Source organism: Aythya fuligula, chromosome W (assembly GCF_009819795.1).
Source record: "Aythya fuligula isolate bAytFul2 chromosome W, bAytFul2.pri, whole genome shotgun sequence".
Taxonomy (NCBI): domain Eukaryota; kingdom Metazoa; phylum Chordata; class Aves; order Anseriformes; family Anatidae; genus Aythya; species Aythya fuligula.
This window is the reverse complement of record NC_045594.1, coordinates 10,146,432-10,218,520: the sequence shown is the minus strand read 5'-3', so window position 1 is coordinate 10,218,520 and position 72,089 is coordinate 10,146,432. Positions and strand designations below refer to the sequence as shown.

Genomic DNA, 72,089 nt, shown 5'->3' with positions numbered 1-72,089 from the left:
AGTACCCTGAGCTGGTGGAAGGGGATGGGGAGCAGGATGTGGCCCTCACTATCCATGAAGAACTGGTTGGTGACCTGCTACGGCACTTGGATGTGCACAAGTCGATGGGGCCGGATGGGATCCACCTGAGGGTACTGAGAGAACTGGCAGAGGAGCTGGCCAAGCCACTATCCATCATTTATCAGCAGTCCTGGCTATCGGGGGAGGTCCCAGTTGACTGGCGGCTAGCAAACGTGATGCCCATCTACAAGAAGGCTGGAGGGCAGACCCGGGAAACTACAGGCCTGTCAGTTTCACCTCAGTGCCAGGGAAGCTCATGGAGCAGATCCTCTTGAGAGTCATCATGCAGCACTTGCAGGGCAAGCAGGCGATCAGACCCAGTCAGCATGGGTTTATGAAAGGCAGGTCCAGCTTGACGAACCTGATCTCCTTCTATGACAAAGTGACGTGCTGGGTGGATGAGGGAAAGGCTGTGGATGTGGTCTACCTTGACTTCAGCAAGGCTTTTGACACTGTCTCCCACAGCATTCTCCTCAAGAAACTGGCTGCTCTTGGCTTGGACTGGCACACGCTTCGTTGGGTTAGAAACTGGCTGGATAGCCGGGCCCAAAGAGTCATGGTAAATGGAGCCAAGTCCAGTTGGAGGCCAGTCACTAGTGGCGTTCCCCAGGGCTCGGTGCTGGGGCCGGTCCTCTAATATCTTCATCGATGATCTGGATGAGGGCATTGAGTACACCCTCAGTAAGTTTGCAGATGACACCAAGCTATGCGCGTGTGTCGATCTGCTCGAGGGCAGGAAGGCTCTGCAGGAGGATCTGGATAGGCTGGACCGATGGGCTGAGGTCAACTGCATGAAGTTTAACAAGACCAAGTGCCGGGTCCTGCACCTGGGGTGCAATAACCCCAAGCAGAGCTACAGGCTGGGAGAGGAATGGTTGGAGAGCTGCCAGGCAGAGAAGGACCTGGGAGTGATGGTGGATAGTCGGCTGAATATGAGTCATCAGTATGCTTAGGTGGCCAAGAAGGCCAACGGCATCCTGGCTTGTATAAGAAACAGTGTGACCAGCAGGGCTAGGGAGGTGATCGTCCCCCTGTACTCGGCTCTGGTGAGGCCGCACCTCGAGTACTGTGTTCAGTTTTGGGCCCCTCGCTACAAGAAGGACATCGAGGTGCTTGAGCGGGTGCAGAGAAGGGCGACGAAGCTGGTGAGGGGCCTGGAGAACAAGTCCTACGAGGAGCGGCTGAGGGAGCTGGGCTTGTTCAGCCTGGAGAAAAGGAGGCTCAGGGGCGACCTTATTGCTCTTTACAGATACCTTAAAGGAGGCTGTAGAGAGGTGGGGGTTGGTCTGTTCTCTCACGTGCCTGGTGACAGGACGAGGGGGAATGGGCTTAAGTTGCGCCAGGGGAGTTTTAGGTTGGATGTTAGGAAGAACTTCTTTATCGAAAGGGTTGTTAGACATTGGAACAGACTGCCCAGGGAAGTGGTAGAGTCACCATCCCTGGAAGTCTTTAAAAGACGTTTAGATGTAGAGCTTAGGGATATGGTTTAGTGGGGACTGTTAGCGTTAGGTCAGAGGTTGGACTCGATGATCTTGAGGTCTCTTCCAACCTAGAAATTCTGTGATTCTGTGATTCTGTGATTCAGTCTGGAACGATAGTTTGGATGCAGTTCCCAAAGAATAGGACAAGTATTCCTGAAGCCACTGTAAGCATTTCATATTTACTAATTTCATGTGGTAAATTTGGGTTTATGTTTAGCCAGATTTGAAAGGTAAAGACATTTTATCTGTCAACCAACCCTCTGACATGCTGTACATCATTATATAATTTGGAAATGTTTCTTTTTAATGCTTAGAGGTGGTTTTGTAATTGTTCTTCTTGTTGTTGTTTTCATTGTCTCATTAACTGCTCTTTGCTGAGCTTTACTTCTATTTCCATTTTCTGTCAGGTAGCAGTACTACAAACTGCACTGCCATACTTGTTTTTCACCCTTAGGCACACACCTATAGATGCATTTACACAGCTTAAACAGTTTTAGCATACTTGCCTTCTCCCAGCTTCAATTAAGCCTACAGAAAACCTGAAGCAGAGTAAAAAAAGATGAAATGGAATGGAATGGAATGGAATGGAATGAAATGAAATGAAATGAAATGAAATGAAATGAAATGAGAGGAAAAAATGAAATTTGATGCTTTTATATTTTTTTCCTACAAATAATAAAAAAATTATTTATTCAGGAAAAATCAATCTGTTATGAAGACAAAAAGTTATCTGGATTTAAAAAAAAAAGTCTTTCTTTAAAGTGAAAAAAAAATATTGGTTTTTCTAACCAGACCTATCCATAGAAAAGATGTTATTTTGAGGTTTCCATGCAAAAGTACATGTTCTTTCCCAAGATAATAATATGTGATGTCATAAGGTGTTATACAATTAAACTCACGAGTCTGTAAGATTTTGGACGTGGCAAAGCTTTTGTGCTCAGAATCTGACTCTAACATCATTGTTTTCTTATTTACATTCTGCTATATTTTGTAGAATAAATAATTCTTGACAAAGATATTAATGAGCAATCTTATCATTATGAGCATTTTTTTTCTTCTTTAGAACCTTGATACTTTAAAGTATCTTAATGTGGGAAATTAGCAAATTTTTAAAGCCAGTGAGAAATAGTAATTACCGAATCTACTGAAGCAAGAGTCCTTTAACTTCATGTGATTGTCTAAGAAGTTTCCTCAGGGTTCTCCCTTGGGTAGCAGGGAACAGGGACATGAGAGTGAGGCTTCACACAAAAATACTAGTTTCAACACCAGTGTGAATTCCATGTGGGCTAGCTGCTGCCAGAGCAGTCCTCATCTGGATCTGTTATGGAGCATGGAGAAAGTTGAGTGTTTCCTTCTATAATTTATATATAGCATACTTCTTTTTATGGTAAGATCTTCTACTGCTGTCATGGTATCTGAGTACACTTCACTTGAAATTGCTATAAATCTCCCAGTGGAATTTGTGCAGTTTGTGTCATTTCTTCCATTCAAGAATCAAATTTTTGCTTGGCAGCCTACATAAAACTTCCCACAAGGCTTTGTCTGTCCCTTGTGGTTTTCCCCTAGGTTTGCATAAAACCTGCATTAAACTTGAAATTTAGTTCAAAGTATAAGTGGAAATTAACCTTAAGGTTCTAATTGAGTCAGGAAAGTGCTTCTTTAACAAAATCGAAAACACATCTTGATTGTAATCAAGAAACAGGGAGGGGGGGGAAATAGATTATGCCATTTGGTATTTAATAAAAAGTAACACGTACAGCTTTAGGTAGGTAATTTCCTTGGGTAGCATTAAAATGAAATGCAAAGCATATAAAAACAAAAATTCTATTCAAGTGCATTATGGAATCAGAAATTGCAATGACATTACAACGAGAACATGATTTACCTAGTCAAAAGCAATTATGTTAGGGTAAAAGGGAAAAATAGGAAAGCTATGGTCATCATAAACATTGTCAGCCCAAATAAAATAAAAGTCTGGTTAACATTGTCTAAGAAAAAAATCAACAACTCACATTCATAATATAATGTACCCTGCGTGTTAAAAACATGCAAATAAACAATAATAAAATACAAAAACAAACAAACAGGGGAATAACACCTCATATGTTTAAATGTGTTAAATATAACAATTTTGGAGGGACATGATTATGAATTTTGAATACCTGAATTTGGCAGTAAGATAAAACTCCCCTGTCCCCACCCCCCACAATGTTCACATGTCTAAAATGAATAATGATACAATTTTTCAATGACATAGGCAAAGCAGAGATGTTTAATGCCTTCTTCACCTCTGTCTTCAATGCTGATGATGGGCTTCGGGACCCTGGGTGCCCTGACCTGGAGGACCATGACGGTGGGAAAGACAAACTCCCAACTGACACTGAATGTGTGCAGGATTTGCTGCTCCACCTGGATCCATACAAGTCCATGGCTCCAGATGGGATTCATCCCAGGGTGCTTAAAGAGCTGGCTGATGTTATCACGGGACCTCTCTCAATTATTTTTCAAAGGTCTTGGGAATCTGTAGAGGTCCCAGTAGACTGGAAGCTGGCAAATGTTGTGCCAATTTTCAAGAAGGGTAAGAAGGAAGACCCTAGCAATTACAGGCCTGTCAGTCTCACGTCAGTGCCTGGTAAAATTATGGAGAAGATTATCCTTGAAGTTATTGAAGAGCACCTGGGGGACAATGCAGTCATTGGTCCCAGCCGACATGGGTTCATGAGGGGTAGGTTCTGCCTAACAAATTTGATTTCCTTTTATGATAAGATCACCCATCTAGTTGACCAAGGGAAACCAGCTGATGTGATCTTTTTGGACTTCAGCAAGGCTTTTGACATGGTTTCCCATAGGATCCTACTGGACAAAATGTCCAGCATACAACTTAAAAAAAAAATCATACGATGGGTGAGCAATTGGCTGATGGGCAGGGCTCAAAGGGTTGTGGTAAATGGGGCCACATCTGGCTGGCGGATGGTCACTTGAGGGGTCCCCCAAGGCTCCATTTTAGGGCCAGTCCTCTTCAATGTCTTTATAAATGGTTTGGATGTAGGACTAGAAGGTGTTCTGAGCAAATTTGCCAACAACACCAAACTTGGAGGAGATGTGGACTCTGATGAGGGTGGAAAGGCCTTGCAGAAAGATCTGGACAGATTGGAGAGCTGGGCAACCACCATGAAGTTTAACAAGAGCAAGTGCCGGGTCCTGCACCTGGGACGGGGCACCCCTGGCAATATGTACAGACCGGGCAACAAGATTCTGGAGACCAGCCCTGCAGAGAAGGATCTGGGGGTTGTGGCTGACAGCAAGTTGAATATGAGCCAGCAGTGTGCCCTGGCAGCCAGGAGGGCCAACTGTATCCTGGGATGCATTAAGTACAGCATGGCTAGTCGGTAGAGGGAGGTGATTGTCCCGCTCTACTCTGCGCTGGTGCAGCCTCACCTCGAGTACTGTGTGCAATTCTGGGCACCACAGTACAAGACGGTCATTAAATTGTTGGAGAGTGTCCAGAGGAGGGCAACAAAGATGGTGAAGGGCCTAGAGGGGAAGATGTATGAGGAGCGGCTGAGGGCACTGGGCCTGTTCAGCCTGGAGAAGAGGAGGCTGAGGGGGGACCTCATCGCGGTCTACAACTTCCTCACGAGGGGGAGTGAGGAGGCAGGTGACCTATTCTCTGTAAACACCAGTGATAGGACCCGTGGGAATGGTGTTAAGCTGAGGCAGGGGAAGTTTAGGCTGGACATCAGGAAGAGGTTCTTCACCAGGAGTGTGGTTGCACACTGGAACAGGCTCCCCAGGGACGTAGTCACTGCACCAAGCCTGTCTGAATTTAAGAAGCGATTGGACTGTGCACTTAGTCACATGGTCTAAACTTTTGGGCAGACCTGTGCGGTGCCAGGAGTTGGACTTGATGATCCTTATGGGTCCCTTCCAACTCGGGATATTCTATGATTTTATGATTCTATCCCCACCCCACACAATGTTCACGTCTAAAATGAATAATGATACAACTTTTCTCCATAAAGTCATATTATTTGACAGCATATTGCTGTATGCAAGATTTTACTTCTTCATATATTAACTATATTTGTCCCTGTCCTACAGGTACCAATTTCTGGGCATATCCCTGAGGCTGCACAGAGCAGCTGAGAAATCAGTGTGTGCATCTAGATGGACACAGCTGACAAGTTTGAAATTATAAAAATCTTTCAGGTAGAGACCAACTTTTTCTACTTGTATTTAGTTTAAATGCACTCTTGCACTCTTTGGTCAGTGACCAAGCACTGGCAAAACTCCTGATTTGCAAGAACTAGTTGAAACTCAGAGGTTCACTGGGAGAAGAGAAGTTTACTCCTATAGCACCTTGGTAGTCTGAGGCACATGCAAGTTTTGGAAGGAGGCAGATTTTATGGAGCTGTTGCTATAGGCTGTCTGCTAAGGTGAACACATCAAATAGTCTTGCTTCCTCAAGTGCAGGAAACAGTTGGAGCCAGCCTTCTGCAAATTCTTCCAGACTTTATGACATCTTTATGGGTTCTCCCAACCAGTTAACAAGTATGACACCCTTTCCCTGCTCACAGAAGACAAACTATCGCTATAAGTAATGGAGCTATTCAGTGAGTCAATTCTACTTAAATTTTCTCTCCCAGGGGCAACTTTAAGCTATGTTAACCAATTTCTCAGTGGATGGGGTTGATGGTGACCATCACCAAAGTTCTGCAAGTAGACGTGTCCTGGCTTTGCCTTGAAAGCCAGTTACCACACATTGCTGTATTTCTGAGCTGTTTTTGCTAATCGTAGGAGTCAATCAGCATGTTTCAAATGTTTCTTGGTAGTTACCAGAGGGAAACTGTGAAAGTACACAGTTGGCCTTGAAAACAATATTTTAGGGACCAGAAGGCATTTAATTCACATCATATTGCAAGGGCACCACATGTTTTGACAGGCCCTGAGAGACGTAATTCAATGAGCATCGCTTTAATGATAGATGGTTTAGACAGCTATTTTTTTTCTTTTGTCCTCTCTGTGACCCTGCTCCTTTCCCCTTTCTTTTCAGTGCTGCCACAGACTCACTGTCACAAAGATGTCAAATATGTTGCCAGTTCTGTCCTTGCTCAGAAAATAAAATGCAAAGGATAGAATTAAATGTGCAGATAACTGTGCAGTTTGCAAATCAAGGCAAAGACAATTAATTCAATTCCATTTGCTTGTCCAAGACATAGGTTAGATATGCAGGGCCGGGTTCATCCCTCATGAAAGGCCATTGAAACAAATGTAGTTTAACAGGAATAAGTTTTACTAAGTACAAGTAACATCTTATGAAGGCGGAGTAACTTGGTTCATTACTTAAACATTGGTGCAAACAAACAGGTGAACAGATAAAGCAAGTATTTAAATGTAGAAATAAATCATATTGTCACTTATTATTCTTGCCTTACCTCACTGTTGAAAATGAGAATGGCATTGTGCAAGGTGCTCTGCAAACACAGAATAATAAAGCACCTTCTTTTCCTAGAAAACCTAAAAGATGACAACTAATAAAAAAGAGAGACATTCACTCTGGCATACCTAAAAAAGAGACATTCGCTCTGGCATACCTGAAATTTAAGCCATATAGGCTGAAATTATTTATTTATTTATATGTTCATTTTACCTCACCACCAGTTGATTTATATATGGTTGGTTTATATATGTAGATATCAGTGAAACTGTGGGAGTTAAATGTACAAATCTGTATAAAGAGCTTGCTGAGAGATTAAAAAAAAAAAAAAAAAAAAGAAAAGAAAAAGTTTTGCAGTCAGTTCTGTTCCATGGCTGAGTTTCTCCTCCTTAGTCTTCTGATCTAGCTCTTATGCAGCTTCCCTCTGTGTGGCCAATGCTAGCCCTGCAAAATTAACTCTCCTAACTGAAACCAGGACAATCAAGGGTGACAGATGAAATAAAACGAGATTATGACAGACAGGAGTAAACCCCCAGAAGACCACTAACCACTGAGGTTTATAATTTCTAGCACTAGATGATGTGACATAATTATCATTCTTATATTTTCAGAAATAATTGTGCTGGGACACACATGCTGTGTGTATGTTCAAGGGTATGAAGATCAAAATTACAGCAAATCGGGACAGAAACAGGGATTACTCTTACATATCCTCCTTGGAAAAGGGCCATATTTTCTCTGTAACTATACTGCCTACAGAAGTGTAGGATCATGGTCCACAAAATCCAAAACAATCTAAATGCAGACTACAAGACATCAGTCAAGCAATGATTTTAAAAACTGCAGATAGATTTGTCTGACTATTGTGGATGAAAGACATTCATAATAAAATCATTTTCAATCATAATCTTTTTGTTGTATAAATTCAGCTTCCCTTCTATATGGTAACAGGTATAAAGTCATAACTCTGTCTAAGGGTTAAAACAGTGTAGTATAGAGCACAGATCAAATATGGAACAATGCTAGGGCCGCATGGTATGATGAATGTGATCTTCTGTCTCACATACCCTTGTATAACCACAAGTCTAAGAAAAAGAGTGGTTAATGTATATAGTTCTTTATCTTGCAAAGGAATGGTCCAGCAATTCGTGTCAATAGAGAGCTTGAAGGGAAATGTATTTGTAGGCTTTTCCTTGAAGTCTCTGATATCTGGGGGGTTTCAGAATAACTGCTAACTATTATGACTATTGCATGGGACACTATGCAAGTCTCTGATATCTGGCCAGGAGATTAAGGAGAAGGGGAGAGCTGAAGAACGACTAAAAGACAAAGCTTGCAGGGGGCGCTGCACAAGTCTCTGACATACAGCCAAGTTGGACAAAGGAGAAGGACAAGAGGGAGGAAGACTATGAGCCTTCAGCACGAGAGACCCCCAGAGGGACCACCGGAGACTGATACACATGCTCCAGTAGGAGGGTTTGGATTCCGGAAATAATAACCCTGTTTTTTTTAGAAGTAGTAATGAATATGTATCAGCCTAGGAGCATAAAAATCAGCTGCTTGATGTAACTGGTGTGCATCTTGGTGGTGCAGAGACTCCCGGCGCACCCAGCGCTGTTTGCTTACCTCTATTCCTTTAATAAATTGTAAACTTTGATTATAGTCCTATTTTGAAGACTGAGCCATTTATTACAAATGGGGGCTCGTCCGGGATGGCTTTGGTTCCTGAATTCTGATTTGATCTAGGAGAGGCACCCACCATTTGGTGGCTCCTGTTCGAGTCGGGTCAGGACTAATGCCTTCTTGAACCTGAATAAAGGTAAGCAAAGATTTTGATTTTTTTTTATGAGCTCCCTTGCCAGCTGCAGCACTGTATTTTGCCCGTAATTCTGCGCGCGAAGATCCGAACGAAGACAATGGAGTCGTAAGTGTTTAAGGAGTATACCGTTCGGTTGGGTGGAATTCAGTTGCCTGTGTGTGTAAGAGTGTGACTGAGACGGAACTTAGTTCCAAAGCGAGTGTAGAGGTCTTCTAACCGCGGTTCCAATCTCCCGCGAGGTACTTGGCCGGTGAAGGACCGAAGCGATTCCTATAGGATTCGTGGGTGGGTGATAGGTCCTAAACCCCCTGCAAGACACTCTTACTAAGGTAACCAAGGGCTGTGGCAATTGCCATAGTAAAATTCCTAGATGGGTCAGACAGAATTGAAGACCAAGGACCAGAATAAAGGGAGCAAATTACCAGTTATACCACCAGAAAGTCCATTAGGAATAATGATTGGAAATTGGAACAATAGGGGCCCCAGAAAATGAAAGAGTAAATTAAAAACGTTCCAGTATTATATGATAGAATGACCAAAAGAACCCTTAAGACCCCATGTATTTTGACCGATATTTGGGTCCACGGAGGACGGGGTCTGTCAGGCTTTGAACATTAATGTTAATTGCAGAATACCTGTGGATCTGGAAGAGAGCAAGTATGCTGCAGCTGAAACATGGAATTAGAAATTAGAGAGCGATTGATTAAGAATGAATATGTGCTACATTTGTGATGTACTGTGCCTGTGGTGTGCTTAGACCTCCAGATAACAGGAGCCCCTTGGACCCTGTTCAGTTTCAGCTTCCCTTCTATATGGTAACAGGTATAAAATCATAACTCTGTCTAAGGGTTAAAACAGTGTAGTATAGACCACAGATCAAATGCAAAGAAAAATTCTCTAGATGGTTTCAACTGAAATGTGTCACTTGTCCTCAAGTTCAGAGAAAGATTGCTGATCTTGCTTTATTCAATGACTAGTAACTAATAACTCTAATACTCAAAAACTAATAACTCTAGCTTTTTGCTGTTGAGGGTAATGCATGAAAGAATAAAATCCTACGTGACATCTCTGGTTATTTCCAAAAAGTATTTCCTCTACTAATTAAAATTATGGAATCTCCTCAGAAACTTATGAGCAAACTTAAAATTTATCTCACTCAAGATAAGCCACCTAAGAGGTATCTGCTGTTTCTAAGTTAGTTAGATTTTCTCTCTATTCAGCAAAAAACCTCCAGAGAGTGATTCATCGTAGACATTTATCTTTAGATACAATGAATCATTTTTGGAGGTGCCAGTCTCTCTGTAGCTACTAATGAGGTAGTCTACATAAGTAACTTCTTCGATGGAGTCCCTAACTTTTAGATCCTTCAAATCAAGTGATCTTAAATAATGTCTTAAATAATTCAATTTCTGTAACTTCTAAAGCAAGTAACTAGTTGATGAGAGAGCAGTATAAGTCACATATAAGTGACTATATCTGTATTATATTTTATATATCCTATGGCATTCTGAACATCTACCTGGAGGTGTCAGATATGACAAGGGACTAACAGGAGTTTCTTGCTCTTCTTGCAAGGTACCTGAAGGCCAGGTGGCCAAATGATGGACGTGATTTTTTGGCATATATAAGTAGAATAATTGAATCAATCAGTACTGCTTGAAAAAACATTGCTCATTCCTTTTTATTCAGATGATTTATGAACAATGTTTTTTCACCTGTTGTATGGGTTAACAAATGTCCTAATACAAGATACCCTGCTACAATTTAGCTTTACAGTCATTCCTTGTGAGTCCTTTTCTCACATTTGAAAGGGACCATCAAGGTGCCAAATGTGATTTACCTGGAGCAGAGACTTCCTAGGCCATCCATCAGTGTGCATCTTTCCATTTCACTCTATTTCTACATGTATTTCTGGATCACACCTTCAGCATGTCTCTAGCTATGTAGTGTGGGGGTGGGGGGGGAACATGAAGACTGCTGCTGTTCAGTCTCTTGTTCTGAAGACAGGAAGATTTCATCCCTAGCAATCTGAATCACAAATGACCTCTTCACAAATGACCACATGGACATTTTGTTTGAATAGCAAAGAATATAAGGTAGAGGAACACAGTGAACAGATAAGCAGATAAAACCCAGTTGCATTTGGCATATATCCCAAGTGGTACAAATGCTGTTTCTTTTTAAAATATCATTTCTTCTACTTGAATATATTGTACTTGTGAACTTCTTTTTTTTTTTTCTTTGTTGAGGGATTTTTGAAACAGTGAGGAGGCCATGACTTGCTGCAGCTGAGCAAACCAAGCTGACAGGACGACTATGAGAAGTTCCCATGACAGTGTTCCCATATCGCCCGAGTGAGGAATTAAAAAATATTGTTGCCAGCAGCTGGCTTCAAGGACAGGATCTACGTGACTGCTAATCACAAGGGGGGTGTTTTCTTGCAGGCGGGGTTGTTTTCTTGCAGTTGTTTGTCTGAGTGCTTTTGGCCAATATTCTTGTGTGAGACACCATCCGCCCCTGTTAAGTTTGCTATAAAAGTCAGGCTATTCGGGTAATAAAGGGAGAGCATGATCTGACCATACTGGTGTCTGTCGTGTTTTTGGCTGTCCTTCCTGCAACAAATGGTGCCCGAACAGGCTGAGAGCTGATGAGATGCAGAGAGACGCAGAGAGACGCTGAAAGACCTGAGACGCAGAGAGACCCACAGAGAAGCGGGACGCGGAGAGACTTGGAGCACAGACCCGGAATAGTGTCGTGGTGAGACGCGGAATAGTGTTGTGGTGAGACGTGGAATAGTGATGTGGTGAGACACGGGACATCCGGGGCCGAGTTCCTACGGGAGATAGGAGGCGTCAGTGACGACAGCAGACGAGTGCCGCTGTGAGGCGAGTTGGCACACAGCAGAGGGGTGGAGATCACGACCCTGCAGCTCGTCTGACATAACCATGGAGGAGGAAGCAGCTATCCAGCTTCTCTCTAGTATTCTCTCTAAGACAGGTGTATCTTGCAATGTAAAAAAGATCAAATCCTTGGTGCACTGGGCTCAGAAGGAGGGTTTTCTGAAGGAAATCCCTCTAATGTTTAGCCCAGATGAGTGGCAGCATGTAGGAGATTGCTTATGGGATAAAGCCATCTCAAGTGGAAAGCTAGATACTGATGTAAGTGGGATGTGGCGCACAGTGATTAATGCGCTGTACGGTATGAAAGCCGAACAGCAGCTGGCAATGGCGGTGGCGCAAGCTTTGTCAGTACTGTCTGGGAATAACAGAATGCCGAGTGCAAAATCTGACACCTCAGGAACGCAGCTGGCATGATTCTTTTTGTCGGTTCCTGCACCCATCCTGGTTTGGGGTATGACCTTTTCAATAAAGGAATCATCAGCAGAAATAACTAAGGGACTATTGTAACAGAGTGCTGATGGGGAGTGGGGGTTGCCCTCCCCACCCCCCGCGCCAGAAAATCTTGATGAAGCTGCGCTGCCAGCGTCCGTGCCGCTGCCAGGCAGCAATAAATCCACTCGGGATGCTTCACCAATGAGAGCTCCAGCAGCAGCTTCTGAAAATCGACCTTCAGTGGAGGAGCTGTTCCATGAACTGATAGAGAAATTGGAGAACTTAAAAATTATGGATTCGGAGGAGCTTCCTCTCTCGTCTGCCCCACCGGAGCAGACTCCCTCTTTGTCCGTCGGTACACCACTGTCGGCACCAAGGAGGGACAGGTGCTTCGACGTCATACGTCATGCCATCATAGAAGGGCATTGCCATGCTACATCTTTGTCTTGTCCTCTTATTATCGACCCTGTGCAAGGCACCAGGTCATGGCAGCCGCATGATTGGAAGCTTTTACAACAAGCTCGAAAAATAGTTACGGACTACGGTTTACAGTCCCAGGCGGCTCAACGGATAATTCAATGGATTTTCCGGGCAGAACTAATGTGTCCACTTGACTGTCAAAACTTGGCGCGCTTATTGTTAACTCCTTCCCAATTGTTATTGTTTGAAAGGGAATGGTTGTGGTTTGCACAGGGGGAAGCAGGTCGACTGCGTCAACCAGGGGACCCTCTGTATGGGATTACTGCAGAGATGTTAACGGGGACGGGTCCTTATCTCAATACCCAGGTTCAGCTGCAGTTCCCTGCTATTATTCACCAAGCAGCTGCACAGCTCGCACTAAGGGCTCTTCTTAGTCTCCCAGGGGAAAAGGAAGCACCTCCATTCACATCAGTACAACAGGCCCCTGAGGAACCATATGCTAAATTTATCAATTGTTTGTGGGCAGCAATTGCTGATCATCCTGATCTAACAGCAGAGTCTAAAAGCAGTGTGTTTAAAATGCTTGCGTTTGATAATGCAAACCCAAAAACTCAAAACATCTTAGATCCACTGCCAAGAACTGCACTGGTAGAGGATATGTTGGAAAGGGTACAGAGAGCTGATCAGTCCAGGCAACCAGATGTGGTGGCACAGGCTGTAAAGGACTGTCAGAGATTTGCTTTTACGGTACCCTCCATTAACAAACAGGCCCTGGTAAAGAGCTATGAATGGCTAGTGCTTCTGCAGGGGATGAGGAATTCCCCTACATTATGTCAATTATATGTGGCCTGGGCATTAGAACCAATTCAGACAGCATGGTGTTACGTAATTATTTACCATTATATGGATAACATTCGGTTTGGTAGGCCAGAATGCTTCCAGGATTCAGATTTAAAGTTTATTCAGGATACTTTGGAAGCAAAAGGGTTGAAGGTAGCCCCAGAGAAGGTTCAATGGAAACAGCCATGGCTATACTTGGGATGGAAAATATCAGACCCTACTATTCGTCCACAGAAAGTTGATATAACTATGGTGTTACACAATTTGGCAGATGTACAAATGTTCCTGAGTAATATTCAGTGGGGTTGCCACATTGTATGGATTACTAATGACGACTTAGCTATATTACTACCTTTATTGTGAGGCAGGAGTGCAGAGCAGCAGATTACACTAACAATTGACCACCGGCAGGCTCTTTCACAAATAGCTTCTAAGGTTGCAGCTGGCGCTGCTTGCATATGTATAGCAGAAGTTGCACTCTCCTTGCTAGTTAGCAATCATGTGTCTCATCCATTTGCGGTGCTTGGATGTGAAACAGGTGATGGCAAGGGTGGAATGATAGGGCAGCATTTTCGAGTTCTGGAATGGATTTTCCTACTGATTCAGCCAAAAACGAGTATTCAAACACGGGCGGAAGCTATCACAGAGTTAGTACATAAGGGTCTCTCTTGGAGTATTGAGATCAGAGGGCAGGAACCAGGAGATATTAGTCTGCCGATGACTCAGGATCATTTGGAATGGTGTTTACAGCAATCCATACCACTACAAGAAGCTGTGTTAGGTTTCCCAGGATTGGTGCAGTCCCAAACTCCAAAGGGGCCTCTCTGGCAAGTTATAAGATCATATAAATGGCAGGTAGTACCACGGCTTTCGTCCTGACCAGTGGTGGGTCGCACTGTATACACTGATGAAGGTGCAGTAAGTAAGAAGGCTATGTGTGTGTGGTACGAGAACGGAAGTTGGGAGAAATACATAATTCTGGGGGAGACAGGGGATTCATTACAAACACTGGCATTGTCTGCAGTTGTTTAGGCTTGTCAGTGCTGGATGCATGAGCCGATTAATATCATCTCAGACTCTCTGTATATTGTCAACATGGTAAAACGGATAGTGGATGCCTTGATACGGCAAACTAAGAGGGACAGGTTGTTGTCATTATTTCTGCAGCTGCGAGATGCCATTCAGGGGAGAACTGCACCCTACTGTGTTATCCATATACGTAGCCATCAGTTCTCGATTGGGTTAGCAGAAGGTAATTTACAAGCAGACAAGTTGGTAAGTATAGTCACAGTGGGGCCTGAGAGTGATTTTACATGTGCACGAGTGTCGCACGAAATGTTCCATCAGAATGCAAAGGGTCTTCGGAGAATGTTTGGACTTACTTGGACAGAGGCGAGAAGAATAGTCAGAGCGTGCCCTTCCTGTAGTCATCATGGACCAGGGTTAGGTTTGGGTATTAATCCACGGGGTGTTAAGGCACTTGAGGTATGGAAAATGGATGTAACACATGTGCAGGAATTTGGTACTGAAAGATATTTGCATGTGAGTCTTGGTACTTTTCAAGTTTCATATGGGCAACGGCGCAGGGGGGAGAAAAAGCACACCTTGTGTGTAGACATCTGACAGTGTGTTTTGCCGTTATGGGAGTGCCACAGCAGATCAAGACGGACAATGGTCCAGCATATGTTAGCAAAAAGGTTAGAAAATTTATGAAAATGTGGGGAGTAAAGCATGTTACAGGTGTACCATATTCTCCCACGAGCCAAGCGATTGTTGAACGATCACATCAGGTTTTAAAGGAACAATTAGCGAGATTAAAAGAAATCAGGGACATCTATGAGCAATTGTCCGAGGCATTGTTTGTCTTGAATCACTTATGTTTGACTAGTGACCGAGAAGACCCTCCTGCGAGTACTCATTTTCAAACAATAAATATAGCAGCACCAAATGTGTTACCAGAAATAAGAATGAATTACCGAGATCCTGCTACAGGAACTTGGAAAGGGCCATATGGATACAGAAATGCAAGTAACACCTGTGGTTACAATGACACTGCTAGGCAGGGTTTAGGGGCTTATGGCACGGAGGCAAAGGGTAACAGCTATAGCACTTGGAACAATCATTCAGCTACGGCCTTACCTCCTGATGTTTTTCTGATTTGCGGGGATAGGGCCTGGCAAGGTATCCCTGCAAATGCTGCCAAAGGTCCATGTTACTTAGGTAAACTTACTATATTTGCTCCTAGCTTGTCACAGTTGCGTAAGATCACCAGACATAAATGGGCATTGCTCACACCAGATTGCAATGATAATGTTGAGTTTCTTGGTGTTGCAGCTAGAGCGGCATCAGCAATTTTAGTGCCAGGAGTGGCATCTGTGGCCGCACTTAACTTAGAAAAATTGGTATGCTGGGATGAGAAGCAAGCCAATGCCACGACAGAAATACTTGAGGAGATGTTACTAGATCAAGATAGTCTGCAACATGCGCTTTTACAGGATCGAGCTGCTATTGACTTCTTGCTTTTGGCTCAAGGGCATGGGTGTGAGGACTTTGAGGGAATGTGATGTTTGAACCTTTCTGATCATAGTGAGTCAATTCACAAATCCATTACTTTCCTGAAAGAGCACATGAGAAAGATTCAACACGATATTAATCCTTTCGATCAATGGCTTTGTTTGGAACAATGCCTAGATGGTTACTGGGATTGATCAAAGAGGGATTAAGGATTCTGTTTGTTGTGGTGTTAATCATCATTGTGTGTGGTATTGTAATAAGTGTGGTTAAAAGGTTACTTCCTAAGCTGTTACATCAGGCTTGGTTTGCTCAAAAAGTAAAAGGGGGAATTGTTGAGGGATTTTTGAAACAGCAAGGAGGCCATGACTTGCTTTAGCTGAGAAAACCAAGCTACCAGGATGTAGTGCGTTTACGTGGCAAGATTTTGGAAGCAGGGGCCCATAGGGGTGGCTTCTGTGAGAAGTTGCCCCATGTTTGGTAAGGGCCCCATTGTTGACCCGAGCTGAGCCAATAAGCGATGTTGTTTTGCGCCTCGGTGAGAGCATATTTAAGACAGGAAAAAGAAAACGCTGCTGTCGTGGTTTAACCCGGCCGGCAGCTAAACATCACGCAGCCGTTCGCTCACCCTCCCCCCTCCCTCTCTGGGATGGGGGAGAGAAATAGAAAGTGAAGCCTGTGAGTTGAGATAAAGACAGTTTAATAAGACAGGAAAATAATAATAACAAAATAATAATAACAATAATAATAATAATGATACAATGGTGATAATAGGAAAGTAATAATAATATGTACAAACAAGTGATGCACAATGCAATTGCTCACCACCCGCTGATCGATGCCCAGCCTAACCCCGAGCAGTCCGGCCCCCTCCCCCCGGCTAGCCACCCCTATATATTGTTTAGCATGACGTCAGATGGTATGGAATACCCCTTTGACTAGTTTGGGTCACCTGTCCTGGGTCTGTCCCCTCCCAGCTCTTCCTGCACCCCCAGCCTGCCTGTTGGCAGGACAGAGCAAAAGGCTGAGGTGCCCTTGGCTTGGTATAAGCACTGCTCTGCAACAATTAAAACATCGGGGTGTTATCAGCACTCTTCTCATCCTAAGCCAAAACACAGCATTCCACCAGCTACTAGGAAGAAAATTAATTCTGTTCTAACTGAAACCAGGACATCTATCCACCCCTTATTCCATTCCATTTATGTCATGCTCAGGTTACACTCTTTTCCATACATTCTAATTAGTCACCTATAGTAGTCATGGTAGTGATAACATACAGTATTATATAGTAATTAACATGGTACAATTCAGTTCATGGGCTATTCTCACCCAGTATTAAATCTCCTTGAGGTACACACCGGACCTCTCCGTTCTTTTGCATCACCCACCAAGTGCATCCAGGTCCCTGAGCGAAAACAATTCCACAAATAGGTTTGCCTTTTCCTGAGGCAGGAGTAGCCCAGATTGTTTCACCCAGCATATTTCTTACATGCACTACAGGAACTTTATCCCCATCTACAGTACGTAACAGGTTTGATTGGGCAGGTCCAGCTCGGTTGGCAGATCCCCTAGTATTGACTAACCAGGTGGCCTTTGCCAAATGCGTATCCCAATGCTTGAATGTCCCAGCGCCCATTGCTTTCAATGTAGTCTTTAACAGTCCGTTGTATCGTTCAACTTTCCTGGAGGCTGGTGCATGATAGGGGATGTGATACACCCACTCAATACCATGCTCTTTGGCCCAAGTGTCTATAAGGTTGTTTCGGAAATGAGTTCCATTGTCTGACTCTATTCTTTCTGGGGTACCATGTCGCCATAGGACTTGCTTTTCAAGGCCCAGGATAGTGTTCCGGGCGGTGGCATGAGGCACAGGATATGTTTCCAGCCATCTGGTGGTTGCTTCCACCATTGTAAGTACGTGGCGCTTGCCATTGCGAGTTTGAGGGAGTGTGATGTAATCAATCTGCCAGGCCTCTCCATATTTATATTTCAGCCATCGTCCTCCATACCAAAGAGGCTTTGACCGTTTGGCTTGCTTGATTGCAGCACATCTTTCACATGAATCATGAATAATCTGCGCTATAGCGTCCATGGTCAGGTCCACCCCTCGATCACGAGCCCATCTGTATGTTGCATCTCTACCTTGATGGCCTGAGGTGTCATGGGCCCATCGGGCTATAAATAATTCACCTTTATGCTGCCAATCCAGGTCCACCTGAGCTACTTCAATCTTAGCAGCCTGATCCACCTGCTGGTTGTTTTCATGTTCTTCAGTAGCCCGATTCTTGGGCACATGAGCATCTATGTGGCGTACCCTTACAACCAGGTTCTCTACCCGAGCAGCAATGTCTTGCCACAAAGCAGCAGCCCAGATGGGTTTGCCCCTACGCTGCCAGTTGTTTTGCTTCCATTGCTGTAACCATCCCCACAGGGCATTTGCTACCATCCATGAATCGGTGTAGAGATAGAGAACTGGCCATTTTTCTCGTTCAGCAATGTCTAAAGCCAGCTGAATGGCCTTCACTTCTGCAAACTGACTCGATTCACCTTCTCCCTCAGCAGCTTCTGCAACTCGTCGTGTAGGACTCCATACAGCAGCCGTCCATCTCCGATGCTTCCCCACAATACGACAGGACCCATCAGTGAACAGGGCATATTTCTTCTCCTTCTCTGGTAACTGCTTGTACAGTGGGGCTTCTTCAAAACGACCCACCTCCTCCTCGGATGATATCCCAAAGTATTTGCCTTCTGGCCAGTCCATAATCACTTCCAATATTCCTGGGCGACTGGGGTTTCCTATTCGAGCCCGCTGAGTAATCAGTGCAACCCACTTGCTCCATGTAGCATCAGTTGCATGATGCGTAGAAGAGACCCTTCCCTTGAACATCCAGCATAGTACCGGCAATCGGGGTGTGTTGAGGGATTTCTTGAAACAGCAAAAATCCCATGGCTTGCTGTAGCTGAGCAAACCAAGCTACCAGGGCAACTATGAGAAGTTCCCATGACAGTGTTCCCACATCGCCCGATTGAGGAATTCAGGAAAATATTGTTACCAGTAGCTGGCCTCAAGGACAAGGTCTATGTGACTGCTAATCACAAGGGGGTTGTTTTCTTGCAGGTGGGGTTGTTTTCTTGTAGCTGTTTGTCTGAGTGCTTTTGACCAATAATCTTGTGTGAAACACTGTCCACCCGTTAAGTTCTCTATAAAAGTTAGGCTATTCGGGCAATAAAATGGAGCATGATCTGACTCTACTGGTGTCTGTCGTGCTTTCGGCCGTGCTTCCTGCAACATATGGCGCCCGAACAGGCTGAGACCCGAACAGGCTGAGGCCGGGACATCGGAGCGGCGCCGGGACATCGGAGCGGCGCCGGGACAGAGATCCGAGGCACACGGCAAGCCGACCACCGCACAGAGAGAAGCATTGAAACACCCTACTAACCGACCTGGGCAACGGCCTCGGGGTGAGAAAAGGAATCGCGGAGACGCGGAAAAAGGAATCGCGGTGAGACGCGGAATCGGAGAGAGACGCGGAAAAGGGAATCGCGGAGAGACGCGGAATCGCGGTGAGACGCGGATTCGCGGAGAGACGCGGAATCGCGGTGAGACGCGGAATCGCGGTGAGACGCGGAAAAGGGAATCGCGGCGAGACGCGGAATTGCGGAGAGACGCGGAAAAGGGAATCGCGGAGAGACGCGGAATCGCGGAGAGACGCGGAAAAAGGAATCGCGGTGAGACGCGGAATCACGGAGAGACGCGGAATCGCGGTGAGACGCGGAATCGTGGAGAGACGCGGAAAAGGGAATCGCGGCGAGACGCGGAATTGCGGAGAGACGCGGAAAAGGGAATCGCGGAGAGACGCGGAATCGCGGAGAGACGCGGAATCGCGGGGGGACGCGGGAAATATGAAGTAATCGCATGAAATTGAAGTAATCGCGGTGCGATATGGGCCATCCGAGATCGAGTTGCTACGGGAGACCAGAGGCGTCAGTGGACAATGGCGGCCGACCCTCACCATGTGGCGAGTCGGCACAGAGCAGAGGGGCGGAGATCAGGACCCTGCAGCCTGTCTGACGTAACCATGGAGACAGCGGCAGCAGGGGCTGTGCTGCTTCTCTCTGGCATTCTTTTTATAAGAAGTTATCTTGCAATGCAAAAAAAAGACTATTCGTCCCCAGGTGGGTGTTATAACTATGTTTCTGGATAACATTCCGTGGGGTTGCCACATTCTACAGACTATTAATGATGATTTAGCTCTATTGCAGGGCAGGAGTGCAGAGACGCAGATTACACCGCCAAATGACCACCGTCAGTCAGGCTCGTTCACAAACAGCTTCTAGGGTTGCAGCTGGCACGGCCTGCAGCCGTATAGCAGACGTTACACTCTCTTTCCTAACTAGTAATCATGTGTCTCATCCATTTGTGGTGAATGGTCAGTGGCAAAAAGAAAAGGGGGAGAGTGAGGGGCGACAAAGACAGAAACGGTACCAGGAGGATGCCACTGACACCAACAGCATGGGTAATAGGAGCAGTATAAGTGACACAGGTGCAGGGCGGCGGTGGGTGCTGCCGCGCTGCGGGGCACTCTGCCTGCTGCTCGCCCTCGCCGGCCTGTGCACTGCTGCCGACGGTGCTAGAGCAAAATGTGAAGACTGCTTAGATGGCAGTGATGAGAGTGCTTGTGTGAAGAAGACGTGTGCTGAATCTGACTTTGTGTGCAACAGTGGTCAGTGTGTGCCAAATAGATGGCAGTGTGATGGGGATCCGGACTGTGAAAATGAGTCTGATGAGAGTGCTGAGCTGTGTCATACGAGAACATGCCGGGTAAATGAAATCAGCTGTGGTCCTCAGTCAACCCAGTGTATCTCAGTGTCCTGGAAATGTGATGGTGAAAAGGACTGCGACAGTGGAGAAGATGAAGAGAATTGTGGCATTGTGACTTGTAGTGCAGCAGAATTCACATGCAGTAGTGGGCCATGTATTTCCAAAAGCTTTGTCTCCAATGTTCAAGATGACTGCAGTGATGGTAGCGATGAGCTGGAGTGTGCACCTCCTACCTGTGGTGTTCATGAGTTTCAGTGCAAGAGTTCTACCTGCATCCCTATCAGCTGGGTGTGTGTTGATGATGCTGACTGCTCCGACCACTCGGATGAATCTTTGGAGCAGTGTGGCCACCAGCCTGCACCTCCAGTGAAGTGTTCTACGAGTGAGGTGCAGTGCGGCTCAGGTGAATGTATCCACAAGAAGTGGCGATGTGATGGAGATCCTGATTGCAAGGATGGAAGTGATGAAATTAACTGCCCTTCTCGGACCTGCAGGCCAGACCAGTTCAGATGTGAAGATGGGAACTGTGTCCATGGGAGTAGGCAGTGCAGTGGTGTGAGAGACTGTCTGTATGGCACTGATGAAGCAAACTGTAACAATGTTATTCAGTGCTCTGGACCTGGCAAATTCAAGTGCAGAAGTGGAGAATGCATAGATATCAATAAAGTGTGTAACCAGCAGAGAGACTGCAAGGACTGGGGTGATGAGCCCCTGGAGGAATGCATCATAAATGAATGTGACTGTCCAGCTGGGTTTGAGTTTATAGACAAGAGAAACTGTGGAGACATTGATGAATGTCAAAACCTCGGTATCTGTAGTCAAATGTGTATCAACCTGAAAGGTGGCTACAAAAGTGAACGTAGCCGTGGATATCAGATGATTCCTGCTACAGGAACCTGGAAAAGGCCATACTGGTACAAAGACACAAATAACACCTGTGATTGCAATGACGCTGCTAAGCAGGGTTTAGGGGTTTATAGCATGGAGACAAGGGGTAACAACTACAGTGTTTGGAACAATTGTACAGCTTTGGCCTTACCTCCTGATGTGCTTCTGATTTGTGGGAATGGGGCCTGGCAAGGTATCCCTGCAAATGCTATCAGATGTCCATGTTACTTAGATAAACTCATTGTATTTGCTCCTAGCTTGTTACAGTTGCGTGAGATCACCAGACATAAATGGACATTGCTTGCATTGGATTGCAATGATAATGTTGAATTGTGTGGGGTTGCAGCTAGAGCGGCATTAGCAATTTCAGTGCCTGGAGTGGCATCTGCGGCCGCACGTAACAACTTAGAAAAATTGGTATGCTGGGCCGAGAGGCAAGCCTATGCCACGACAGAGATACTTGAGGAGATGTTACCAGATCAAAATAGTCTGCGACATCTGCTTTTACAGGATCAAGCTGCTATTGACATCTTGCTTTTGGCTCAAAGGAATGGGTGTGAGGACTTTAAGGGAATGTACTGTTTAAACCTTTCTGATCATAATGAGTCAATTCACAAGTCCATTAGTTTCCTGAAAGAGCACATGAGAAAGATTCAATATGGTATCAATCCTTTCAATCAATGGTTCACTGACTTGTTTGAAACAAAGTGTAGATGGTTGCTGGGTTTAATCACAAGGGGATTAAGGATTTGGTTTATGGTGGTGGTAATCATCGTTGTGTGTTGTAAATATAGCTAGAGTTACTTGTAAAACTGTTGTGTTGGGCTTGGTTTGCTCAAAAGAAGAAGGGGGAATTGTTGAGGGATTTCTTGAAACAGCAAAAATCCCATGGCTTGCTGTAGCTGAGCAAACCAAGCTACCAGGGCAACTATGAGAAGTTCCCATGACAGTGTTCCCACATCGCCCGATTGAGGAATTCAGGAAAATATTGTTACCAGTAGCTGGCCTCAAGGACAAGGTCTATGTGACTGCTAATCACAAGGGGGTTGTTTTCTTGCAGGTGGGGTTGTTTTCTTGTAGCTGTTTGTCTGAGTGCTTTTGACCAATAATCTTGTGTGAAACACTGTCCACCCCTGTTAAGTTCTCTATAAAAGTTAGGCTATTCGGGCAATAAAATGGAGCATGATCTGACTCTGCTGGTGTCTGTCGTGCTTTCGGCCGTGCTTCCTGCAACAGGGGTGCTGCGCTTCAGTACCGACCACCTCCGAAGCAGATCGAACTCCTTCATATGCTGCCAATATCTCCTTTTCAGTTGGAGTATAGCGGGCCTCAGATCCTCTGTATCCCCGACTACAAAACCCCAGGGGCCGACCTCGAGTTTCCCCAGGTTCTTTCTGCCAGAGGCTCCAGGTGGGGCCGTTCTCCCCGGCTGCAGTGTAGAGCACATTCTTTACATCTGGTCCTGTTCGAACTGGCCCAAGGGCTACTGCATGGACTATTTCCTGCTTGATTTGTTCAAAGGCTTGTCATTGTTCAGGGCCCCATTCAAACTCATTCTTCTTACGGGTTACTTGGTAGAGCGGGTTTACAATCAGACTGTAATTTGGGATGTGCATTCTCCAAAACCCCACAACACCCACAAAACCAGGACAGCTGCGACACACAGCAGCTGGGAGAGTGAGAGGAGTGAGGAACAGCCTTGCAGGCGCCAAGGTCAGTGAAGAAGGAGGGGGAGAGGTGCTCCAGGCGCCGGAGCAGAAGTCCCCTGTGGCCTGTGGTGAGAACCATGGTGAAGCAGGATGTCCCCCTGCAGCCCATGGAGTACCACGGTGGAGCAGGGTTCCACGCTGCAGCCCGTGGAGGAGACCACGGTGGAGCAGGTGGCCCTGCACCGACGGAGGCTGCCGCCTGTGGAAGACCCCTGCCCGAGCAGATTCCCAGCCGGACCGGTGGCCCATGGAGAGGAGACCACGCAGGAGCAGGTGACCTGGCAAGAGCTGCTGCCTGTTGGGGAGCCAGGTTGGAGCAGTTTGCTCCTGAGGTACGGTTTGGCCCTGTGGTATGGACCCATATCTGGAGCAGTTCTGGAAGAGCTGCTGCCTGTGGGAAGCCCACGCCGGATCAGTTCATCAAGGACTGTATCCAGTGGGTGGGACCCCACAGCACAGGTGACGAGAGTGACCGAGAAGGAGCGGCAAAGAAGAAGCGCTGTAGACTGACCATAACCCCCATTCCCCCATTCCCCTGTGCCACTCAGGGGAAGGAGGTGGAAGAGGGTGGATGGGGGGGAAGGTGCTTTTGGTTTCTTTCCTTTGTTTCTCACTTCTCTAGCTTGTTAGTAATAGGCAATAAATCTTACTATCTCCCTATTCAGAGTTTGTTTTGCCCATCACAATAATTACTGTGTGATCTCCTTGTCCTCATCTCAACCCTTGAGCCCTTTTCATCGTATTTTCTCCCCATTCCTCTTTGAGGAGGGGGAGTGAGAGAGTGGTTGTGATGGAACTCGGCTGCCCACTCGAGTGGAACCACCACACAGGACGACTACGAGAATTTCCCATGACAGTGTTCCCACATCGCCCGAGTGAGGAATTAAAAAATATTGTTGCCAGCAGCTGGCTTCAAGGACAAGATCTATGTGACTGCTAATCACAAGGGGGTTGTTTTCTTGCAGGTGGGGTTGTTTTCTTGCAGTTGTTTGTCTGAGTGCTTTCGACCAATATTCTTGTGTGAGACACTATCCGCCCCTGTTAATTTTGCTATAAATTCAGGCTATTTGGCTAATAAAGGGAGAGCATGATCTGACCATACTGGTGTCTGTCATGTTTTCGACACATTCTGCAATATTTCTTTAATGCTCTCTGACAACCTCAGATGCCACTGTTGCACCCAAGCCGTGATGCCTTATATATTGAATAAATAAGTGGCTAAGCAGTGTAGTATTTAGGCACTGTGTAATATTTAAAAAGGGTGGCAATATTTTCAATGCCTTTCATCCACCTATTAGAGAAACAGTGACACTAGTGTCACAAGTTTATATAATTTCTCTTGCTGCAGAAGAGATGTCACATACATTGGGGGCACAGGCTATTTGTTTTGCAGTCCTCTGTATCCTGGTGTATAATTATCATGGCTCATCTTTTTTAAACACCAGCCATATCTTTATTTTGCTCTTTTTGTTGATAGATGTAATCAATACTGTTGCCATGGCTACAGTAACAGTAGCTGAGAAGATGTTGTTTGTTGTAAACAAACTGAGCTATTGTCGTGGTTCCGCTCGAGTGGGCAGCCGAGCTCCACCACAGGCTCTCTCTCACTCCCCCTCCTCAAAGAGGAATGGGGAGAAAATATGTGAAAAGGGCTCAAGGATTGAGATAAGGACGAGAAAATCACGCAATAATTATTGTAACAGGCAAAACAGACTCGGCATAAGGAGATAGTAAGATTTATTGCCTACAACTAACAAGCGAGAGAAGTGAGAAAACAAAGGAGAAAAAAAAAACAAAAGCACCTTCCCCCCCATCCACCCTTTTCCACCTCCTCCCCCCGAGCGGCGCAGGGGAACGGGGAATGGGGGTTATGGTCAGTCTACAGCACTTCTCTGCCGCTCCTTCTCGGTCACTCTCATCCCCTGTGCTGTGGGGTCCCACCCACGGGATGCAGTCCTTGATGAACTGATCCGGCGTGGGCTTCCCACAGGCAGCAGCTCTTCCAGAACTGCTCCAGATATGGGTCTGTACCACGGGGTCCATCCCTCAGGAGAAAACTGCTCCAACCTGGCTCCCCTACGGGCTGCAGCTCCTGCCAGATCACCTGCTCCTGCGTGGTCTCCTCTCCACGGGCTACAGGTCCGGCCCAGAATCTGCTCGGGCAGGGGTCTTCCACAGGCGGCAGCCTCCGTCGGTGCAGGGCCACCTGCTCCACCGTGGTCTCCTCCACGGGCTGCAGCGTGGAACCCTGCTCCACCGTGGTACTCCATGGGCTGCAGGGGGACATCCTGCTTCACCATGGTCCTCACCACAGGCCGCAGGGGACTTCTGCTCCGGCGCCTGGAGCACCTCTCCCCCTCCTTCTACACTGACCTTGGTGCAAGGCTGTTCTCTCACTCCCTTGACTCTCCCGGCTGCTGTGTGGCGCAGCGTTTTTTCCCTGTCTTAAATATGCTCTCACAGAGGCGCAAAACAACATTGCTTATTGGCTCAGATCTGGAAAACAATGGGGCCCTTCCCAAACATGGGGCAGCTTCTAGATCTTTCTCACAGAAACCACCCCTATGGCTCCCTGCTACCAAAACCTTGCCACGTAAACCCACTACAGCTATACAGGCACAAATCCTAGTGGAGCATTTCTAGTCCCCTGCCTTATGCTGATTAACACCACCATCTTCCTCCTGCAACCAATTCCTTATTTTAATTAGCATTAATTTAAGCTGTATCAAGGAGTGTTTCCCCTTTTGTGCAATTGCACGCCCTTTATGACAGCTTTTTTTCCCTATAGCAACAGCCTTAGGTTAGGACTGCAGCCCTGCTGAGAGCATCATCACAGCAAAGCCCTGCTGGTACCAACAGTTAATCTAGATGTATACACTAGCATAATGACAAAAGATTGTTTTAATTTGCTTCCTACATTCTCACCTCCAGGGGCAACTGACCTTGTTTTGATGTAGGAGCCATGGTTATCTGAAAATGTGTTACTAATTCTGAAGCTTGTTTAGCTTCAAGCCAATTTTTCAAAATTAAGGGCCAAATTCAGCTCCTCACATAATGAGATGCAACTCCTCTGTAACCAACTGCATTGCAAATTCTTACATTACTGTTGATTTAACCCATGAACTCCCATGTTCAACACTGACTGCTCGTCCACCACTCTTTAGTATAGAGCAAAGCTGCTATTTGCAGGATATCAGCAGGAATCTGCAGACCTCGGATGAGGAATGAGGTAGTGCTGAGAACAGAATTTCTCATAAGGTACTGGACACAATGAGAATACTTCCAGTGTTGCTATATGATACCTTTACAATGTGAATGCCAGGTCCACTGTTAGGCATACTTGGTCCACTGTGTGAAACCTATAAGACCATAAAGTGAAAGGGTTCCAGAAGTCTTCTGGAAGGACAGAACATCACCAACATTCAGAGCTTCAGCTAATTGCCTGTCATGAAAGAATAAGATTATTTGGGAGACTGAAGTAGGACAAAATATTTGTGAAGTTAGGTATCAGTGATCTCTTCCATGATCAGTCCTTTTCTTGCGACTTTAACATCCCTATTCCAACCTATGTAGTCTGAGAAGCCTGATAGTATTATAGTGCTCATTATCTTTCAACTGTAGCCATAATCTCTTCCCTTAACACCTGTTTTCATATCACAAAATGCACCGTAGGTAAAGATGTGTCTTCCTTGCAGCCTTCTGACAAAATTTCATAACCTGAAGGAAAATCAGATTGTGAGGTTAAGCCAAGGAAGAAACTGCAGCACTAGTGAATTTCCTGGATTGCACAGCTTTACATTCAACTCTTCAGGTTACTTTAATATAATTTTACTGATAAATGATAAACAAGGTGACACACTGACACTCTCAAACTTGATGAATAGGAAGAAAAAAATTACCTGTGAACTTTTAGAATGGTTCACACTTATTTTCAGCTTAGAAAGCTGTTACCTATTCATATAGCAGCTTTTTAAAGTGCAAATGGGAGCAAACCAGAATGCAGAGATCTTTAGTAATTAGCAAATGTCTCCACAGTGTCGAGAAATCAACCTGAAATATTGGAATAGACCAAATGCTCTATGGATCCAAACTTCCTTTTCCCTTTTTTAATGATGTTTTACTAGACTGACAGTACAATCAAAGGGTGCAATTTGGCAGCCCACCTAGGAGTATTTTCACAGCAGAACCTTCCTTGCAACTTCTTGTTATGTTCTTCCAGCAACATAACCTAACTTAATATGCTTCGCCAGTACATTGAGTCAAAAGACTGCTCTGAAGTTTGTTTTTTTCCTTCTTTTTTCTTTTTTTTTTTTTCTTTTTCCCAGCAGACTAAAAGGAAACTTTATCTTCAACATAGAAATGAAACCCAAACTAGAGAGAAGCTGCACAACAGGATATATTCTCTATCCCTCAGACAGCATGTGTGACACATGAAAGAAGGGAAGAATGAAGCTGTAGCTGGCAATTCAGCTACCTGAAAAAAGTCAGAATTTTGCTATACGTGCTTCATTCTTCAGTTTCAACCTGGAATTTCCAGATGATTTTTGTAACTAGGTGTTTAGCAACACTAGAAGAAATGGTTTCTGCTTAGCAGAAATGCTAATCTAAATGTATATGACAAGTGAGGGAGAAAGGAAGAAGTATATATTGATAAAATGGACATTTAAATGATGAATAATTCAAATTTTTCCCATGTCATACAAGAAACTTGTGGCAGAACAGGTAACATGAAACAGGTCACTTAAGTCCTATTCTGATGTTTTGTCCATGTGCCAGTCCTATAGTGCAAGTGTTCCTATCTCCTTTAATTAACCTTTCGTTTGTATTTATTCTTATCAAACCTTTTTTTTTTTTTCTTCCCCTATTTACTACTTCAAACAGTAAAAAAATCAAAAGAAATTTAAAATTCAACAGGCCAGCAACTGAAGGCCATGTATTGTCTGTGAAGCATTGGGTAGGTTGTAAACCTGGATGTTATAAATGTGAAATTGTTTACAGGACAGTAATGGCTTTGCATGCTGGTTATATATCCTTAGAGAGGCAAATAAATACCCATAAGATCAGCAAGTTTTAAATACCCATAAGATCAGCAAGTTTAAGAATTGACTGCGTGTTAAGTGAACTGGAGTAAATGTCTGATTGCTTAATCTTAGTTTCTAACTAATATGAAGTAATTTCACATAGCTTAATGCATCACCAAAAATGATTAAGACAAATCACTGCCTCATACTTGCTAAGTTCATGCAGAGACAGTTACAGAAACTTAGTTGCTGCGGGTATCCAATTAAGTCTTGATTAGATATCTCATCCCTAAGGACCTTTGAGGATCTCTAACTACTAACCATGGTTATGAAAATATTTGTGCATTTGGAGATACAGATAAACTATTTAAAAGCACTTTCCCTAAGGCCAATATCATCTTCCAAAGTTCGTTGTCCAGATGACAGCTGGTGAGTAAATTCACGGACACAAACCAACATACCAGAGTACTAGTCAATGTGACTATCTTGTGTTTCTTCTGAGAAGACAACATAGAGATATCCAATGGATAACAAAGTAATAGTACTTTTGTTCTTGTGGAACTGGATGAGCAATCTAATTGAGGGAAAAACAGCATAACTTGAATAACTAGACCTTGATAAACTCAAACTGCATACATTTCCATAAGCAAAATGTTCATACTAAATCATAAGTTCTTTGAAATTCCAGGAAAAAAAAAAAAAAGATAATTCAGAAAGCATATGTTTCATGGATTCATAAAGTTTTAATAAGAAACCTTTTGAGACTTACTTAGAAAACTAACCATGTTAAGCAGCAGCACATGATTGTAGATTAAAATTCAGCAAATATTAATTAGAATAAATGCAGTTTCTGACTGACATCTCTTGCCCAACTAACACAAAGTAATGGATGTTTTTATGTGTGAAAAAAAGGAATTAAGTATGTTCTATGTCTTCTGCTGGTAGCAGTGTCTTTTTCTGATGCTAAGATTCTCCCACAGATGAGCAACAGCATATATTTAGGATATTAAAAATTAGTCTTCTACTGGAGGAGAAGCATATACAGATATTTTCCTGGATATTTTTGTGGCGTAAAGACCACACGGACACCAGGGTTCTTTTAGGATCAGTAACTGCTAGTTCTTTATTGATGACATAACTTCATCTCTCTCTTACAGATGTGAGAAACACTCACATCATATTGGCCTGAGTGTCCTGGTTTCAGTTAGCACAGAATTAATTTTCTTCCTAGTAGCTGGTGGAATGCTGTGTTTTGGCTTAGAATGAGAAGAGTGCTGATAACACCCCGATGCTTTAATTGTTGCAGAGCAGTGCTTATACTAAGCCAAGGACATCTCAGCCTTTGCTCTGCCCTGCCAACGGGCAGGCTGGGGGGTGCAGTAAGAGCTGGGAGGGGACAGACCCAGGACAGGTGACCCAAACTAGCCAAAGGGGTATTCCATACCATCTGACGTCATGCTAAACAATATATAGGGGTGGCTAGCCGGGGGGAGGGGGGCCGGACTGCTCGGGGTTAGGCTGGGCATCGGTCAGCGGGTGGTGAGCAATTGCATTGTGCATCACTTGTTTGTACATACTATTATTACTTTCGTATTATCACCATTGTATCATCATTATTATTATTGTTATTATTATTTTGTTATTTTTTTTTCCTGTCTTATTAAACTGTCTTTATCTCAACTCACGGGCTTCACTTTCCATTTCTCTCCCCCGTCCCAGAGAGGGAGGGGGGAGGGTGAGCGAACGGCTGCGTGGTGTTTAGCTGCCGGTCGGGTTAAACCACGACACTGAGCCAATAACATAGGCTCAGGCAACGATCTCAGTGAAGTAGCAATTTTATTCGCGATTGCAGTGGTGGGCATACCACAAGCAGAAGCACACTTACTAGTCACACAGTACAGTTTATATACTTTACTTCTCGAGGACTGGGACCCTCCCCTGTTTCCCCATTGACTGGGTAATCCATGTGAAATGTGTTCATCTGATTCGTGTCAATATGGAACAATGCTAGGGCTGCATGGTATGATGAATGTGATCTTCTGTCTCACATACCCTTGTATAACCACAAGTCTAGGAAAACAAGAGTGGTTAATGTATATAGTTCTTTATCTTGCAAAGGAATGTTTTACCAATTTGTGTCAATAGAGAGCTTGAAGGGAAATGTATTTGTAGTCTTTTCCTTGAAGTCTCTGATATCTGGGGGGTTTCAGAACAACTGCTAACTATTATGACTATTGCATGGGACACTATGCAAGTCTCTGATATATGGCCAGGAGATTAAGGAGACGGGGAGAGCTGAAGAACAACTAAAAGACAAAGCTTGCAGGGGATGCTGCACAAGTCTTTGACATACAGCCAAGGAGAAGGACAAGAAGGAGGAAGACTATGAGCCTTCAGCACGAGAGACCCGCAGAGACCCCCAGAGGGACCACCGGAGACTGATGCGCATGCGTCAGTGGGAGGGTTTGGATTCCAGAAGCTAATTATAATAACCCTGTTTTTTTTAGAAGTAGTAATGAATATGTATCAGCCTAGGAGCATAAAAATCAGCTGCTTGATGTAACTGGTGTGCGTCTTGGTGGAGCAGAGACTCCCGGCGCACCCAGCGCTGTTTGCTTACCTCTATTCCTTTAATAAATTGTAAACTTTGATTATAGTCCTATTTTGAAGACTGAGCCATTTATTACAATGAGCTAATTTGTTGTGGAAATTAAGATAAAAACTACAATAATTTTACAATAACAGTTTAATGTGTATGCCTACACTGATGTGTATGCATACATATAAATATATATGTATATGTACACATTCACACATCACATCCATATTGCTAAGATGTAAAATATGATACAGAAAAATCATCAGATACATAAATCTCTTATGAGCATTTAGAGCCATTGGGCAGAAGATTCATTCAGGTCTAGTTAATCAGCATCTTGCAATCCGGCTACTGAGATAAGAGAAGTCTGTCTCATCTGTTGGTTTTCAATAACTGGAAGGTTTTGTTTCATCTATCTCACAATTCCTCCCATTTCTATTTGGAGAAATATGCAATCTGTTATATATGGAGTGGTAATTCATGTCGGAAAAATGGTTGATATTAATCAAGAAGGGGGAGATGTGGGAGTGTGGCCATGGGGGTCGGAAAGCCCCGTGGTTGATGATAACATCAGACTCTTAACAATGAGGCTATCAGGAATGTAAAGAGTTTAGAGGGAACAAAGAAGGGTGATTCAGGAGATGCCTTGCTGTCTGGGGTTGCTTGTTCTTCCTCTGTTAAGGAATGGAAGTTGTGTGGGGGGGTTGCTGGTTAGAACTGTTAAGATTTATTGTTTAGTGTGCTTTCAAGTGTTAACGAAATGCCGGAAATGCAATCACGTTTTGTTGCTTTCGGGAACCTTGTGGTGGGCAGAGCATGTGCAGAAGAAGAGGGGGACAGTCGAAGCCACTCCTGCAGTCTGGAACAAAAGGTTGCTAATGGTGATGGGAAACTGTGAGCCTTTCACCCGCAAGGACCGCCACAAAGAGAATTATAATATGAAGCGGGGATAGGATATCCATATGTATAAGTGTACTTGGTTTTCTTGTAAATATGTAACAGCAATGTCCTATATATATTTGGAAAGTTCGACGGGTGCGTGTGTGTGTTGGTAGAGCATAGACTCCCCGCACACCCAGCGCTGTTTACTTGCCTTTTATAAATATTCTTTTATGTTACTAAATTCAGAGTTGAGACTTCATTTATAACAAATCTGTTCCATTAATAAAATGTTGCAAGTAGATTCCTCCTTCCATGCAATTCTAAACCCACTTGACAGGTGGATATTTTGACCTGTACATGGTGCAAAGCATTGAGTCATTTTAGTAAGTGTATGTCTCCACAAAGAAAAGAAAGATAGACACTAATTAAAACCTGGGTAAGTCATCTGGAAGACTGGTAGCACACTGTTATAAATGACGATACAACTCAATCTGAATTTAGTAATATTTATAAAAGGCAAGTAAACAGGCCCCTGGTGGAGCAGGCTGTTCCCCCCTCCCGTCCCCCTCCCCGATGCTTGGGAAACTGACCAAACACCACAGCAAATATACCAAAACTTCTAGACTGTTACTTAGATAATGCCTACATCCCCTTTCCCTGCTCATTCAACTTCAAACAGCTCTGTCAAACGCTACATACCACACCTTTAACACCTTCAGTAACCTTTTTTTTTTTTTTTTTTTTTTTTTTTAACACTTCTTTCTATCTTTGTTTCTACAGCCTGTACTTTCACCAAAGTCTGTCAAGGGCCAACTTAATTTCATACCTTTCTCCCTCCAGGATGCTAAAACAACATATCAGTATACCACATTTCATCCCATTTTCCTTCTTTCCTCCTTCTTCCACTCCGGATATGCCTATTCGAAGTGGCCAGCCTAGCCACACTTAAAACATCTTATCAAAGCCTGTCCCTGCTAGGACTCAGGCCACAACACAGGCAGCCTTCTTTGCCTGCCATTCCTTCATCTCTCTTCCTCTCCTTTCCATCCTGGCCCTGACTCCTCCTGAAGATTTTCTTCCTCTTTCTCCAACCCTCTGCCTCACTACCTGCTGCAGTGTCAATACCATTAGTTTCGCTCTCTGCTTTTCCTTCTCATCTCCCCTCCGGACACACACCTCCAGGGCCTCCCGCAGGAGGGTCCCCCAGTGACTGTTCACTACATCCACCCACCTTCTGGAGCATTTTCTGCGTATCTTGCCAGGCTTTAATCACACAATGAACTTTCAAGAGCCCTTGGGAAGAGCCTTGAGTCCTTGGGACTCATCCCCGAGTACTTTCTCATTCTGACCCCAAGTCTCTCATATGATTTCTGTGTTGCACACTATTATTATTCCAGCCAGGATTGGCAAGTGGGTATTTCTGCCCTGCCGGTATTACCCCTGGTCCTGGAGGATGAGCTCTTTCCCATTCTTGTATAGCAGCTCTCCTCCTGATCATACCCATTTCTTTCCCTGTAAACAACATACTTATAGACATAATTCCCTCCCCCAAGAGTATAAGTCAGGTCATAGGAACTGGTCTAATTGTTCAGCTAGGCTGTTGGGGTCCTCAAATAAAGACTTCCTCTCCTTCTTAAAAGTCCTAACCTCTCTGCTGGTAAGGAGGGGGGGTAGTTCACCTAAGAGGATACACAGTTAGTATTAGTACTGTTAGTATCAGGGAAGGCAAAATTCTCAATATATCTTCTACCTTGTTCTAATTCTTGCCAGAGCCTAGAGTACGATCCTTCTTTAGGGACAGTGTTAATTACAGTCCCTGTCTCCCTTCTTGGAGTGACTGCTGCTGCCACGGGTACAATATTAGGATTATAGGGAGCATAACTTGGCTCCTTCTCCGAAAAAGGAATCTTATTGTTTACACATAAATTTAAAGCCTGAATTTTCATCAGAGCCGTATTTTGGCCAAAATACTGCTGTTTCCTTAATTGGTTCTTTTGTCCAGACTGATACAGAGTATTTAACTTTTTTTTTTTTTTCTTTTTTTCTTTTAAAATCTCCTCTAATTTTGGGATTAAGTTTCCAATTTCTTATCATTCTTCAGGAAGAACTATTGGTAGGCACTCCACTCCCACAGGGATATCTCCCTGTCCCCTGGAACTCATATTTCCCATTTTTCCTAGCCCTCGTCAGTATGTTGCTACAGAAATTTCCCTTCTGCAGTGTACCACACACTAACATTCTGAAAAATGGGGGTGTACTACCCAGCACTTTCCCGTGAAAGGGTTACCGTACACCAAATTTCCCTCGTGTACTACCCATCACTTTCCTGTGCGAGGGCTTACCATACACCAGATTTCCCGAGACTCTTCACACAGAGTCTCACCCGACCCCCAAGGCAATACTTAATATTTCTTACCTTGGTCTATGCACAGAGTTACCGGATCGATTCTTAAAAACCCAGAGTGCCTACCTTCTTCCTTTCCCCACTACTTCACGGATCCTGCCTCTTTAACCAGCCCTCTGTCAGCTTTCCGCAGAACCACCACTGCCGATGCACAGGACCGCTGAAATCAGAGGGGCATGCCTTCCTGCTGCTGCAGCGGTGGGGCTCCCCAGTAGGTGACTGGATCCCGGACGAGCCCCCAAATTGTGAGAAACACTCCGTAGCCAATAATTTAGGCTCAGGCGAGGATCTCAGTGAAGTAGTAATTTACTCGTGATTGTAATGGCGGGCACCCTACAAGCAGGAGAGAACGCATCTACTAGTTCCAAAACACAGTTTATATACTTTTTGATGACAGGACCCTCCCCTGTTTCCCCACTGAGTGGGTAATCCAGGTTCACAATCTATTTGATGCTTCACAAACAATGCATGGCCTTCAGTTGACGGCCTGTTAAATTTCAAATTTCTTTTGACATTTTTACTGTTTGAAGTGGTAATGTTTCTTCACTTATCTGACTTGACTTGACACCGTGATTTTCACCTAATTGTCCTAAGGAGTCTGGTTGTCTGCATTTTACAAGGTCGCCTGCTAAGCTTTCTTATCACTGTAAGCATATCTCAGTACCACATTCCCTCCTTCTAAACAATGTAACTCTGCAAAAACAACATTTCTATTCCCACACTAATAATATGATTATCATAAAACATTAAACAACAAATTTTAACAGTTCCAACTAGCAACCCCCCAGCAACTTCCATTCCTTAACAGAGGAAGAACAAGCAACCCCAGACAGCAAGGCATCTCCTGAATCACCCTTCTTTGTTCCCTCTAAACTCTTTACATTCCTGATAGCCTCATAGTTAAGAGTCTGATGTTATCATCAACCACGGGGCTTTCCGACCCCCATGGCCACACTCCCACATCTCCCCCTTCTTGATTAATATCAACCAACTTCTCAACAAGATTTACCACTCCATATATAACAGTGGTAGCTGCTTTCAGTGTTTTACAGGAAATCAATTATTACTGTATTTCACTAAAGTGGGCCAATTCAACAACAGCTGGCAAAATTAAACAACCCAACCCTTAATTTCTCATAGTAAGTTAGTTCATAGAGTTAATGAAAAAAAAAAAAACACACAACTGTTTACATATTATACTTATATCTACATTAGAATGATTAAATCCCATAAATTATGCAGGACACCATTAGTAAGTTTCATTATGCATCAGAATACAATGTCCTCATTCCAGCATCAGTCTTGGATTAATTACATAGCAATCACAGCAGAGCTGACACTGCAGTAGATGGGGGATTACCCTCGCTGTCCCTTGGTGCAAACAGTCATTAATATGATGGCACGAGGATTTGGGATAACAAATCACCCCTGGTTAGTACAGACAAAAAAATCAGCTACTTGATGTAACTGGTGTGCGTCTAGGTGGAGCGGAGACTCCCGATGCACCCAGCGCTGTTTGCTTACCTCTATTCTTTTAATAAATTGTAAACTTTGATTATAATCCTATTTTGGGACTGAGTCATTTATAACAGGTGGTACAAGAGAAGATGTTACACCCTAAGCCTTATACAATATACTGTAAAGATGCAACCAAAACTATGTGAAGGATAAGACTTGTAGCACATAGCTGCTGTGAACAGAGATACAGATAGTGATATCACCACATTGAATTTACGCTCATGAACACAGTTTCAGTTCAGTTCTTACCTAGAGTCCCCTGATCAATTTAATCCAAAGTGCTTCTAGAGATGCACTGCACAAGAAAGGGCTCTCCTCCCATCTCCAGTCCACAGAATCCTACCCTGAGTCCCTCAAGCATTTTCACAGTGAACTGATCCAAGTGAAAGAGAACCCAGGGAACTTGTTTATATATATTAAATAAAAATATTATTTTTATATATATAAGACTTTTTTTTTTACTTATTTCAGTAAAAAGAAAACAAAACAAATATTTATTTTACAAACACGTGTGAAGTAATTGCCTAAAGTGACTAGGAAAATTAAAGTAATATTCACATTTTAAAGAAAATTATGGACTGTTAGTCTTGTATGTTTAAATAGTCTCTTACGGTGAGGTAGCCAATAGGTAATATTAAGGCCTTTCCATTCTGCTTCTGTGGAAAAAAAGGTCTTAGAGATACCTCCTACCTTATTGCAACAATTAGACTTCATGGAAGATAATAATCTTACCTGTATTTGACTATACATATAGTCTCACTTCTCTGTTATGATTTCTGGGACCCTGCCCTGTGATATTTGAAAACACAGAGCCTGTAGATGGCACACCCAGGCAGTGATCCTGCATTAGAAAAAAGTATTGGTATTGTCCTTATCCTGTGTGAAGTCCTAGCATCCCCAATAAGACACGAGAGATGGCCAGCGTTCTCACTTAATTCTTCAGGAAACAAAAATGCCACATCAAACTTAATCTAGACACTAAGGTTGAAATTGCCAGGGAAACAGACATATTTCAGAACACTGAAATACTGCCAGGACATTTACTCCAATATATTTATTGCTCAAGAGATATTTACATAATTTTTTAGTGGCCAGAAGCTGTCTCCATACATCTCAAATTACTGTGTTCCCACATTGTGGAGGGGTAGTGAGCTAATAGAAACCAAACAAGCAGAAGAACATTTGGGCAGTAATCATGTGTTCTTCAGGATGGGATGCAACCAACTGAATGAGGAAACATAATTTAAATGTGTTGCTAAGATGATCATAAAAAAAGGAAGTGGAAGACATATCTGCCACTGCTAGAATACTGTCTGTCTTAAATCAGACATTGCTCTCTACAACTACCTGAAATTAAGGTGTGGGGAGCTGGGGTCAGCCTCTTCTCACAGGTACCTAGCAATAGTACTAGAGGGAATGACCTGAAGTTGCACCAGGGGAGGTTTAGGTTGGAAATTAAGAGACATTTCTTCTCAAAAAGAGTAGCCAGGCATTGGAATGGGGTGCCCAGAGAGGTGGTGGAGTCACCGTCCCTGGGGTTAAGAAAAGGTTGGACCTGGTGCTTAGGGACATGGTATAGTGGGTAATATTGGTGGTAGGGGGATGGGTGGACCAGATGATCTTAGAGATCTTTCCAATCTTTATGATTTATGACTCTATGATTTCATATTTGTTCTCCAGTGTTTTGTTATTTATTTTAACAGAAGTCCTTGTCAAACTTAGTGTTCCTAGTGTTGTTCTGGGTCTAGGCCTGTTTTTTTATTTTTTTTTATTTTTTTTTTTTCTTTGGACACTCATACTGTGGTGCAATTGCCTGAAGTGACTAGGAAAATTAAAGTAATATTCACATTTTAAAGGAAATGTACAGCATTGAAGAGGCTTTCAGGGTAGGGCATAGCTGCATTACCTGAGCATTCCCTAGGCTTCCAACCTTAGATGTTACCGCACTAGGGGAACCTGGTGTGCTAACTCTAAGGAACAGTACAGAGTGTAGAGCAGAGTGGAGACACCACGGCTAGGCTCTGTGAACAGGTGGGGACTCGATTGGTCTTGTGCATACCGAGACAGATAAGCTGCACCTATTGTTACCCTGAGCCAAGGACCTGTCATGTTTTTGACAAATGTTGTACCCTGGTGTACTTTTGCTCATTATAACATCATTATAATACCAAAACATACCTCCATCCCAAAAGCCAACCGCCTCCAAGGTGCGACCACCCCTCACTGAGCATGCGCTCTGAATTTCTCGGAGCCTATTACTTTAAACGGTGACGGGAGAACTTTTCACCAATCATAACTAAGATATGCTTGACTAGAGTCACTCAAGCTCCACCTAAAGGATAGAAAATAATATAAATTGGCGTAAGAGACAGGGGATGTTAGGGAAGATACCATCATCAGGGAAGATACCATCCTGACTTCTGGGATCAGTTGATGGGTTGAGCCTCTCCTCCCCTGCCCCCCAGCACTCCCTCCTCCCCCGCCCCGCCCCGGGTAAGACTTGAACACTTGGTTATACTGGGTGTCTCCATGGAAACTTAGAAATCTCTATAGAACCTTTAACGCGTTAATAGCCAGGCTGTGTACCTGTGTATTTCATGCATGCTAGCTTGCTTTTGCAGACAGTAGATTATTGCCAGCAATCCAAAGAACCTGTGTTCCTGTTGCTGTAATAAATTGCACTTAACTGCATTGTTACTAGCCATGATATTTCTCATTGAATGCAACTGGAGTGAAGGTGTGTGTCCTGGTTTCAGTTAGGATAGAGTTAATTTTCTTCCTAGTAGCTGGTAGAATTCTATGTTTTGGATTAGGATGAGAAGAGTGCTGATAACACCCCGATATCACCAGAGGAGGAGGTGGTCTGTGCTGAAGAAGCCCCACTATACCAGAAAATGAGAAGAAATATACCCTGTTCTCTGATGGGTCCTGTCGTATTGTGGGGAAGCATCGGAGATGGAAGGCTGCTGTATGGAGTCCTACACGACGAGTTGCAGAAGCTGCTGAGGGAGAAGGTGAATCAAGTCAGTTTGCAGAAGTGAAAGCCATTCAGCTGAATTTAGATATTGCTGAACGAGAAAAATGGCCAGTTCTCTATCTCTACACTGATTCAAGGATGGTAGCAAATGCCCTGTGGGGATGGTTACAGCAATGGAAGCAAAACAACTGGCAGCGTAGGGGCAAACCCATCTGGGCTGCTGCATTGTGGCAAGATACTGCTGCTCAGGTGGAGAACCTGGTTGTAAGGGTACGCCACATAGATGCTCATGTACCCAAGAATCGGGCTACTGAAGAACATGAAAACAACCAGCAGGTGGATCAGGCTGCTAAGATTGAAGTAGCTCAGGTGGACCTGGATTGGCAGCATAAAGGTGAATTATTTATAGCCCGATGGGCCCATGACACCTCAGGCCATCAAGGTAGAGATGCAACATACAGATGGGCTCGTGATCGAGGGGTGGACCTGACCATGGACGCTATAGCGCAGATTATTCATGATTCATGTGAAAGATGTGCTGCAATCAAGCAAGCCAAACGGTCAAAGCCTCTTTGGTATGGAGGACGATGGCTGAAATATAAATATGGAGAGGCCTGGCAGATTGATTACATCACACTCCCTCAAACTCGCAACGGCAAGCGCTATGTACTTACAATGGTGGAAGCAACCACCAGATGGCTGGAAACATATCCTGTGCCTCATGCCACAACCTGGAACACTATCCTGGATCCTATGGTGACATGGCACCCCAGAAAGAATAGAGTCAGACAATGGGACTCATTTCCCAAACAACCTTATAGACACTTGGTCCAAAGAGCATGGTATTGAGTGGGTGTATCACATCCCCTATCATGCACCAGCCTCCGGGAAAGTTGAACGATACAACGGACTGTTAAAGACTACATTGAAAGCAATGGGTGCTGGGACATTCAAGCATTGGGATACGCATTTGGCAAAGGCCACCTGGTTAGTCAATACTAGGGGATCTGCCAACCGAGCTGGACCTGCCCAATCAAACCTGTTACGTCCTGTAGAAGGGGATAAAGTTCCTGTAGTGCACGCAAGAAATATGCTGGGTAAAACAGTCTGGGCTACTCCTGCCTCAGGAAAAGGCAAACCCATTCGTGGAATTGCTTTTGCTCAGGGACCTGGATGCACTTGGTGGGTAATGCAAAAGAATGGGGAGGTCCGGTGTGTATCTCAAGGGATTTTAATACTGGGTGAGAGTAGCCCACGAGTTGAATTGTATCATGTTAATTACTATATAATACTGTATGTCATCACTACCATGATTAATATATACCCTAGATGAAAATGGTGATTAATTAGAATGTATGGGAAAGAGTGTAACCTGAGCATGACATAAATGGTATGGAATAAGGGGTGGATAGATGTCCTGGTTTCAGTTAGGACAGAGTTAATTTTCTTCCTAGTAGCTGGTGGAATGCTATGTTTTGGCTTAGGATGAGAAGAGTGCTGATAACACCCTGATGTTTTGATTGTTGCAGAGCAGTGCTTACACCAAGCCAAGGACTTTTCAGCTTCTCACTCTGTCCTGCCAACAGGCAGGCTGGGGGTGCAGCAAGAGCTGAGAGGGGACAGACCCAGAGCATCTGACCCAAACTAGCCAAAGGGGTATTCCATCCCATCTGACATCATGCTAAACAATATATAGGGGTGGCTAGCCGGGGGGAGGAGAGCCGGACTGCTCGGGGATAAGCTGGGCATCGGTCGGGTGGTGAGCAATTGCATTGTGCATCACTTGTTTCTTACACATTATTAGTAGTAGTACTATTATCATCATCATTGTTATTATTATTATTGTTATTATTATTTTCCTGTCTTAATAAACTGTCTGTATCTCAAATCACAGGCTTCACTTTCCCATTTCTCTCCCCATCCCAGAGGGGGAGGGGGGAGGGTAAGCGAATGGCTGTGTGGTGTTTAGCTGCTGGCCAGGTTAAACCACAACAGCATGTTATGTTGTTGGTTAATCCCTGATTGTGATAGTTCAGTGCTCTGAATCTGACCGGACCTATATTGGTTAATGCATTATTGGTGAATCTGTGACTGTGATAGTTCAGTACCCTGAATCCAGCCAGACCCATAACGGTTAATCGGCCACACCCCTTAGCATGACAACATGCACCGTCTACTACGTGTAGTCTTAAATTTTTGTTTAGACTCATTTCTTAGAAAATATCAGAAATCTGATATTCTCTTGCAGTACGGGAAAATAGTTTTCTACCTGATCTGAGAAGACAGTAGAGTAAAATGCATTTTTTTTAGCCAGTATTTAAGATACAAGATGATGAACATCATGTGTTTTGAGTGCTGGTGGGGAAGGAAATCCCACTAAAAAGAACCAAAGCATAGGTCGAATCCTTTATAAGGAAGAGGATGGTGCTGCTTAAAGCAGCTGAGAAAAGAGGGAGGTTTTTATGAAGTAAAAGTTTAAAGACCAAGTTAAAAAGATCTTTGTTCTTAAGCAAGAGAGATACCAGTGGGAGAGTGAGTAGTAGGAAAGAATTCAGGACAAATGTCTCAAAGGAGCTACAGAAAAAGCTCTTAAAAAATAAATAATAACAATAATAATAAAAGAAACACTAAATGAAACACAGAAAATATTTTGAAAAGCTGAAGGGACAAGGAAGATGCCACCAAAGTTGCCTAGAAGTCAAGAGCTGCCAAATCAAGGCTGGCTTTAAAATATTAAAAAGTCGGGAAATGGCATTATTCCTAAACATCTACTGAGGCCCGGGGGCACAACAAAAGAAACCCACTACAGCTGCATGGAAATTGGTAAATTCTTGTTCTCATGCTATGTGTCAAACTCCTTTCTCTCTGCTTCCCTAATTCATATTTCTGCACATGAGGTAATCCAGACACTGAAAAGACTTTAATGCTAAAATATTGGTTAGGAGGCAACACTCAGATCTTTATGGGAAGATGAATATATATAAAAAAAGCTCAAAATCCGGAGTAAAGAATGAGGGAACTAGGGTCTGAGATGAGATGAGTTCTGCCTGATCTCCAGAAACCAGATGAGAATATCTATGGGTTTTCTGAGCTAGTTTAACAGGGCACTGAAGAAATATGGGAGAAAGCAAGGAAAGGTGTCACCTTACATAGCTGGTGACAGCAAGAACTCCCTCTGTTTACTTACCTGCATGTCTTTCTGCTCCTAGCACTCACCATACCTCTGGAATAAGATGTAGCACTTTTCAAGACATTGTGGTTTATTATTTGCTGCTGAAAAACCTCCCAGTGGTTCAGGTATGCCAGGATTTCTTTTCTTCTCAGAAAGAGTAATCAGGCATTGAAATAGGTTGCCCAGGGAGGTGGTGGAATTGCTGTCCCTGGGGGTGTTTAAGGAAAGGTTGGAAGTGGTGTTTAGGGACATGGTTTAGTGGGTGACATTGGTAGTAGGGGGTTGGTTGGACCAGATGATTCTATGAATCATGATTCTATGATTTAAGACAACCCACACTTTGAACAGGAGCTGTGTTGTGCTGTGGATGGAGGAGTTGGGAGCAGCTGTCACAGAAACAGCTGCAAGGGAGTGATGCTACTCAGGGATCCTCCTTTGCAGGAGAAGTCCTCCAGGGGCCGAATTCTGCAGTTTTACAAACGCTTTGTGTCTCTGAAGTGTCTTTCTTGTGCTTTCATGTAAAGCATACCTGTTTTCAGGGAGTAAGTCTTCCTTAAAAAGGATATTTGGTGTTCCTATTCATTCATTATCTTTGTTTTACCCCTGCTAATTACTCCTTTGGTACTAAACTAAGCAGAACATTAAACCTTTTGTCCTTACAGGAGAGAGAATTCAAGTGGATTAACCTGCCAGAAAGATATTCTGGAGATCCATTCCCTTACAGGGAACATCTTCTCTGCTCCTTTGAATGAAGGCAAATACACAAGAGCACCAAAGTAAATGCTTTCTATATTTCAGTTTTGATTTGTAACATTTGAAGAGATTGGGACAGGTTAATTCAGGTCTTAAATTCAAGTGTTCAAAAAATAACATTTTCAGAGCTTGACATTAGTCCCAATCTCTCTTTCTCATTTCCATTCTCTGATCTTTAAAGGCAAAAAATTAGATGCAGTACTTATTACTCCAAGTGGCAATAAAATATGCTTCATAACAGTCTGTGAAAACAGGGAAAAGAAGTGAAAGCATACAAATGGTTTACATGAAGAATGGGTGTAGGATAGAGGACTTCAGGATTTCCATTCTGCTGAGCCTTTCTTCTCTTATTTGTCTTTCCTTCATAAGCTCACCAGAGTGTCACTAAGTATATACTTAAATGTGCTCACAGCCTCCAGTCATTACTCTACACCTAATAATCCCAAAGTAAATGCATTGCATGATTGGTACAAAACAAGAAAGATAGCCTGCCTTCATTTAAGGCAATAAAAGAGCTCATGCAGATTTAAGAGAATACAGAATTTCACTCCATATGTTCACAGTTCTTTCAGTTACAGTAATGTTATTAGTAGCAGGTGTAACACTCGTATATTAAAATCTCTCCTTTAATAAGAAAATTTTCATGATTGGCATCAGATAGCAAGAACAAAATAAAGACAATAAAAATGGTTATAGCCCTTTCATCAATAGTTCTCAGTTTCCTAAAAAAGAAGTGATAATCGTTATGTCTGCTTTGCACATGAGGAGTCTGAGGTTAGTTTCACTGGTTTACCCAGCCAGCTCCACTCTTTAAAACAAAGAACATTACCAAAATAAACATCAAAGATTACTTTTGTTTTTCAGACAATAAGATTTTTTGACTTACTTAGGATGCCAGCAGGCTAACATTAAAACTCTTGCTTGTCCAGACCAATGTTTTATTTTCAACAGAAAATAAACCAATAGAATAATAAAACAAATTCATCGTGGTCTCTACTGCCTTGAAGGAATCAGAGATAGTACTCAGTGTTTATAGTGCAACTCAGTAGAGCACAGTGCCAAATGGTCACAGACATTTTCCCATTGCACATCAGAAATGAGCTAACATCCAAAGCAGATGAATGAAAAGGTGTGACTTTTTTTTTTTTTTTTTCCTAAATTGAAGGATCAGAGCAGGCAGGAAGAGACACACACTGCAGCAAGCTGGACTCTTCCATTTGTCCAAGAAATAGTGCAGTGTCTCACTGCATTATTGCATTACACATGAACAGTTCAATCTCCAATATTTCCATTTTTTTTTTGCTTGTTCATTTTCTATCTGAAATTAGATAATTTGTGATGAAAAAGTGATGAATCATTAACATTTTTACCAAAAAATGCAGCTGTTTGCTGGAAAAAAATAAAAACAAAAGGCCTGCTATCTGCTAGTCATAGAAGCTGTCTTGATTTCTGACCAATGTACTAAACCTTGAGGAGCAGAATAATGTGCATGTGTGTATGAGTGAGAAAGAGGGCTGTTTTGCTTATTTTTAGTTTTCTAACTTGGGTGCTATATGCATTCATACATACTGTGATCCTGAATTGCTTGAAGTAAACCATATGAACACCTGTGAATACCTTCGTGAGGTTACTAACCAACTATTTGGTTGTTGTATTTTATTAGGATTTCTTTGTTCTTGCTCATTAGGATCAAGAATTCCAGATTTGATCTCTCATACTGAAAGTTTCATTAAAAACACTTTACTACCAGGAAAAAAAAAGTTGGACTTTGGCCAATAGACAGTTTCACAAAACATCCCTATTATTTTGCAGTAAACAGCTAGCTGGCCATGCTGTTCAGTATGTACAGAGAAACCTAGTTCCGTCAGCAGTAAGACAATATATTCCTTTTCCCCAGATTTTCATAAGATTAGCCAGACCTATGAAAGAATAATTACATTACCATAAAACATTTCAAATTTTGATCCTATAAATGTATTTGATGGATTCATAAATGATCATTATTTCTCTCTCTCTCTCTTTTTTTTTTTTTTTCCTTGGGGATTTTTTTGTTAGTTTGTTTTGTTTGGTTTGGTTTTGGTCTTTTTTGAGAGCAGTGCAACCTTGGATGATGAGGCTGATCTGTACCAAGTTTTAGTACATGTACCAAAAAAATGAAAAAAGAAAAAATAAAGTACATCTTTTCTTTTCTTTTCTTTTCTTTTCTTTTCTTTTCTTTTCTTTTCTTTTCTTTTCTTTTCTTTTCTTTTCTTTTCTTTTCTTTTCTTTTCTTTTCTTTTCTTTTCTTTTCTTTTCTTTTCTTTTCTTTTTTCTTTTTTTCCTGAAAATAGATTAGTAAAACTGAAGTAAAACCTTGTGCTTTAGTTACCCTGCCCTTGGAACTGTTATTTAGGCTGGTTAAATACCATTGATTCAATTCATTTTCTTCACCTGGAAAGCAAAGAACCCATCATATATGGCAATGCACTTGCATGCATGTTTAGGCATGAACACATGGTCTCTCCAGAGTCAGAAGGTCAGTTCAGAAGACTCAAATACAAAAAAGTGCAAAACAGTTCAATGAGATTAAAAAAAAAAAAAGAAAAAGAAAAATACTGATTTCCAATATATATATTATTCTTGTGTGTTATAAAAGCATTAAGGCTTCGTGTTGGACATGCAGTGTTGGGAAATACAGCCAAGGGAAGTAGACCCTGGTCCTGTTTTGCTGATGCAGGCTGCGGGAATGACTTGTAGGGCCTGGTTTGAGGTCTCTGCTCTATCCTTGTTTCACAAGTCAGTGTCAATGTTTCTGTAATGCTAATTGCTACAGGAAACGTTCCTGACCAGGTTATTGCTGTTGGTGGTTTATTTGTTTGTTTATTTACAAGAATCATACAATCACATCAGTCTGACCTATGCAAAATGCAAAGTGGGTTTTTTGTCTGTCTGGTTATCTTGTAAAAAATTTTTATTTTCAAATCATACTACATATAGTCTTTACCTGCAGATTACAGGTAAAAACTACATTAGACATCTAGGTTAGTTGGGAAATATTTTATAAACTATGCTAATAACCAGGCCAAAAACCCTGGTCTTCCACTTTCCTCCCCTGGAAACCACAGCCCTTAGCATTCTTGAAAATTGCTCTGAGTGTTTTGGAGAGTGGAATATGATTTGTGAACATTTCCATTTCAATTCAATAAGAAGCAACCTGCTTCTACAAACTGCCTGGTTTATTTCATATTATAAAGGATGTATTCTTAACCTCAAATGGAAACATCTCTATTATCATGTTTAGTCATCCATGTACAATACTGGTTAATTATTTATACCAATTAAAGACAGAAGCCTTGAGCTATTAGCAACCTGCCAAAGGATTTTGTTGTTGTTGTTGTTGTTGTTTTCATCATCCCTGAATGAAGTCATCTTAAGGATTTGAGGGACTGCTCTCTGAAAAGCATTTCCCGATGCTATATGGACAGGCTGCATATGGAAATACTGTTAGATGCATTCAGTGTGCATTCAGTTTGGTGTTACCATATTTGGTTATTTCACCAGACTAAACTTTGGAGTCTTCTCTAGATTTCCAATTGGAACAAAGGCTTTGTTTATGATTGCAGTTTTTGTACTTCTGTTCTGTAAGAGAATACTGTTATATGAGGTTTTACTTTTAATGCTGAAAGAATAGACAGGAAACATTTCCTAAGGGGGAAAAAATGTCTTTGCTTGGCTAGTAACAGAGACAGATAGTGCATTATATTCCACTAGGAATAAACAGAAAGCTCTTCCTGCCACTGCTGCTCTTTTTTTCACCTTGAATTGCTGATGCTTGCCCAAATGCCAGCTGACACTGAGCGGGATCATTTCTGACTAGGATGCTGAAATATGCTTTGATGTCTTTACATGTTTTATATAGGCTCCAAGTCCTTTGTGCCTCACAGCAAAATCACAACCATGCCCTATGCAGTATGCAAATGTGTGTCCTTTCCTTCTTGATGTTTTCCTAACACATCATTCTGGGAACATGGCTTTTTTTTTTTTTTACTGCTCATTTTATCCATTTTAATTTAGGTTATGTTTTGGTTTGGGCTGGGGGTAGTGTGATTTTTTTTTGTTTGTTTTTTGTTTGTTTGTTTGCTTCTTTTTCAGGAAGGAATTGCTTGATTTATTCCATGTTCCTTTGACCACAACATTTAAAAATAAAGACTTATAAAATATGTTATTTTCCCTTTCTCTTCTTTCCTAAACAGTAACCAATAAAATTGAAACTGAACTGCTTTTAGGATCACAATGTTCAACAACAGAAGGCCTATTAGATAGGAATCTGGAAATATTATTGGTCTTTGATATGCAATTTTAAACATTGAATGAATACAGCCTATATAGCCCAAGTTCCTGAGACTGAAAATCTTCCTTTGAACACACTGAGAGCTAAATATTTTCTTATTGCTGCCTGAAGTTATGCCAGGATTACACAGGTCATCTGTAATGCCTTTGTCTAACATTTCTAGGGCAAAGCACCAGCATTACACCACCACTAAACTGACCTCTCCATTTTTTCATATTTAAAAGTTTCAGATAGCAGAAAGCCTGAAAGGTCTCAGTGAACTGATCTTGGGAAATCCATAGCAAAGAGACTGAACTGTTACACTAATTTCTAAATGAGAAACTAAGTCCCTGGAAGGTTACAGAACTTCTTCCAGGCCCACAAAGGAAGTCCTTGGAAAGACAGCTTTCTGCATCCCAAACCAGACCCCTCAAAGCCACAGGACACTTTGACTTTGACTGGTTTTACAGCTACTGTGGGGGGAAAAATCCAACCCCTTTTCCCATTAAGAAAACATTTTTAGCAAATTCTAATATCCATCCACCAGACAAAACTTATTTATGTAGCCACCACACACAGTAATTTCCCACTGAAGTTAATCTGTACATGTCAAGAAGACATTCTGGAAGAAGACCGATTATAAATATGTTGTTTGGGAAAGAGGTTTGGACTTTTTAATTTTTCCCAGTGTTCTAGCATACTGCATACATGTTTTCCTTGCTCCCACTAATGCAAAGTGGAATTTGTAGCACCATTATGTAGTGTTTAACCATTACAAGTTTTTGCTTTTCTTTACCTACAGCTGTCCTGACTGAAGCTTGAGTCAAGTGGAAATGGCAAAGGGCTGCTTAGCTTGTAGTTGTTCTTTAAATGTACAAGAAAATTGAGTTTGGGTTACTTGTACTGTCTTCAAAAAGTATTTCTTGATGGCTCAGAGATTGATTTTGAAATTTTACCATTGCCTGGATGTAGTTTCCTGTGAGTGAGCTACATTTGCTCTTTGGAAAGTGTTTTACACCTCAAAAGATAAAAAGTAAGTTTATTTGTCATATTTGCTGGCTTGGCTATAAATAAATGCTCATGAGTGGCAGCATTGTAATGGGAGAAGGGGTCAAGATAAAGACCTTTGGTCATCTGTATCATATTTAAAAACATCATATGTAGAAATTATTGGCGTACATTTTCACTCATTTTGTGTGTAATGAATATTTTAGTTGTTTTATGCATACAGCTATATCAGTTCTCTGGAGGAATCTGTTAGCAATTTCTTGGAGTCCAAGTAAGAAGCAGTGACAAGCCCTTTTCTCCTGGGCATGCTTTCTTTATCATCACTTTTGCTTCACTATTGTATCATACATTGCTATGGACACTGAGAGTTTGATCCTTGAATCTCAGGGGGACATTTGCACATCAGTGTAAATGAGTACACAATCCAACAGTGTTTTTCACCTGCTTTGTTTGAACAGGGGCAAATGTTAAGACAATATACAGCAGGAAGCATCGCGCCCAGTAATTTTACAGAGCTTTAGAAAGCAAACATTTGGGAATTCAGCAGGAACTGCCTAAAATACTTATCTGGAAGTTGAGCACCTCTTAGTCTTTAATGTATTTATCTACAAAACACCCCTGAGAGACAGGAGAGTGCTGTTATCCCTGGTTTATGCTTGAAGAGCAAAAAGGCTAAGACCTAGTCTAGAAACAGATTTTGTTCCACTCTATCTATCTGTCAGGGGAAATATATATATATATTGAGCAAACTTTTTGCTTTTTTATTTTTTTTTCCTTTTAGGGGAAAAATATATATATTGGTATAAACACGGTAATGGGTTGATTTGCTTAACATTATCAGTGTTATTTGAATAGTGAAAGGGTGCAAAAGCAGATCTAATGTCCTAACTGCTGAGCCTTTTTGGTTCTTCCTTTGGACTTTCCTATCCAAAAATAATAAAGACTATCATCATGTTCCCATGTCACCGTTGCCTTGAATTTTTTGTCCTTATAGGGACCATGTTTAACTACTGAAGTACAAAATTCAATCTATGAATGAGTTCAAAGTCCTACCTCAGTGGTTTATATATTTTTTCTGTATGTTCATGGGCACAACCACATTCATGTCTGCTAGGACCATGGCCTTGCTCATTATTTTGGAGAGACCAATTTATAGGAGACATAATAAAATGATCAGAAACCAGGAACTGTCAAAAATGAATTTACAAAAAGGCTCTGAAAACATGTTTGATATAGGCTTGTGAGCTGGAGTAAGAAGAGAATGCAGCAGGGGAAAACTTATTCAAGAAAATGTAGTGGGTTTACGTGGCAAGGTTTTGGTAGCAGGGAGCCATAGGGGTGGTTTCTGTGAGAAAGATCTAGAAGCTGCCCCATGTTTGGGAAGGGCCCCATTGTTTTCCAGATCCGAGCCAATAAGCGATGTTGTTTTGCGCCTCTGTGAGAGCATATTTAAGACAGGGAAAAAACGCTGCGCCACACAGCAGCCGGGAGAGTCAAGGGAGTGGGAGAACAGCCTTGCACCAAGGTCAGTGTAGAAGGAGGGGGAGAGGTGCTCCAGGCGCCGGAGCAGAAGTCCCCTGCGGCCTGTGGTGAGGACCATGGTGAAGCAGGATGTCCCCCTGCAGCCCATGGAGTACCACGGTGGAGCAGGGTTCCACGCTGCAGCCCGTGGAGGAGACCACGGTGGAGCAGGTGGCCCTGCACCGACGGAGGCTGCCGCCTGTGGAAGACCCCTGCCGGAGCAGATTCTGGGCCGGACCTGTAGCCCGTGGAGAGGAGACCACGCAGGAGCAGGTGATCTGGCAGGAGCTGCTGCCCGTAGGGGAGCCAGGTTGGAGCAGTTTTCTCCTGAGGGATGGACCCCGTGGTACGGACCCATATCTGGAGCAGTTCTGGAAGAGCTGCTGCCTGTGGGAAGCCCACGCCGGATCAGTTCATCAAGGACTGCATCCCGTGGGTGGGACCCCACAGCACAGGGGACGAGAGTGATCGAGAAGGAGCGGCAGAGAAGAAGTGTTGTAGACTGACCATAACCCCCATTCCCCGTTCCCCTGCGCCGCTCGGGGGGAGGAGGTGGAAAAGGGTGGATGGGGGGGGAAGGTGCTTTTGGTTTTTTTTTTTCCTTTGTTTTCTCACTTCTCTCGCTTGTTAGTTGTAGGCAATAAATCTTACTATCTCCTTATGCCGAGTCTGTTTTGCCCGTTACAATAATTATTGCGTGATTTTCTCGTCCTTATCTCAATCCTTGAGCCCTTTTCACATATTTTCTCCCCATTCCTCTTTGAGGAGGGGGAGTGAGAGAGCGGCTGTGGTGGAGCTCGGCTGCCCACTCGAGCGGAACCACGACAGAAATAAAGCTGAAATCTTAACAGACACAATAAGAATCACAGAATCACAGAATTTTCTAGGTTGGAAGAGACCTCAAGATCATCGAGTCCAACCTCTGACCTAATGCTAACAGTCCCCACTAAACCATTTCCCTAAGCTCTACATCTAAACGTCTTTTGAAGACTTCCAGGGATGGTGACTCCACCACTTCCCTGGGCAGCCTGTTCCAGTGCCTCACAACCCTTTCAGTGAAGAAGTTCTTCCTAACATCTAACCTAAAACTCCCCTGGCTCAACAAGAGACATGTAGTGAAATCAGCAATTACATCTGCCCAGTGGAAATATGAAAATTCAGGTATCAAACTTTCTTTGAGAGCCTTTCCAGTGTGGGGATTGAGAAATAGATTCAGTGAGGCTGTTTGTCTTAGAAACATAATTGCCACTAAACTACAAGTACTGTAGCAATCCACGAGGCTGGCAACATCAGCTAGTAGTAGTAACAGGATAATTTTTAACCTTCACTCAGTGTTGATATATGACAGGATGGAAGGAATCCTGCTTCTCTCACATTACCATGGAGAAAACAGCCAGAAACATGAAACGTATATGGATGGGCAAAAGCAGGGACTTTGCAGAGCACAACACTTCTCACCAGCACCCCAGGCACCCAGAGGTGCTCTCTGCTGGGAAATGCTGCTCAGCAGCTTTGCCCATTCCCTAAAAAAAGGAACAGGTACTACAGGTTGTCTAGCTCTGCTCTGGCAAAAGAAAGAATTATCCCATAGACAATCTGGGATTTTAATGTTACAGTGAGAATGGCGCACAGTTCTAACAAAATCAGGGTGGTATCAAAGCAGGGCATGGTGCAAAATTAATATTTAAATCTATAATGGAACAGAATGGAACAGAACAGAACAGAACAGAATGAATAGTTCAGTTAGAAGGGACCTTCACAGATCATCTAGTCCAACCAAACTGTACAGATTGCCTGGAACTGGAAAAAAAAAAAAATCAGATATGGGATACTGTTATGTTTTATTGGGCAGAAAAATGTTTTTGATTTAGCTGTGATAAAGAATCAGGAGGACAGATTCAGCAGGAGCAAGCTGGTGGTTTATACTGGGACACAAGGAGTGTGTTGGGCCAGGAGTTTTTGTGTAGGGCAGATCCTTGTTTTTCAACAACTCTGGTATCCTTAACAAACATTACTGGTAATGTAGGATGTTTTTGTCCTGAGGCTTTTCAGGTTGGTTTGTTGACCCACATGTTTGTGTCTGGATTTGTTTTCTATTAAAGCTGTGGAGGAAAGAATGTCCATGCCACTGGCTACATCTCTGTAACCTCAAAAAGGAAGTACGAATGCTCTTTTGTGCAATTACTTATGTTTTGTGGAATAAAGAGTTTGAAAATTAGTATTGTTTGAACCTGAGTTTATGAAATATGTGGTGTTCTAGCACACTGGGGAACACCCTTGTTTCCTGCACCCAGTGGATGGAAAGCCAGGCTCCAGCTCCTCCCTTTGCCACAGCTTTCTTGGGGGACTGTGGGCCAGACCCTGCCTCAGATTGTCTCTGTGTCCACACTTTTAAAAGTAAAGGGATTTTTTTTTTTGAGATGGAGCTATATGGATTTCAATAACTTCTTGTTCAGAAACTTCTCTGCCTGATTCAGTCCCACTCCAAACATTCTAAAGCAGCAGAGCCTTTAAAACATTTGAGGGATGTTTAAAGTTCACATGTATGTGTCGCGTTAAGGGATGTAGCTGATTAACCATTATAGGTCCGGTTGGATTCAGGGTACTGAACTATCACAATCACAGATTCACCAATAACGCCTTAACCATTAGGGGTCTGGTCAGATTCACCAATAACGCATTAACCATTAGGGGTCTGGTTGGATTCAGAGCACTGAACTACCACAGTCACAGATTCACCAATAACATATAACCACCCTTACTCTAGTCATGTTTAATGAGAGCGATCATGGCTAGGAACAATGCAATCAAGTGCAATTTATTACAGCAACAGGTACACAGGTTCTTTGGACTGCCGGCAATAATCTACTTTCTGCAAAAGCAAGCTAGCATGCATGAAATACACAGGTGCGCAGCCTGGAAATTAACGCGTTAAAAGGCACAAAGACTCTATAGAGATTTCTAAGTTTCTGCAGAGACACCCAGTATAACCAAGTGTTCAAATCTCACCCAAAGGCATCCCAATGGGGGGGGGGGGAAGAAAGGCTCAGCCCGTCGACTGATCCCTGGGGTCAGGAGGTCCTCGGGATGGTGTACTCCCTCAGGATGGTATCTCCCCTGAAGGTGGTATCTTTCCTAACAATGGTATCCTTCCCTGACATCCCCTCTCTCTTAGGCCAATTTATATTATTTTCTATCCTTTAGCTGGAGCTTGAGTGACTCTAGTCAAGCATATCTTAGTTATGATACTCTCAGTCTCCGGTGGTCCCCCTGGGGGTCTCTGCGGGTCTTTCATGCTGAAGGCTCGTAGTCTTCCTCTCAGGTTTTTTTTCTTGTCCTTCCCCTTTGTACTCCTTGGCAGCATGTCAAAAGCTTACACAGCATCCCCTGCAAGTTTTGTCTTCTAGCCGTCCTTCAGCTTCTTTCTTTCTTCTCCTTAATCTCCTGGCCACCTGGCCAGATATCAGAGGCTTGTATAGTGTCCCATTCAGAAGCCATAACAGTTACTAGTTGTTAGCAGTTGTTCTGAAACCCCCAGACATCAGAGACTTCAAAGAAAGAACATACAAATACAAATAGCTCTCTATTGACACTTCACGAGTTGTTAAAACATTCCTCACAGGCCATTCACAGGGACACTCCAGTATAGCAGTGCTAAATCAACCACAAAGAAGGCAAAAAGGCTGTAACTGTTAGGAATAAGAGTTCGGAAAAACAAAAACAAATAGGCTCATGGATTTGAGGAATATTTCTGAAGATTTGATAAATTGACTATAATGAGGGGGAGACTGGGACACTGGGAGGAAAGGGAAGAAACCACATCTGTGGAAGAATTAAATTGCCAGTGCAGGACCCAGAGACAGACAGAACTGCTCTCTATTGACACGAATTGTTAAAATATTCCTTTGCAAGGTACAAGAACTATATACATTAACCATTCTGTTTTTCTTAGACTTGTGGTTATACAAGGGTATGTAAGACAGAAGGTCACATTCATCGTACCATGCAGCCCTAGCACTGTTCCATACTGACACGAATCAGATGAACATATATCACAACCTTTCATTTGTTTTTCCTCAGGTCTGGGTAACTAAGGTGCCAAGACAGCACAACATAGATCACACCTGCCCTGAGGTGGGAATGGTGGGTCTCCAAGATCTAGATCTTCAGGTATGCTGAGGAATGCACACACTACAGACACCTTTATCCTGGGCTAAACTGAAATAAAAAATATTGGCATAACCTTAAGAAGGAGAAATGTAATATAAATAGTAAATGTAATATAAAATATAAAAGTAAATATAAAAAATATAAAATAAAAGTAAATGTAATATAAAAATGTAATAGTTTAATGAGAATCTAGTTACTGAAATACAAGGGAGAACCAAACGAAACCGACTAACTAACCAAAAAAAAATTAATGTACCACAGCTTACCTGAAGTTTGGATTTTGAAGTTAACCATCTTAATTTTTAAAAAATCATGGAATAATTTTTAAATGGCAGGATGGAAAATTCCTAAAGTCATTTTAATCTATCCACAATTTGCAATAAAGTGTTAGACTGAGAGTAATCAGCAGAAGAGAGATAAAACAATATTATATATTGCTTCTTCATCAGCTCTTAACCCTAAAATTGATGAAATGCAGAACCAAGCAGAACACATTTTTCTGTTCTATATAATGTTTTATTTTTTTGGAAGCCACTATTGAGTGAAGGAAGTTTGCAGGACAAAGGGATTTTTAGTCAATAAGTAAGATGGTAAATATGGGTCAGCCAAAGAATCAGACTGTAATGGAAGGATGTAAAATAAATGTTTCTGAATTATAACTTCGATGAACAACAGTGGAGAGAAATCTGTTGGGCTTTGGATTCAGTATTTTGTTTCCAGGCCAGAATATTCTTGTTTTCAACTAAAGACTGGAAGACTTACATTTCCATGGGTTCATAAAGTTTATTTTTGCTTTATTGCTTTAATATTAAACTTTTCTGCAAAGCAGACTCTCATTAAAAAGAAAAAAAAAGCCTTTATGAACACCTCCATATGTTCTACTGTCTTTAGCCATGGATAATTCTTTTTTACACTCCCATCCTGTAGTTTTGTTGTTGCTGATGTTCTTGTGGTTGTTCATTTGTTCAGTTGACTGCTCCCTTTCCTTGCCTTGCCTTGCCTTGCCTTTCTTATTTTACTTTCTTTCTTCATCTTTTATTTTCTTTTTTCTCTGTCTCCACCCCCCCCACACCCCCCCCCCCCCCCGTGTTGTTTTAAAGTTATTGTATTTGACTTGCTCGGTCTGTTTTGCATTTATCTCAAAATGAACACCAGAAATCATGTGCTCGTGGCATATACATATGTTTTTATACACACGCACATACATGTATTTATACATTTTTGGTAAATCTATGTATTTATAGGCACATATTTCAGCTAATTGTATTCAATCTATTCCAGGGACAAATATATTCAAATGCTTCTCCCAGTGATATGTCATGAAAAAAAGTGGTTTTCTAAGCAGCAGAACTATTATTAATGTCTTAAAATTAAAGGACAATCTTCTAGCAAAAAGATGTATGTACAGCAAAAAGCCATTTCCTACAAGACCATACCTCCCAGAAGGCAAACACTCTCATGTTCAAAGACAAAATAGAGCAGACAACATATTCCAGTTCTGAACCCTTTTAACATATTGTCGTGGTTCCGCTGGAGTGGGCAGCCGAGCTCCACCACAGCCGCTCTCTCACTCCCCCTCCTCAAAGAGGAATGGGGAGAAAATATGTGAAAAGGGCTCAAGGATTGAGATAAGGACGAGAAAATCACGCAATAATTATTGTAACGGGCAAAACAGACTCGGCATAAGGAGATAGTAAGATTTATTGCCTACAACTAACAAGCGAGAGAAGTGAGAAAACAAAGGGAAAAAAAAAAAAACAAAAGCACCTTCCCCCCATCCACCCTCTTCCATTTCCTCCCCCCGAGCGGCGCAGGGGAACGGGGGAATGGGAGTTATGGTCAGTCTACAGCACTTCTCTGCCGCTCCTTCTCGATCACTCTCGTCCCCTGTGCTGTGGGGTCCCACCCACGGGATGCAGTCCTTGATGAACTGATCCGGCGTGGGCTTCCCACAAGCAGCAGCTCTTTCAGAACTGCTCCAGATATGGGTCCGTACCACGGGGTCCATCCCACGAGGCTCCTGCTCCACCGTGGTCTCCTCCACGGGCTGCAGCGTGGAACCCTGCTCCACCGTGGTACTCCATGGGCTGCAGGGGGACATCCTGCTTCACCATGGTCCTCACCACAGGCCACAGGGGACTTCTGCTCCGGCGCCTGGAGCACCTCTCCCCCTCCTTCTACACTGACCTTGGTGCAAGGCTGTTCTCTCACTCCCTTGACTCTCCCGGCTGCTGTGTGGCGCAGCGTTTTTTCCCTGTCTTAAATATGCTCTCACGGAGGCGCAAAACAACATCGCTTATTGGCTCGGATCTGGAAAACAATGGGGCCCTTCCCAAACATGGGGCAGCTTCTAGATCTTTCTCACAGAAACCACCCCTATAGCCCCCTGCTACCAAAACCTTGCCACGTAAACCCACTACATTCCACCCCTCGCCTCTGTTAAAAGCATATTTAAGATTACTCACAATATACTCTTACTTTACAATTATCACAATAACCTTCACAAAATTCACTTAAATCAAAACAAAAAAGAATTCACCACACCAAAATAAACATAACATCATCACAGCACCGACAAGGTGGACATTTTACACACACACCACCCCTCGTCCCTTCACCACACTAACATATCGCAGTTACTGCTTTCTTAAATTCTTCACAACTTGTACATTCCTAACAATCATCCTGCACATATTTTTGCCCATTACTTCTACTAACTATCATCCTTATCTCAAATTCCTTGAGCCCCACGTTGGGCGCCAAAAAAAGACTGTCGTGGTTCCGCTGGAGTGGGCAGCCGAGCTCCACCACAGCCGCTCTCTCACTCCCCCTCCTCAAAGAGGAATGGGGAGAAAATATGTGAAAAGGGCTCAAGGATTGAGATAAGGACGAGAAAATCACGCAATAATTATTGTAACGGGCAAAACAGACTCGGCATAAGGAGATAGTAAGATTTATTGCCTACAACTAACAAGCGAGAGAAGTGAGAAAACAAAGGGAAAAAAAAAAAAACAAAAGCACCTTCCCCCCATCCACCCTCTTCCATTTCCTCCCCCCGAGCGGCGCAGGGGAACGGGGGAATGGGAGTTATGGTCAGTCTACAGCACTTCTCTGCCGCTCCTTCTCGATCACTCTCGTCCCCTGTGCTGTGGGGTCCCACCCACGGGATGCAGTCCTTGATGAACTGATCCGGCGTGGGCTTCCCACAGGCAGCAGCTCTTCCAGAACTGCTCCAGATATGGGTCCGTACCACGGGGTCCATCCCTCAGGAGAAAACTGCTCCAACCTGGCTCCCCTACGGGCAGCAGCTCCTGCCGGGTCACCTGCTCCTGCGTGGGCTCCTCTCCACGGGCTACAGGTCCGGCCCGGAATCTGCTCCGGCAGGGGTCTTCCACAGGCGGCAGCCTCCGTCGGTGCAGGGCCACCTGCTCCACCGTGGTCTCCTCCACGGGCTGCAGCGTGGAACCCTGCTCCACTGTGGTACTCCATGGGCTGCAGGGGGACATCCTGCTTCACCATGGTCCTCACCACAGGCCGCAGGGGACTTCTGCTCCGGCGCCTGGAGCACCTCTCCCCCTCCTTCTACACTGACCTTGGTGCAAGGCTGTTCTCTCACTCCCTTGACTCTCCCGGCTGCTGTGTGGCGCAGCGTTTTTTCCCTGTCTTAAATATGCTCTCACGGAGGCGCAAACAACATCGCTTATTGGCTCGGATCTGGAAAACAATGGGGCCCTTCCCAAACATGGGGCAGCTTCTAGATCTTTCTCACAGAAACCACCCCTATAGCCCCCTGCTACCAAAACCTTGCCACGTAAACCCACTACACATATCTCCCTCACACACAATAAAGATTTTTGGATCAAACTGGCTCATTTCTTTCTAGCAAAGTAATCTAGCTCTACATCATTAACCTTTCTGTTTGCTTGGCAGATAATCTGGGAAAGTAGCAAGTGACTATTCCTTTGGGCTTTGGAGGCAAGCCAACACAATTACTCTCACCCTGTTCTCTGAGATGGCAGCTGCACTGAGATCAGGATGCAGGAAACTTTCATGAAACCAAAGGGTTACAGACTTTGGAGCCAACATTTCATTCATCTGCTGATCGGGCGGAGCTCCTAGCTTGGATGACAAATCCTCACAGCTCTCTCTGTGTTGAATGGTTATGAACCATCAGTCAAGCAAATAAAGCTCTCATGAAAGTCTAATGTTAGCCCCACTATTCTTCCACCTGTCGTTATTTGCTAATGGTAGTAGTAGTATAGAATCATAGAATCATAGAATCATAGAATATCCCGAGCTGGAAGGGACACATAAGGATCATCAAGTCCAACTCCTGGCACCAACCACACAGGTCTACCCAAAATTTTAGACCATGTGACTAAGTGCACAGTCCAATCGCTTCTTAAATTAAGACAGGCTTGGTGCAGTGACTACGTCCCTGGGGAGCCTGTTCCAGTGTGCAACCACACTCCTGATGAAGAACCTCTTCCTGATGTCCAGCCTAAACTTCCTCTGCCTCAGCTTAACACCATTCCCACGGGTCCTATCACTGGTGTTTACAGAGAATAGGTCACCTGCCCCCTCACTCCCCCTCGTGAGGAAGTTGTAGACCGCGATGAGGTCCCCCCTCAGCCTCCTCTTCTCCAGGCTGAACAGGCCAAGTGCCCTCAGCCGCTCCTCATACGTCTTCCCCTCTAGGCCCTTCACCATCTTCATCGTCCTCCTCTGGACACTCTCCAACAGTTTAACGTCCTTCTTGTACTGTGGTGCCCAGAACTGCACACAATACTCAAGGTGAGGCTGCACCAGTGCAGAGTAGAGTGGGACAATCACTTCCCTCGACCGACTAGCCATGCTGTGCTTGATGCATCCCAGGATACAGTTGGCCCTCCTGGCTGCCAGGGCACACTGCTGACTCATATTCAACTTGCTGTCAACCACAACCCCCAGATCCCTCTCTGCGGGGCTGCTCTCCAGCGTCTCGTCACCTAGTCTGTACATATTGCCAGGGTTGCCCTGTCCCAGATGCAGGACCCAGCACTTGCTTTTTTTAAACTTCATGTGGTTGGTGATCACCCAGCTCTCCAATCTGTCCAGATCTCTCTGCAAGGCCTTTCTGCCTTCACCCGAGTCCACAACTCTTCCAAGTTTGGTGTCGTCAGCAAATTTGCTCAAAGTAGTAGTAGTAGTATGAATATTTAACAGAACCAGAAGTATGCTGTCTTGCAGATTCTGTTCCGCTAATATGTCTGGTTGGATAGTGTTATTGTATAAAGTCTACTGACATTCTGCCAAATGCCAACTTAGATTTTTTTTAAATGGTTTGTATTCTGAAATTTACACACATGGAGGAAAAACGCTTTCCCATTGAAATGCCTCAGTTCCTAGATTGCAAATATTGCAAATCTTTTGTTTCTGTGATGAAAGTAGTTAAGGATAAAGTAGTAAGAGACAGGTAGTGAGAGGAGATGACACCCAGTTTCCTTGACTGGGATCTGCAACCTCATTGGAGAAAAATAATTTCATTATTTAAAGGTGGTGATATCTTCAGAGAAGCTGCTGAAGCATTTGGTAAGAGACAGAATAAATAAATGTACAAAGGGAAAGAGGAATGCAGAAAGGTGATTTTCCCAAGTAATGCTATCCACCCCTTATTCCATACCATTTATGTCATGCTCAGGTTACACTCTTTTCCATACATTCTAATTAGTCACCTATAGTAATCATGGTAGTGATAACATACAGTATAATATACTATTTAACATGGTGCAATTCAGTTCATGGGCTATTCTCACCCAGTATTAAATCTCCTTGAGGTACACACCGGACCTCTCCGTTCTTTTGCATCACCCACCAAGTATATCCAGGTCCCTGAGCGAAAACAATTCCACGAATAGGTTTGCCTTTTCCTGAGGCAGGAGTAGCCCAGACTGTTTTACCCAGCATATTTTTTACATGCACTACAGGAACTTTATCCCCATCTACAGTACGTAACAGGTTTGATTGGGCAGGTCCAGCTCGGTTGGTAGATCCCCTAGTATTGACTAACCAGGTGGCCTTTGCCAAATGCGTATCCCAGTTTTTGAACGTCCCAGCGCCCATTGCTTTCAAGGTAGTCTTTAACAGGCCATTGTATCGTTCAACTTTCCCGGAGGCTGGTGCATGATAGGGGATGTGATACACCCATTCAATACCATGTTCTTTGGCCCAAGTGTCTATAAGGTTGTTTCGGAAGTGAGTCCCATTGTCTGATTCTATTCTTTCTGGGGTGCCATGTCGCCATAGGACTTGCTTTTCAAGGCCCAGGATGGTGTTCCGGGCGGTAGCATGAGGCACAGGATATGTTTCCAGCCATCCGGTGGTTGCTTCCACCATTGTAAGTACGTGGCGCTTGCCATTGCGAGTTTGAGGGAGTGTGATGTAATCAATCTGCCAGGCCTCTCCATATTTATATTTCAGCCATCGTCCTCCATACCAAAGAGGCTTTGACCGTTTGGCTTGCTTGATTGCAGCACATGTTTCACAGTCATGAATAACCTGTGCTATAGCGTCCATGGTCAAGTCCACCCCTCGATCACGAGCCCATCTGTATGTTGCATCTCTACCTTGATGGCCTGAGGTGTCATGGGCCCATCGGGCTATAAATAATTCACCTTTATGCTGCCAATCCAGGTCCACCTGAGCTACTTCAATCTTAGCAGCCTGATCCACCTGCTGGTTGTTTTGATGTTCTTCAGTAGCCCGATTCTTGGGCACATGAGCATCTACGTGGCGTACTTTCACAGCCAGGTTCTCTACCCGAGCAGCAATATCTTGCCACAATGCAGCAGCCCAGATAGGTTTGCCCCTACGCTGCCAGTTGTTTTGCTTCCATTGCTGTAACCATCCCCACAGGGCATTTGCTACCATCCATGAATCGGTGTAGAGATAGAGAACTGGCCATTTTTTCTCGTTCAGCAATGTCTAAAGCCAGCTGAATGGCTTTCACTTCTGCAAACTGACTCGATTCACCTTCTCCCTCAGCAGCTTCTGCAACTCGTCGCGTAGGACTCCATACAGCAGCCTTCCATCTCCGATGCTTCCCCACAATACGACAGGACCCATCAGTGAACAGGGCATATTTCTTTTCATTCTCTGGCAACTGGTTGTACAGTGGGGCTTCTTCAGCACGACCCACCTCCTCCTCTGATGATATCCCAAAGTATTTGCCTTCTGGCCAGTCCATGATCACTTCCAATATTCCTGGGCGACTGGGGTTTCCTATTCGAGCCCGCTGAGTAATCAGTGCAACCCACTTGCTCCATGTAGCATCAGTTGCATGATGCGTAGAGGGGACCCTTCCCTTGAACATCCAGCCTAGTACCGGTAATCGGGGTGCTAGGAGGAGCTGCGCTTCAGTACCGACCACCTCCGAAGCAGATCGAACTCCTTCATATGCTGCCAATATCTCCTTTTCAGTTGGAGTATAGCGGGCCTCAGATCCTCTGTATCCCCGACTCCAAAACCCCAGAGGCCGACCTCGAGTTTCCCCAGGTTCTTTCTGCCAGAGGCTCCAGGTGGGGCCGTTCTCCCCGGCTGCAGTATAGAGCACATTCTTTACATCTGGTCCTGTTCGAACTGGCCCAAGGGCTACTGCATGGACTATTTCCTGCTTGATTTGTTCAAAGGCTTGTCGTTGTTCAGGGCCCCATTCAAACTCATTCTTCTTACGAGTTACTTGGTAGAGTGGGTTTACAATCAGACTGTAATTTGGGATGTGCATTCTCCAAAACCCCACAACACCTAGGAAAGTCTGTGTTTCTTTTTTGTTAGTTGGTGGAGACATAGCTGTTATTTTGTTGATCACATCCATTGGGATTTGACGACGTCCATCTTGCCATTTTATTCCTAAAAACTGGATCTCCCGTGCAGGTCCTTTGACTTTATTTTGTTTTATGGCAAAACCGGCTTTCAGAAGGATTTGGACTATTTTCTTCCCTTTCTCGAAAACTTCCTCTGCTGTGTCACCCCACACAATAATGTCATCGATGTACTGCAGGTGTTCAGGAGCTTCCCCCTGCTCTAGTGCAGACTGGATCAGCCCATGGCAAATGGTAGGGCTGTGTTTCCACCCCTGGGGCAGCCTATTCCAAGTATATTGGACTCCCCTCCAAGTGAAGGCAAATTGTGGCCTGCACTCTGCTGCTAGAGGGATGGAGAAAAATGCATTAGCGATATCAATTGTGGCATACCACTTGGCTGCCTTCGATTCAAGTTCATACTGAAGTTCCAGCATGTCCGGCACTGCAGCACTCAGTGGTGGCGTGACTTCGTTCAGGCCGCGATAGTCCACTGTTAGTCTCCACTCGCCATTAGACTTTCGCACTGGCCATATGGGACTATTGAAAGGTGAATGAGTCTTGCTGATCACTCCTTGGCTCTCCAATTGACGAATTAGCTTATGGATGGGAATCAGGGAGTCTCGGTTGGTGCGATATTGCCGCCGGTGCACAGTTGTGGTAGCAATTGGCACTTGCTGTTCTTCGACCCTCAGCAACCCCACAACAGAGGGGTCCTCTGAGAGACCAGGCAAGGTAGATAATTGTTTAATGCCCTCTGTCTCTAAGGCAGCAATACCAAAAGCCCACCGGAACCCTTTTGGGTCCTTGCAGTATCCTCTTCTAAGATAGTCTATGCCAAGGATACATGGAGCATCCGGACCAGTCACAATGCGGTGCTTTTCCCACTCATTCCCAGTCAGACTCACTTCAGCCTCCAATACAGTCAACTGCTGAGATCCCCCTGTCACTCCACAAATATAGATGGGCTCTGGTCCTTTATAGCTCGATGGCATTATAGTACATTGTGCACCGGTGTCTACTAAAGCCTTATACTTCTGAGCGTCTGATGTGCCAGGCCATCGAATCCACACAGTCCAATAAACTCGATTGTCCCTTTCCTCCCCCTGGCTGGAGGCAGGGCCCCCCTAATCCTGGTCAGAATCTTCCTCGTTTCTGTGTTTGAAGGACTGTCTGCTGGAAGTTGGAGCAGCAAACTTTTCGGAGAATCCCTTTTTCCTGATTGTTTTCTTTTGCAACTCACGTACCCGTGCCTCTAGGGTCGCGGTAGATTTTCCATCCCACTTTCTCATGTCCTCTCCATGGTCTCGTAAGTAAAACCACAGGGTGGCACGGGGTGAGTACCCACCATATCGTCTTCCTTGTGTGGGTGAACGCCTACCCCTGACAGCTGAGACACTGCTTTGTACAGGTGCGAAGGAGAATAATCTCTCTTCAAGTTGGTGAACCTTTTCAGAAAGTTTCTCCCAAGTGTTCTCCTTTGGTCGGTGGGCACTGGTTGGTTCAGGTGGGGAGGACAATAGATTCTCTTCAAGTTGGTGAACCTTTTCAGAAAGTTTCTCCACAGCTGAGACGCAGGCCTGTAAGGAAGAGGAGAGACTTTCTTCGTACTGCCGGAGTTGTTTAGCCGCTTCACCCACTGTGGGTTCCTCATCCTCTTTCCAGGCCATTATTGCCAATGAGCTGGCATATGATGATGGTGCACTCCGTACAAACTTCCGCCACATGGGTCGTGTACACTTGACTTCATCTGGATCTGTGGATGTTTGTTTGAGGTCTGGATCCTCATAAATCACTTCCCGTACGGCTAATTCCCTCAGGTACTGGATTCCCTTCTCCATAGTGGTCCACTTGCCTGGTAGACATAAAATATCTTCCTTGAAGGGATACCTTTCCCTCACGGCTGAGAGGAGACGCCTCCAGAGGCTGGTGGGTCGTGCTCCATCTGCAATTGCTTTGTCAATGCCGGCGTCTCGAGCAAGGGATCCCAGCCGCTTGGCTTCCCTGCCGTCTAATTCCACACAATTGGCTCCAGAGTCCCAGCACCGGAGCAGCCAGGTGACAAGCTGCTCACCTATACAGCGACCAAAATCTTTTCGCACATCTCGTAGCTCGCGCTCGTTTAGGCTTCGGGTAGTTACTGTTGCTCTTTCGGCATCCTCATCTTCCTCCTCCTGAATCCTTGACGGCCCAGCGTCGTCATCATCTTCGTCATCTCTATACTTAGTTTTGGCAGAAGCCTTACCTGGATTGGCAGAAGACTCTCTGCGTTCTAAACGACTTGAATTTCTATACCATATTTTCACCTTCTCTACAGGGGCAGCTTGCACTGCTACTGCTCGTTTCTCTGACTTTGTTACAGGGTCTGCCACAGGGGTTGGAATGCCCTCTGCAGGGTCAACTTGCACTGCTACAGCTCGTTTCTCTGACACGGCCACAGGAGCTGGAGCGGCTACAGGAGCTGGAGCAGTTGCAGGAACCGGAGCTGTAGCGGCTACAGAAGCTGGAGTTGGAGCTGGAGCAGTTGCAGGAGCTGGGACTGGAGCAGCAGTAGGAGCTGGAGCTGGAGCAGTTGCAGGAGCTGGGACTGGAGCAGCAGTAGGAGCTGGAGCTGGAGCGGCTTCAGGAGCTGGAGCTGGAGCGGCTTCAGGAGCTGGGACTGGAGCAGTTGCAGGAACTGGGACTAGAGTAGCGGCCGGAGCTGGAACTGGAGCGACTGCAGGAACTGGGACTGGAGCAGCTACAGGAGCTGGAGCTGGAGCAGCTTCAGGAGCTGGGACTGGAGCAGTTGCAGGAGCTGGGACTGGAGCGGCTGCAGGAGCTGGGACTGGAGCGGCTGCAGGAGCTGGGACTGGAGCGGCTGCAGGAGCTGGGACTGGAGCGGCTGCAGGAGCTGGGACTGGAGCGGCTGCAGGAGCTGGGACTGGAGCGGCTGCAGAATCCACCGTAGGGGTCACAGTGGCCGTTGGATCTGTCACAGGGTTTGGAGTGGCCGCAGGGTCTGTCACTAAGTTGACAGCAGTATCAATGGCAGCTCGATAGGCATGAGCCAGGCCCCAGCACGTTACAATGATTTGTGTTACTTTGGAACTGCCAGAATCATTACACCTTTTTTTCAAGCATTCTGCCAGTTTTTGAGGATTTTGCCATTGTTCAGGGGTGAATTTCCAACACACTGGGGGTGCCAACTGCTCTAGATGCCTGCCCATATCCACCCATACTCCCTGCCACCCACAACTATACTGCCTCCGGGCAGATCTCCGGATGAGCTTCATAAGTAGTTGTTTAACTTTAAGCAGAATCTGAAGTGCATTCATGAGGCAGAACAACAAGACTATGGTATTCTGAGTATTCCAGAAATATTCAATATCTTGGAGAGCTATTGTGACAAGCTCAGGGGATAAGAGGGTGGTGAAGGAGGAAGGCAGAGTGACCCAGGAGGATACAGGGGTGGTGAAGGAGAAAGGGAGAGTAAGCAAGTAAGGAAAAATATCCTCCCCTTTCCCCTCCACAGATTGACTCTCTAATGGAGAAAAACAATAGGTATAATTGCTAATAGTTCCCAAGATGCTGTTTCCAAAGTACAGAGTCCACGATGTTACTGAGTATAAATACCAAGTTAGAGTCATGACCAGATATTTTATCGTCTCATAAGCCATTGCTATAACACTTAGTACCATAATGGTCTGAAACCAGGGCCCGGAGAGGAGAAACAACACTACAGAGAGCAAATACGGAAAATAATGTACTATAATACTCAATTTGGAAAACAGGCGCAGCAGAGTTGTGATTAAAGCAATCAGCATCCTGACAAGTGACTATTAAGCAGGTCTAATCCTTACACCAATTTTAGTTTAACACACTCTGATCAGATCTGCCGTTATCTCAACCTTTCGGGCCCCACGTTGGGCGCCAAAAAGACTGTCGTGGTTTAACCCGACCGGCAGCTAAACACCACGCAGCCGTTCGCTCACCCTCCCCCCTCCCTCTCTGGGACGGGGGAGAGAAATGGAAAGTGAAGCCCGTGAGTTGAGATAAAGACAGTTTAATAAGACAGGAAAAAAAAAATAACAAAATAATAATAACAATAATAATAATGATGATACAATGGTGATAATACGAAAGTAATAATAGTATGTACAAACAAGTGATGCACAATGCAATTGCTCACCACCCGCTGACCGATGCCCAGCCTAACCCCGAGCAGTCCGGCCCCCTCCCCCCGGCTAGCCACCCCTATATATTGTTTAGCATGACGTCAGATGGTATGGAATACCCCTTTGGCTAGTTTGGGTCACCTGTCCTGGGTCTGTCCCCTCCCAGCTCTTACTGCACCCCCCAGCCTGCCCGTTGGCAGGACAGAGCAAAGGCTGAGATGTCCTTGGCTTAGTATAAGCACTGCTCTGCAACAATTAAAGCATCGGGGTGTTATCAGCACTCTTCTCATTCTAAGCCAAAACACAGCATTCCACCAGCTACTAGGAAGAAAATTAATTCTGTGCTAACTGAAACCAGGACAGTGTTGAAAAAGATCCCAAATTTTCTGTGTCCTAAGCCTGTATCCTAGTTGCTAAGCAACTGTCCTGAATATGAGGGTGCCCAAAGCACAGTATATCAGATAGTATAACATTGGCACACTAACACCTTCTGTTTTGATTTCTGTCATGTCTGATGTCTAATAAAGAAAAAGCAGACTCCTTGTCTGTCTGTGACTTCAGCTCTTCTGTGCTTAGGCTCTTAAATGAGACCCCTAAATTAGGACCAGTTGCACTATAAGGTTCCTTATCAGCAGAAATAAAAGTGCAGCTCCAGTGGATGAGCTGTACAACCTAAGATATGAATGGAGGTCTCTCCTTCACAGTTCTTAAAAGGGAAAGATGCATGACTAGGATCCCAGCTCAAGATGTGTCAGCCGGAGTCAGCTTCAGTGAAACTACACTACTTTCATCAGCACATCCATGTGCTTGTAGTGGGTTTACGTGGCAAGGTTTTGGTAGCAGGGAGCCATAGGGGTGGTTTCTGTGAGAAAGATCTAGAAGCTGCCCCATGTTTGGGAAGGGCCCCATTGTTTTCCAGATCCGAGCCAATAAGCGATGTTGTTTTGCGCCTCTGTGAGAGCATATTTAAGACAGGGAAAAAACGCTGCGCCACACAGCAGCCGGGAGAGTCAAGGGAGTGGGAGAACAGCCTTGCACCAAGGTCAGTGTAGAAGGAGGGGGAGAGGTGCTCCAGGCGCCGGAGCAGAAGTCCCCTGCGGCCTGTGGTGAGGACCATGGTGAAGCAGGATGTCCCCCTGCAGCCCATGGAGTACCACGGTGGAGCAGGGTTCCACGCTGCAGCCCATGGAGGAGACCACGGTGGAGCAGGTGGCCCTGCACCGACGGAGGCTGCCACCTGTGGAAGACCCCTGCCGGAGCAGATTCCGGGCCGGACCTGTAGCCCGTGGAGAGGAGACCACGCAGGAGCAGGTGATCTGGCAGGAGCTGCTGCCCGTAGGGGAGCCAGGTTGGAGCAGTTTTCTCCTGAGGGATGGACCCCGTGGTACGGACCCATATCTGGAGCAGTTCTGGAAGAGCTGCTGCCTGTGGGAAGCCCACGCCGGATCAGTTCATCAAGGACTGCATCCCGTGGGTGGGACCCCACAGCACAGGGGACGAGAGTGACCGAGAAGGAGCGGCAGAGAAGAAGTGCTGTAGACTGACCATAACCCCCATTCCCCGTTCCCCTGCGCCGCTCGGGGGGAGGAGGTGGAAAAGGGTGGATGGGGGGGGGAAGGTGCTTTTGGTTTTTTTCCTTTGTTTTCTCACTTCTCTCGCTTGTTAGTTGTAGGCAATAAATCTTACTATCTCCTTATGCCGAGTCTGTTTTGCCCGTTACAATAATTATTGCGTGATTTTCTTGTCCTTATCTCAATCCTTGAGCCCTTTTCACATATTTTCTCCCCATTCCTCTTTGAGGAGGGGGAGTGAGAGAGCGGCTGTGGTGGAGCTCGGCTGCTCGGGAACCACGACAGTGCTAAACATATCTTTAAGAAATAAAACACACAAGGCTAAGGGTTAGAAAAACCCTTCAAACAGAATACTAGAAGTCTGCATTTAAAATGACTTTTTTTTTTTTTTTTTGTAGAACAAAATCAGTAAATAAACAATTATCAATAAACTTTATCACTACTGAAATTTAAAATTGTGTTATTGTGTTGTTTGCTTGTTGTTGCTTAGATTTGTTTTTAAAGGCTTGTCTTCTTTGCAGTTTGTTTTTTTCCTGTCTGTTATTTCCCTCATGATGCAGCATGTCCTGGTTTCAGTTAGAACAATATATAGGGGTGGCTAGCCGGGGGGAGGGGGCCGGACTGCTCGGGGTTAGGCTGGGCATCGGTCAGCGGGTGGTAAGCAATTGCATTGTGCACCACTTGTTTGTACATATTATTATTACTTTCCTATTATCACCATTGTATTATTATTATTATTATTATTATTATTATTATTATTATTATTATTATTATTATTATTTTCCTGTCTTATTAAACTGTTTTTATCTCAACTCACGGGCTTCACTTTCCATTTCTCTCCCCCGTCCCAGAGAGGGAGGGGGAGGGTGAGTGAATGGCTGCGTGGTGTTTAGCTGCCGGCCAGGTTAAACCACGACAATAACAATGTTGGCTGAATGCCAGCTTGAGAATAGTCCAAGCCTTCAATGGATTTTTTGATGCCTGAGTATTTTGAGGGGGCATTTAAACGATGTTTGTGCTTCTCACAGTGTGAAAAAAACAACACCACCAGGTTTCTTTGATCTACTGGAAACAGGCTATTATAATACAGAAATAGTTAGCTGAAATAAGTACATTCAGGTAGCTTCACACTTAGCTGTGTATTATATATATATAATATATATATAAAATATATAAAATATATAATATATATAAAATACACTTAGCTGTGTATTATTTGCTTCTATTCTCACAAAGGATGTTTTCATTCAGCTAGGGCAAAGTGCATAGTTATTGATAGTTCAAGTATTTATTCTTTAAAATGACAGTTCTGGAAACATATTTCTCTCACCACCAGAGAGTGGGAAGGCAGTGAAAAGGAGGGGATAATTGGGGAAGCTGGAAGCAAAATGACATTCATGGCTGTAAGATGCCATACAGAATCACAGAATCACAGAATTTCTAGGTTGGAAGAGACCTCAAGATCATCGAGTCCAACCTCTGACCTAATGCTAACAGTCCCCACTAAACCATATCCCTAAGTTCTACATCTAAACGTCTTTTAAAGACTTCCAAGGATGGTGACTCCACCACTTCCCTGGGCAGCCTGTTCCAGTGTCCAACAACCCTTTCGGTAAAGAAGTTCTTCCTAACATCTAACCTAAAACTCCCCTAGTGCAACTTTAGCCCATTCCCCCTCGTCCTGTCACCAGGCAGGTGGGAGAACAGGCCAACCCCCACCTCACTACATTTCCATTTTAATGACCATAAAGAGTAGTCTTGAGAGTGACCAGGCAGTATGTCTGGATGACCACTTGCAGTGCCAGATGTTGGAAGATTTGGTGTTCAGATTCATGATATGATGGAGGTAATATGTCTCCTTTCCTCCTCCCCTAGGTAAACAAGATACACTGATGCTGCTCAAAGTTTTTGATTTTTTGTAATTTTCTGACCAGCACAACCTAAGGCATCAACGTGGTGGAAGCTCTGTTGTGTTTGACAGCCTACAAACAAAAAGGCATTCATCATAACTCCACTCCATAAACCTGCAGTATGTAAGATAAATATTGATGATTTGGTGAGGCAAGCAATCCAGGAGAGAGGAAGGACAAGTAATAATAGGCTGTGTTGGTACAGACAGCCTTATGTACATAATTTAGTGGAACATATATGTTGTTACACTGGGTCAGACCTTTAAGCTACCTAGCCCAGTGCCTTTCCAGCACCATGTCTTAAAGAATTTGGGACAGTAAACACAGGACATCACAAAGATCCTTTGTGTCCTTATGAAATGGCTATGCACATCCTGAGAAACTCTCTAGGGACAGTACTGTAGGATCAGTGTTTAGAGATGCCTAGTCTGCTGAACATCTGGAAACAAATGTTTGGTGCATAGGTAAAGTAATATTTTGTGTGAAGAACATAAAGACGGATGCTCAACATGTAACTCTAAAACAGAAATCACAACATGTGACCTAACCCTAGTGTGAACTTCTGAGTGCTCAGAGTCTTTTCTGTCCAAAGGCTGTGGGATCTGGGCCCAGACCTAAGAGAGTTCTTCAAAGGAAAGTTCAAGAAATCTGACCTCAAAAAAGAGCTTTCAAATGCTTCCTAACAAACAGGTGACTTTTCTTTTTTCTTTTTTTTTAATTTCAACTTCTTTTAGCAATTCTTGTTATCTTTGAATTGTCCTTTAGTGTTCACCTTTAGTGTGTCTTAAGGTTCCCTGGCTTAATCACTCATTGTAGGAAAAAAGAATACTGTTGCCTTTTATCTGTTTTGAACTTCCTACCCTCCTTAATTTTACTGCACATTCTCCTGTCCTGCCACAAACTGAAGGGAAGAGAAACACCTAATCTATATTCTCTAAGACATTTATTTTTATCCTTTCATTATGTTCTTTTGTCCCTCTCTGTTGTAAGATAACTCTTCCTAAACTTTTCAATCATTTTACAATAAATCTTTTTATTTTTGATTTTTCAAAGACTTGGATCATTTTTGTCTGTCACAGGTGAACAGATTATTTTTATAATCATTTTTTTCTTATTTTTGTTATAATTTTGGTTTTATGGCAGTGTAATACTACTCCACAAAATTTTCCAGATTAGACCACATTTTGATTTATAGAATGGCAGTTGTGGGAATAGAAATGTTGTTTTTGCAGAGTTACATTGTTTAGAAAGAGGGAATGTGGTACTGAGATATGCTTACAGTGATAAGAAAGCTTAGCAGGCGACCTTGTAAAATGCAGACAACCAGACTCCTTAGGACAATTAGGTGAAAATTGTGGTGTTAAGTCAAGTCAGATAAGTGAAGAAACATTACCCCTTCAAGCAGTAAAAACATCAAAAGAAACTTGTGTCCTGGTTTCAGTTAGAACAGAATTAATTTTCTTCCTAGTAGCTGGTGGAATGCTGTGTTTTGGCTTAGGATGAGAAGAGTGCTGATAACACCCCGATGCTTTAATTGTTGCAGAGCAGTGCTTATACCAAGCCAAGGACATCTCAGCCTTTTGCTCTGTCCTGCCAACAGGCAGGCTGGGGGTGCAGTAAGAGCTGGGAGGGGACAGACCCAGGACAGGTGACCCAAACTAGCCAAAGGGGTATTCCATAGCATCTGACGTCAGGCTAAACAATATATAGGGGTGGCTAGCCAGGGGGAGGGGGCCGGACTGCTCGGGGTTAGGCTGGGCATCGGTCAGCGGGTGGTGAGCAATTGCATTGTGCACCACTTGTTTGTACATCTTGGAGGTATCTTCCAACCTAGATGATTCTGTGATTCTATGATTCTGTGATTGAAACCTTTAAAATGAAGCAAAACTTAAAGATGCTCTTCAAAAGCATACTTGATTCACTAGACTAGGTCCTAGTTCACAGCCCTAGACTAAACTTAACATGAAATATATTCATTTTAAATGTAAAATGGCCCTCAGCACTAACTGTTTTATTCTTGTACCATACCCCTTGTTTATATAGAAATAATCATTATGAATTAGAATAGATACCTAGGTGTATGTGAGATGTGTTCTATTTGTGTCTTGATCTTGCTAAATATAGCAATTTTCTTCTTTCAAGAAGTGGATGAGCATGTTTTCCTGAGAGACAACCTAATTGCACACCACTCTGTTATAAAAGAAAAATGTGCTTCTTGTGCAGCCTAAAATGCAAACAAACAAACAAAAATGGAAACAACAAAACACAAAAAATCAAAAGTTCAAGCAAATGTCAGAGATGAACTATTAACTAAATAGTTAACTTGCACTAGAACCAGCACTAGTTCTCTTATATAGGTTGAGGGTCAATTAATTAAGAATGAACAGCATAAAAAAGATATGCAAAATTGGAATGATTCATACTTGACAAGCTTCAGAAATATTTTTATTTAGAGACTCTTTTTATCACAGAACTCTTCCCCAACCCACCATCTCAAAATTAAGAAGTCTAATAAAACATGTAGTCATTTCTCTTTTAGGAGGGAAACAAACCTCTATGGGGCTTTTTTTTTTCCTCTTTTGGAGAGAGAGAAATCAGACTGAACTAATCAGTATGAATTGTACGGGGATGTTATAAGTCATGTCTTGGTTTCAGTTAGGATAGAGTTAATTTCCCTCCTGGTAGCTGGTAGGGTGCTATGTTTTGGATTAGGATGACAAGAGTGCTGATAACATGCTGGTGTTTTAATTGTTGCAGAGCAGTGCTTACACCAAGCCAAGGACTTTTCAGCTTCTCACTCTGTTCCGCCAACGGACAGGCTGGGGGTGCAGCAAAAGCTGGGAGGGGACAGACCCAGGACAGCTGACCCAAACTAGCCAAAGAGGTATTCCATACCATCTGACGTCATGTTAAACAATATATAGGGGTGCCTGACTGGGGTGGGGGGCTGGCTGCTTGGG

General features: G+C 43.8%; 1 protein-coding gene across 1 annotated transcript; it reads left to right on the top strand.

Moving 5' to 3' along the window:
• Positions 1-19,895: 19,895 nt before the first annotated feature.
• On the top strand, positions 19,896-28,871 carry LOC116501289 (very low-density lipoprotein receptor-like). Its single transcript, XM_032206807.1, has 3 exons — positions 19,896-19,923; positions 20,418-21,686; positions 28,846-28,871. Exons 1-3 carry the CDS (start codon positions 19,896-19,898, stop codon positions 28,869-28,871), a joined length of 1,323 nt encoding a protein of 440 aa, XP_032062698.1.
• Positions 28,872-72,089: the final 43,218 nt, after the last annotated feature.

Bases quoted from the DNA above. Each gene is read 5' to 3' on its own strand.
- LOC116501289 (XM_032206807.1), top strand. From the start codon at position 19,896: ATGGCGGCCGACCCTCACCATGTGGCGA. The intron at 19,924-20,417 runs GTCGGCACAGAG...CCAACAGCATGG, and splicing joins CGACCCTCACCATGTGGCGA to GTAATAGGAGCAGTATAAGT. The intron at 21,687-28,845 runs GTTTAGGGGTTT...TCTTCTGAGAAG, and splicing joins CAATGACGCTGCTAAGCAGG to ACAACATAGAGATATCCAAT.